Below are 72089 nucleotides of genomic sequence, written 5' to 3' on the forward strand. Positions count from 1 at the left end.
ACCTCGAAGCCCCTTAAAATTTATACTCCAGCCTATCCATATCTATTCAGTCACAATCAGGGCACAGACCGTAGAAGTCTGCCCAGCACTGGTTTTGCTTCCCCATGACTGGTGTTGCCACCCAATCTCCACTAAGATTCAGTGGATGCATTCCTTCTAAACAGGATTCTTTTGTGTTTATCCCACGCATGTTTGAATTCCATTACTGTTTTCATCTCTACTACCTCCCGCAGGAGGACATTCCACCATCCTCTCCATGAAAAGTACTTCTTCACATTACTCCTGAGTCTGACCCCTTTCAACCTCAATTCATGTTCTCTAGTTCTACCACCTTCCCATCTCCAGAAAAGGTTTGTTGAAGAGCAGATCTGAGTAAGAATAACATGCGGGTATCAAATGGATACATGTGAAGCATGAACACAGCATGAACAGATAATGGACAGATCCTTATCAGACCCAGGCAAGTGTCACACTGATACATTTAAAGCATGAATACAGAACAGACAGCTGAAGGGACAATCTTCATTACTGCCTTGTGCAGTGATTACATTGATACAGCTAAACAAAACGTGGACAAAGTGATAGATCCAGATGGCAGATACCAGGGGCGTATCTGAACTTCAACGGTAGGGGGGGGGGGGCCAGAGCCGAGGTGAGGGGGCACATTTTAGCCTCCCCCAGTGCTGCTGAGCCTCCCCCCCCCGCTGAAGACGACGACACCACCACCACCTTCAACTACTTTAAACTCCCCCTCTCGCCGAAGACAACACCACCACCCGCCTGCCCGACGACACCACATAGCTCCAATTACTTTGAAACCCCCCTCCCGCCGTCGCGCCTCACCTCCCTTTGCTGGCGGGGGACCCCAACCCCCGCCAGCGCTGCCAAAGTCTCCTTCCTTCCTTCCTTCCTTCCTTCATTTGGGGTTGGTTTCTGATGTCCTGCACGCACGTACAACATGCAGGACGTCAGAAACCAAACCCAAATGAAGGAAGGAAGGAAGGAAGGAAGGAGACTTCGGCAGCACCGGCGGGGGTTGGGGTCCCCCGCCAGCAAAGGGAGGTGAGGCGCAATGGCGGAGTGACAGCAGGAGGAGGGGGGAGAAGAGGGTCGTCGGTAGGGGGGTCCAGGGGCAAATCTACTGGGCCAGGCCTCTGTGGCCCCATAACAGATATGCCCCTGGCAGATACTGAAGAAAGTTAGGGACGTTCTAGCGGCTTTGCTGGCTGACCTTTTCAATGCTTCTGTAGAGACGGGAATGGTCCTAGAGGACCTGAGAAGAGCAGATGTGGAAGTAAGGAAGAGGGTGAATATGGGCCTATGGGCAGGCTGGATAGGCCCTATGGTCTTTATCTGCCTACCAATTTTGATGTTTCTAGATAAGGTTTGACACTTATTGTCCCTGTATTGCTTGCAGGCTTGTGGACCTGTAAAGCAAAATTGGAAAGGGAAACTTTCCACACTGGGCCAGATTCTATGTAAGGCACTTAAAAAAATCCATGAGGTAAACATTTCTGGCTAAGCGTATTCTGTATGCGGTGTCTAGATTTAGGCATTGTATGAAGAATATGCTTAGTTGATATCCACCTAAAACTATGTCCCTCCATTTACACCAATGAAAGCATGGCGTAAATCCCTGTGTATAGATTTACGCGCACTGGGTCATATTCTGTAACTATGCAAGCAAATTTTGGAATGCCCATGAAATACCCATTTCCCCACCCATATCCACACCCCTTTTTTAACTGCACACATTAGAATTTAGGCGCAGTTCATTACAGAATACAGTGAGTTGTGCGCGTAAATTCTAATTATTGCCAATTAGTGCTCATTATTGCTTGTTAAGTGCATGTGGGTTGTGAAAAATTGCAGGAATACCTTAGGAAACTGGAAGACTGGGCATCCAAATAGCAGATGAACTTTAATGTGGACAAATGCACATTGAGAAGAATAATCCAAATCATAGTTACCTGAAGCTAGGGTCCACCTTTGGAATCAGCATTCAAGAAAAGGATCTAAGCGTCATTGTAGACAATACGCTGATATCTTCTGCCCAATGTGCGGCAGCAGCAGCCATAAAAGCGAACATGATGCTAGGAATTATTATTTATTTTATTTTATTTATTTGTTGCATTTGTATCCCACATTTTCCCACCTTTTTGCAGGCTCAATGTAGCTTACATATTACCGTTAACGGCGTTAGCCGATTCCGGTCTGAACAAATACATGGTGTGAATGAATACAAGGTGATATTGTGGTAGATAAGGTACATGTATGGTAGGTAAAATTTGGAGGAATTTAGGGAGGGAGGGAGGAGGAGTCAGGTAATGTCCATTATGTTCTTTGGTTACATCTGTGTCGCAGGTGGCAATGTATTTTATGTTGGGTCAGTGGGGTATGCTCTTTTGAACAGGTTTGTTTTTAGTGCTTTCCAGAATTTAAGGTGGTCTGGCAGAGTTTTTACTATTTTTGGTAGTTCGTTCCATTTTTGTGCACTTATCTCAAAAAAGATATAGTAGAATTGGAAAAGGTACAGCGAAGGGCGACGAAAATGATAGTGGGGATGGGACGACTTTCCTATGAAGAGAGGCTGAGAAGGCTAGGGCTTTTCAGCTTGGAGAAGAGACGGCTGAGGGGAGATATGATAGAAGTGTATAAAATAATGAGTGGAATGGATCGGGTGGATGTGAAGCGACTGTTCACGCTATCCAAAAATACTAGGACTAGAGGGCATGAGTTGAAGCTACAGTGTGGTAAATTTAAAACGAATCGGAGAAAATTTTTCTTCACCCAACGTATAATTAGACTCTGGAATTCGTTGCCGGAGAACGTGGTACGGGCGGTTAGCTTGACGGAGTTTAAAAAGGGGTTAGATAGATTCCTAAAGGACAAGTCCATAGACCGCTATTAAATGGACTTGGAAAAATTCCGCATTTTTAGGTATAACTTGTCTGGAATGTTTTTACGTTTGGGGAGCGTGCCAGGTGCCCTTGACCTGGATTGGCCACTGTCGGTGACAGGATGCTGGGCTAGATGGACCTTTGGTCTTTCCCAGTATGGCACTACTTATGTACTTATGTACTTATTTGTATTTGAGTCCTTTGCTGTTTGGGTAGTGGAGGTTTAGGTATGATCAAGCAGATTTTGTGGTGTTTCTGGTTGGCAGGTGAATAAGGTGCCTCACCGTAAATAATTTTATAAAATTATTAGGAAAGGGATGCAAAATAAGACCAAGAATACTATAATGCCTCTGTATTGCTCCATGGTGCGACCTGACCTTGAGTATTATATTCAATTCTGGTTGCAATATCTCAAAAAATGTAGCAGAATTAGAAAAGGTTCCAAGAGTGACCAAAATGATAAAGGGGATGGAACACCTCCCATATGAGGAAAGGCTAAAGAGGTTAGGGCTCTTCATCTTGGAAAAGAGACAGCTGAGGGAGATATGATTGAGGTCTATAAAATCCTGAGTGGTGTAGAACAGGTAGAAGTGAATCGATTTTTCACTCTTTCAAAATCTACAAAGATCAGGGGACATTCAATTAAATTACATGGAAATGCTTTTAAAACAAATAGGAGGAAATATTTTTTTCACTCAAAGAATAGTTAAGCTCTGGAACTTGTTGGATGTAGTATCTGGGTTTAAAAAAGGTTTTGGACAGGTTCCTGGAAGAAATGTCCATAGTCTGTTATTGAGATGGACATGGGGGAAGCCACTGCTGGCCCTGGGATTGGTAGCACAGAACGTTGGTACTAATTAGGTTTCTGAAAAAGAAGAAAAGGGTAACCATAATCCCCTCAGATATATTCATAAAGGAAAAAAGGAGATTATATCATCTTATGACGATGTTGAAAATACCGATAAAACTAAAATGTCAACATATGACTTCAGGACAAAATGGCATCAGATATTCAATTATATTTGGCTACTAGCAGGCTCATTTTCGAAAGAGAAGGATACCCATCTTTCGACACAAATCGGAAGATAGGCGTCCTTCACACAGGGTCGCCCAAATCGGTATAATTGAAAGACGATTTTGGGCGTCCCGAACTGCTTTCCATCGTGGGGATGACCAAAGTTCCCAGGGGCGTGTCGGAGGCGTAGCGAAGGCGGGACTTCGGCGTGCCTAACACATGGACGTCCTTGACCCATAATGGAAAAAAAGGGCGTCCCTGACTAGCACTTGGGCGACTTTACCTGGTCCTGTTTTTCTTACAACCAAGGCACAAAAAGGTGCCCGAACTGACCAGATGACCACTGGAGAGAATCGGGGATGACTTCCCCTTACTCCCCCAGTGGTCACTAACCCCCTCCCACCCTAAAAAAACATCAATAAAAATATTTTTTGCCAGCCTCAAATGTCATACTCAGGTCCATCACAGCAGTATGCAGGTCCCTGGAGCAGTTTTAGTGGGTGCAGGGCACTTCAAGCAGGCGAACCCAGGCCAATCCCCCCCCCCCCCCACCTGTTACACTTGTGGTGGTAAATTTGAGCCCTCCAAAACCCACCAGAAATCCACTGTACCCACATCTAGGTAGTTAGTGGGGTTCCTTAGGGGTCTGTGCTAGGACCGCTGCTTTTTAATGTATTTATAAATGATTTAGAGATGGGAGTAACTAGCGAGGCAATTAAATTTGCTGATGACACAAAGTTATTCAAAGTCGTTAACTCGCGACAGGATTGTGAAAAATTACAGAAGGACCTTACGAGACTGGGAGACTGGGCGGCTAAATGGCAGATGACGTTTATTGTGAGCAAGTGCAAGGTGATGCATGTGGGAAAAAAGAACCCGAATTATAGCTACGTCATGCAAGGTTCCATGTTAGGAGTTACGGACCAAGAAAGGGATCTGGGTGTCATCGTCGATAATACACTGAAACCTTCTGCTCAGTGTGCTGCTGCAGCTCGGAAAGCAAATAGAATGTTGGGTATTATTAGGAAAGGTATGGAAAACAGGTGTGAGGATGTTATAATGCCATTATAACACTCCATGGTGCGACCGCACCTTGAGTATTTTGTTCAATTCTGGTCTCCGCATCTCAAGAAAGATATAGTGGAATTGGAAAAGGTGCAGCGAAGGGCGACTAAAATGATAGCGGGGATGGGACGACTTCCCTATGAAGAAAGACTAAGGAGGCTAGGGCTTTTCAGCTTGGAGAAGAGACGGCTGAGGGGAGACATGATAGAGGTATATAAAATAATGAGTGGAGTGGAACAGGTGGATGTGAAGCGTCTGTTCACGCGTTCCAAAAATACTAGGACTAGGGGGCATGCGATGAAACTACAGTGTAGTAAATTTAAAACAAATCGGAGAAAAGTTTTCTTCACCCAACACGTAATTAAACTCTGGAATTCGTTGCCAGAGAACGTGGTGAAGGCAATTAGCTTGGCAGAGTTTAAAAGGGGGTTAGACGGTTTCCTAAAGGGCAAGTCCATAAACCTCTACTAAATGGACTTGGGAAAAATCCATAATTCCGGCAATAACATGTATAGAATGTTTGTACGTTTGGGAAGCTTGCCAGGTGCCCTTGGCCTGGATTGGCCGCTGTTGTGGACAGGATGCTGGGCTTGATGGACCCTTGGTCTTTTCCCAGTGTGGCATGTACTTATGTACTAGGTGCTCCCCTTCAACCATAAGGGCTATGGTAGTGGTGTACAGCTGTGGGTAGTGGGTTTGGGGGGATATTTGGGGGGCTCAGCTGTACCTGGGAGCAATTTATGAAGTCCACTGCAGTGCCCCCTAGGGTGCCTGGTTGGTGTCCTGGCATATGAGGGGGACCAGTGCACTACGAATGCTGGCTCCTCCCACGACCAAAGGGCTTGCATTTGGTCTTTTCTGAGATGGGCGTCCTTGGTTTCCATTATTGCCGAAAATCAGAAACAACCAAGTCTAGGGACGACCATCTCTAAGGACGACCTAAATTTCAGGATTTGGGCATCCCTGACCGTATTATTGAAACAAAAGATGGACGTCCATCTTGTTTTGATAATACGGATTTCCCTGCCCCTCCACTGGGATGTTTTGCGAGGCAGTCCTCAGCAAAATTTGGGCGTCCCTTTCAAATATGCCCCTCCACATCTCTTAAAGTGCCAGCCATTTCAGGCCCTAGTCACTATAAGATATCAATCACTACTACTACTATTTAGCATTTCTATAGCGCTACAAGGCATACGCAGCACTGCACAAACATAGAGGACAGTCCCTGCTCAAAGAGCTTACAATCTAATAGACAAAAAATAAATAAAGTAAGCAAATCAAATCAATTAATGTGAACAGGAAGGAAGAGAGGAGGGTAGGTGGAGGCGAGTGGTTACAAGTGGTTACGAGTCAAAAGCAATGTTAAAGAGGTGGGCTTTCAGTCTAGATTTAAAGGTGGCCAAGGATGGGGCAAGACGTAGGGGCTCAGGAAGTTTATTCCAGGCGTAGGGTGCAGCGAGACAGAAGGCGCGAAGTCTGGAGTTGGCAGTAGTGGAGAAGGGAACAGATAAGAAGGATTTATCTATGGAGCGGAGTGCACGGGAAGGGGTGTAGGGAAGGACGAGTGTGGAGAGATACTGGGGAGCAGCAGAGTGAATACATTTATAGGTTAGTAGAAGAAGTTTGAACAGGATGCGAAAACGGATAGGGAGCCAGTGAAGGGTCTTGAGGAGAGGGGTAGTATGAGTAAAGCGACCCTGGCGGAAGATGAGATGGGCAGCAGAGTTTTGAACCGACTGGAGAGGGGAGAGGTGACTAAGTGGGAGGCCAGCAAGAAGCAGATTGCAGTAGTCTAAACGAGAGGTGACAAGGGTGTGGATGAGGGTTTTGGTAGAGTGCTCGGAAAGAAAGGGGCGGATTTTACGGATGTTGTAAAGAAAGAAACAACAGGTTTTGGCAATCTGCTGGATATGAGCAGAGAAGGAGAGAGAAGAGTCAAAGATGACCCCAAGGTTTCGAGCTGAGGAGACAGGGAGAATGAGAGAGCCATCAACAGAAATAGAAAACGGGGGAAGCGGGGAGGTGGGTTTGGGGGGGAAAATGAGAAGCTCGGTTTTGGTCATATTTAATTTCAGGTGGCGTTGAGACATCCAGACAGCAATGTCAGACAAGCACGCTGAAACTTTGGTTTGGATGCAAGGTGAGATATCAGGAGTAGAAATGTTGCCTCCAACAGTATTTAAAAACCTTTAAAGTACTGAACAAGTCAAAAAAATGTTTTTTTGGATGTCAATAAAGTCTGTTATTGTATATCTGATGCCATGTTGTCCTCAAGTCATATGTTGACATTTTAGTTTTACCAGTATTTTCAACATCATCATAAGATGGTATAATCTCCTTTTTTCCTTTGTGACTATTTGGGTTTCTGCCAGGTACTTGTGACCTGGATTGGCCACTGCTGGAAGCAGGATACTGGGCTAGCTGGACCATTGGTCTGATCCAATATGGCTGTTCTTATGTACTAGCATGTCGGCATCAATATGCCTGCATTTAGGTGTGACCGCTTACGCCCGGTCTATGACTGGTGTAAGTTGGCATACTTAAGCACATTATGTAGTGCATGTAACTTACAGTAAGTTATGGACTAGATTCAGTAAATGGCGCCCAAATTTGGGCGCTGAAAAAAAATGAGCTTTGAGCGCTATTCTATAAATGGTGTTTCAAGTTGAGTGTTGTTTACAGAATAGAGCGCAGCAGTACGATCTGCGCCCAACTTTGGGCATGAAGATTTTCACCAACTAGTGCAAATCGTCATGCATAAGTGAGGTGTGGATCCCCTGAATTCTATAATGCCCCTGACCCACCCATGGCAACGTCCCTTTTTCAGTTGTACGCTAAAAAATTGTCATACACATCTTTATAGAATAGCACATAGCAACATGCACATGTAAATTCAAATTGCTGGAAATTAATGCCAATAGTTATTACCACCCAATTATTGGCACTAATTGGCTCATTACCCAATTAAATATCATGTGCAAATTGGACGCACGCCTAAATTACATGTGCAATTTTCTGCATCATTTATAGAATTTGGGGGTATACGTATAAGTTGGAGCCATGCCCATGGCTCGCCCATACTCCACCCAGGTTATACCCCCTTACATCTGGACATGTAAGTGGCACTAATTGGGGCACTGTGAATGTAACTGCATATAGAACCACCTTGCACATACTTAATCACACACCATGCAGAGCAGAGGTACAGCACAGGAGCCCAGATTCCCCAGAAGATCCTGGGTGTGGTGGGGTTCCTGCCCAGAAGACTTGGGCTGCTGATCAGATCAACAGGGCTGATCCCTCTGCAATCTGCAGAGCTGTGATTTTCTTTTGGGACTCCCTTTTAATCTGAAAGAAACACATTCCAAAGTTCACCACAAAATAACATCACCCCTCACGTTACCATCAGGCATTTTACACTGGAGGGCTGCAGGGCTAATATCATTGATGTGCAGCCACCTGTACACCCTGCTTTGTCCTTTGGTTTTCTCATTGAGTGATCATGGCAGCATTTCACTTCAATATCCACTTGCAGAACTCCTCCTAGGGCCCCCATACAGATTCTTACTTCTTCGGCCTGTCCATTTACCCAGCATCCTCCACAATTCAGCTAGACTTCTGCAACTCTCCCTCTGGAAGCCTCTTTTGTCCACTCTTATTGCACATTCAGCTTTTCAAATGCATAAACACGAGTAGTGACATGTAACATAGAAAGGCCAGTGGACTATAAACATTTTCCCAAGCTCCAGCTTCCAAATACCTTCAAATAGGCCTATAACCACTCATTGTCCCATTGCTAGGAGCAGACGGCTGACTGAAGAACGCTGGGTGCAGTACATCCGCTGGATGGCTTGACCAGACATCAAAGACACTTTTATTGGGTGGGATGACCTGCAGCATGCTGTCCAGGTTCATGAGAACAGGAGGTCGGATAATCTGCTGCCCAGGACTAGATGGGCCTGGCATCAGACCCCAGTATGCTGGGTTGATATATGTGGTTGGTCTATAGCTGTAATAGGGCAGGCTCGGGATGGTAGTGAGTGGCAAGAAAGGATTCACACTGGGGGGAGCCACAACATTGGGGGGAACACACTTGGTGTAGGATGTTGGCAGTTCCCATGGTATCAGCAGGACCCTCTTGGGGGGCTCAGCAAGTGTAGAGTCTCCAGAGTCCTCCGAATCAGAGCTGGAGCTGGTGTTCTCCAGTTTTGGGCGTTTGGTAGGTTGCTTATGGGCTTTTGCTGGTTTCCCTTGTATTCCTAAGTCCCTTTCATCATCAGAGATGGAGCTGATGGATGAGATGTTGGAGATGCTGGAGGGTGAAGAGAAAATTCTTGAATCTGAAGGCATGCTGGCCAAATATCCCAGACTGCAAGAGGACTTCCAGGAAGGATATGATCCTGCATCAACAGAGGTGTTGGTCGAGTACCTTGGGCTACATGGTGGTCTCAGAACTAATGTACCAGGGGAGGGGGCTGTATGAAGAAACTGCGATGAGTTGCATGCTTCACTACTTCCTGGTTGGTAATGCTCTGAAGACCTTTCTTGCAAAGGTGTCACATATCGGGGATAGTTCTCAGGAACCCTGGGTTTTTTATGCAAATCCACACTATGCAAATGTTGTAGCAGGGACTCAATGGCAAAGGAGCTATCAAGTTCTGAACTACTAGTTTCCAGGGAGTTGTCCTCTTTATCCAAACTGGCACATGAGGCAATTTTAGTGCCAAAAGACGGAGAGCTGGTGTTCCCTCTGGCCACGTATTGGTGGTATGCTGCCTCTGAAATCTTATACTGTTCTCCATGAAGAATGTAGGGGGCAAGATCGTTAGCAAAACCAGTCTGGTCCTGCCGAGTGATGGAAGTGTTCTGTAATTTCATGGCACTGGGAGGTATACGAGTCACATCCACTGTCCAGTAATTTCCTTTGCACTGAGGCTTCCCTGGATCTTTCAACACCTGGAGGAGACCAGAGAAGCTAGTATTATAAGTCTATCCAAGGCATGTGTGTAAACTTCTACCTTAGGGTGCTCCCTCGACATCACCAACGTAGCCTTTTACAGTTCTTCCCAAGACCTAGTTTAAAGTTACTCATCCCAATCCCTACCAAGGGTGGGGAGCAGGACTGCAGAAGACAAACATAAATACCAATGGAGGGGTGGTAGTGTTCATGAGGAGCTGGCTAAACTAAAGGTAAATAAAGAAATGGGGCTGGATGACATACATCCAAGGGTACTGAAGGAACTTAGGGAAGTTCTAGCGGCTCCACTGGTTGACCTTTTCAATGCTTCTCTAGAGTGGTCCTGGAGGACTGGAGAACAGTAGATGTGGTCCCTCTCCACAAAAGCAGAAGTAAGAAAGAGGTTGGGAACTACAGGCTAGTAAGTCTGACTTCTGTAGTAAGTAAATTAATGGAAATGCTTTTAAAACAAAGAATAGTAAAGTTTTTGGAATGCAATGGATTACAGGACCGAAGGCAAAATGGTTTCACTAGAGGCTGGCCTTGTCAGACAAATCTGATTAATTTCTTTGACTGGGTGACCAAAGAGTTGGATCGAGGGAGAGTGTCAGATGTGGTGTACTTAGAATTTAGCAAAGCCTTTGACACAGTTACTCATAGATGACTAATAAATAAACTGAGTGCCCTTAGTATGGGCCCTAAAGTGACTGACTGGGTTAGGAACTGGTTGAGAGGAAGATGACAGAGGGTAGTGGTAAATGGAGCTCATTCTCAGAAAAAGGATGTTACCAGTAGTGTACTGCAAGGTTCAGTTCTTTTAAACATTTTTGTAAGCAATATTGCTGAAGGGCTGTCTGGTAAAGTTTGCCTTTTTGTGGATGATACCAAAATCTGCAATAGGGTAGACACCCCTGATGGTGTGGATAATATGAGGAAGGACTTAGCGAAGCTAAAGGAATGGTCTGGAATTTGGCAGTTTAGATTTAATCCTAAAAAATGCAGAGACATGCATTTGGACTGCAAAAACCCAAGGGAACAGTACAGTTTAGGGGGTGGAAAACATTTGTGCACGAAAGAGGAGCTGGACTTGGGTGTGATTGTATGTGATGATATTAAGTTGGACAAACAGGTAGAAAAGGTGATGGCGAAAGCTTGAAGAATGCTTGGGTGCACAGGGAGAGGAATGGCCAGTAGGAAAAAGGTGGTGATGATGCCCCTGAATAAAACTCTGGTGAGACCTCATTTAGAATATTATGTACAATTCTGGAGACTGCACCTTCAAAAAGATATAAATAGGATGGAGTCAGTCCAGAGGGCAGTGGCGTAGCAAGGGCAGGGCGGTGGGGGCGGTCCGCTCCGGGTGCACACTGCTGGAGGGTGCAGAGAGCAGCAGTGCGCCTGTCAGCTCCGCTGGTTTCCTGCTCCCTCTGCCCCGGAACAGGTTAGTTCATAAATGCCTGGGAGGTGAGTATCTTTCAATTGAAAAGAAGTTCTGGAATGAGAGGGCATAGGATGAAGGTAAAAGGGGATAGATTCAGAAGTAACCTGAGGAAATGCTTCTTCACGGAAAGGTGAATTTGTGAAATAGCCTCCCAGTGGAGTTGAAAACAGTATCTGAATTCAAGAGAGCTTGGGACAAGTACATGGGATATGGAGAGTAGATGGCAAAGATGGGCAGACTGGATAGGCTATATGGTCTTTACCTGCCTACAGTTTTCTATGTTTCTATATACACTGCAGCTCATCCAAGCTTTCTTCTTATTTCTCTAACACTAACCCTTTTACCTGATCTCTGCAAAACCTGAGTCCCAACCAAGAGCCTTATACATGGCCAGCTCAAACCTTACAGACCATGCCAACCCAAACAACTGGATACCCAACATAGTCCTTATACAATATTTCATCCTTCATAGAGACCCAACATATAATGGTATATATACACTTGAGAACTAACCTAGACCCTTGCATAAGCCCCACATCTTGTCTATTCTGACCTCACCTACTATAAGGTCAACCTCATCCCCCTTACCTTTTGGAAGCAGTCATTGGAGGATAAATTATGACGGATGGAGTCTTTCCACCCCTGGTAATCTCCTTTGAAGAAAGGGAAGAGGGTGCTGATCTCTTTCAGGATCTGGAAGGAAACGATATGGTTAGCTTCCCTCCCAGATTAAGTGGCTCTTTTCAAGATCAAGTTGCCATATATCATGGCACATACACAACTGTTCAGCATATGGATTTGCTATAGAACACTCAAGATAGTCTCACTTGAGACACAGGTTGCCTCGTTTCTCAAACAAGATTTACACCTTGGTTATAGCGCCTTCGTTAATTGATCTTATATTTCTTTATTAAGATTTACTTACTGCCTTCTTCAAGGAATTCATAATAGAGAAACTTTTCAAATAACCATGTTTTTAAACATTTCCGAAGCTAAAAAAGGCTCTTAAAATACCTGACAGTTTAAGGAAGAACATTTCATAATTTAACTCCCACGCAGGAGAAGAAAAGATTGAAAAATGTTCTTATATCTAATAGACTTAAAAGAAGATAAATTGAAAATCAGAATTTCTCTCAACCGCATTATGCTATCAGAGTTAGGAAAAATTATCAATGGAAGCAGATTGTATATATGGTGCCTGAAAATTCTGCATAGAAAAAAATATGCCTAGGCATATTTAGTACACCTAAATTTTATAGAATAGGCTTAAATTTCCGCATGGTATATAGAATTATGCCGAATGTCTCTCCATGTGACCAAATCTAGTCACGGTCATTTACGCTATGTTTTACTTGGCATAAATCCCGACACCCAAATTAGGCACAAAGTGGGTGTATTCTAAAACAATGCACATAGATTTTAGAAATGTCCATGACCCACCATTCCATGCCTACAACCATGCCCACTTTTCTACTATGCAACTTAGAATTTACACACACCACGTTACAGAATAAGTTTAGCGAGTTGTGCATATGTTAATTAATGCAAATTAGTGCTAATTGCTTGTTAACATCCAAGTAACAGTGCTGATTAGCTAGTTAACCAATTGAGTTATGCACATTTTTATAGAATACGCTTCGATTTCTGCATGAAAATTAAGGTGTGATATATAGAATCCCGTGGATATTGTGGCGCCAATCCATACAGTATCTTAGAAATAATCGTACAAACTTTAAAATAAACCCTGGCTTGAACTGGTCACCAGTGGGCTCAGTTTATAGACCAGTAGTGCTTATGCACAGCATTAGTGCAAATAATCAGTCCTTATGTACATAAGGGCTGGATATTATTCAAACAGTGCACCTAGTTCACACAGTGCTGAAAAAATTCAGCACCTAATTTTGGGCTCCAAACACGTCTGCTTCAATCTGGTGTAAATGCTGGTGCCCAATATAGGCATGTTTACCCAGTGTTCTAGAACTACACACAATTCTTGGAACGTACCTGACACGCCATGGCCCTTCCCATGGCCACACCCTGCCTTATAGAAAGGTGCGCAGCCAAATATGCATGCAAATTAACATCAATAATTGGTTGTTGACACCCAATTATTGATTGTTAAGTGCTCGTTAGCCAATTAGTTTACGCGTACATCTTGGCAGGGTGCCCAAATTTGGGTGACATATTTATAATGTAGGGTTTAGCACGCAACTGTCATGGGGCACACAAGTGTGCATGTCATGGGTGTGCTACCATGTGACATGGCAACTTATAGAATTCTATCAACTTCGTACATTGCATGGTGCACTTAGACATGCCCACTTATGTCAACCATTGACTTATTGTAAGTAGGTGTGCTTAACCTCTGGTGCACCATTATGGCGTTACGCTAATATTCTATATCATCTTAGGTGCGCTGTTAAGCGAGAATTGGCACTAAGCGTGCCCTCTGGTGGTGCTAATTTAGAGAACTGCTGCCATTTTGTCTGGATGGAGTTGGTCTGCCCCCATATTCATGGAGGCAGGCTATATTGTTATGTATATATGAGTATTACCTGTATTTAATTGCATTGTTTGTGTAATAGATTGCACTGTATATTAGGACTGCTTTTCCAAGAGTCTGCAGTTCTTGTGATTGACTCCTTGTGAGCTTTCCCTATTGGCTGTTAGCTCTGAGCTAGGGCCAGCCCTCTCTCTCTCTGCCCCTGTGGGCTGTGTGAGAGAGCCCAGTCTTCCTAGCATGCCTTTGTGATCAGCAGATGTTCTAGGGGCTGATTTCTCCATAATCTACTGTAATTCCATCAAAATTTTACATCTCCCCAAGATATCTTCCCAAGACATCTCCCAAGTCATCTCCCAAAGTCATCTTACCCCAAATAATTCCCCATTTATTTTCTCTGAGTTCTCCCCCTTATTTTCCTTGAGTGTTAAACCTTTCCCTTTCAGCTGAGCTCAGGTTCTGGCCATCTCCTTGCCTCTGACGTTGCTAGATACAGACTCTATGGGCAGAAGGTCACAATTCTTTTACAAGCAACTGAAATGCAAGTTGGATTTTGTTTATTCTGAGTACTACAATAAAGAAGATTTGCTTAAGAATTGAGTGTCTACTGGTAAAGTTTCTACTTGGGGATGGTTTATCCTGGCTGTTTAAGCTACACTATACTTTGCCTAGAACAGTACATGAGTGATGAGACGGGACCTGCTTCTGCTGAGAAAGAGTATTTACCTGCTGGGAAATTCTCTGAAATTAAACTTGGAAGATTTGAGTTAATCTGATAAACTCTGTGTCTATTTAAAATTCACTGTTGATTTATATAATCATTTGAAGCATAGCTTAGCAGCAACAACTTTCATTTACCTCATTTACAAAGCCGCGTGGCAATGCCGACATAGCCCATTCAAAGTGAACAGATTAGTTCTAGGTCCTTCTAGTTTATTTTAAAGGAAACGTTAACCTGGCAATTTTTTACCTACCTCTCTGATTTAATTACCCATACACTCCTTCCCGTAACCATAGCTCTCTTGACACAGATTAGTTATTCCTAATTCTAGGCATTTTATTCATGAATCCACATGTCACTTGGCTATTTTCTGCTTAATTCCTCTCCGTAATGAAACATCTTTTACTAAATTTAAAGCTCTTCTTAAAATCCATTTTTCTTAAGAGGCACATGCCTAATCCCTGTTCCTCGACAGAGGGCTGGCTCCTGGTGGGCAGTACTCTTTGTTCTGAGTCATTGGTCTCATGTGATTGTGTATCTTTTATCCTATAAAAAATGTTTCTTACATTTTATTCTTTTATTGTAAACCGCTTAGACCCTCTCATGCTGGAATTTATGGTATATCAATTTTTTATTAAGCATAAACATAGCAGGCAACATTTTTTTTAAATGCTGGTGTTATGTTTTACCGTAGCGAGCCCTTGGACCACAGTCGCAGGTCCAACGGCAGCAGACAGATCACCTCCAAGGCCCACGAAGAGAGGCCAAAGCAGGGAACTAGCATGGTCGGAACCCTGGTGCTTAGCAATGCAGGAAACAGGAACAAAGCTCGGCAGGAACCAGGAACAAGGTTCGGCAGGAACTAGGAACAGGGCTTTAGCAGGAACCAGGAACAAGGCTAGCAGGATCCAGGCTTGTTTTGAAGGCACTGTAAGCAGGGCTGAACTTCCTTAAGAGTGCTCAGACCAGGCATGCTCCTTCCCTGATGTCCTGCTGCCAGCCCTGATCCGGCAAGCCACAGCACAGGCCTCAGGTGGAGGGCATGCGTGGGTGTGGGAGGACACTGCCACTGGATTCCGCTGGGGTTGGGGTGGGGCGAAGTTACAGTAAGATTGTGACAGCTGGCTGTTGTGGGCTGAATTAGACCCTGGGTATTCAGTACTAGCCCGTATTCAGGTGCAACCAGCATCGGATATCTGGATCTGTGGTAGTTCCTGGAAGTTTTCTGCATACTGCCGTTACTCAATGTTGGTACCTGGATAGCTATACGGGCAAGTTAGGACAGCCTTTTATCCAGCCCAGTGGCAGCGGTGTTAAATATTAAGTACCCTGGAGAGTGCCGCAGTGGTCTGTGTTGATATTCAACAGTATTGTCCAGTTAAATGTCACTGAACATCAGTGCCGGGCCTGGTCAGCATGATTGAATTGGGTAGGAACCTTTGACTATCGACCCCTAAATAAACAGTGTATGACATACTTAACAAGCTTAAGGAACTTTATATTAGTCTAAGTATCCCTATTCCTGTTCTTCCTGGTCTTTTAGTGTTTGAGACACCATGAGGGGCATAATCGAATGGGGACGACCATCTCTAAGGGCGTCCATCTCTAAGGACGTTCCGGCGAAGGGGCGGGGAAACCCTTATTATCGAAACAAGATGGGCGTCCATCTTTCGTTTCGATAATACGGTCGGGGACGCCCAAATCTCAACATTTACGTCGACCTTAGAGATGGTCGACCTAAATGTTGAGATGGTCGACTTTAGAGATTTTCAACCCTGGTTTTCAGCCATAATGGAAACCGAGGACGCCCATCTCAAAAACGACCAAATCCAAGGCATTTGGTCATGGGAGGAGCCAGCATTCGTACTGCACTGGTCGTCCTCACATGTCAGAACACCAACAGGGCACCCTAGGGGGCACTGCAGTGGACTTCAGAAATTGCTCCCAGGTGCATAGCTCCCTTACCTTGGGTGCTGAGCCCCCCAAACCCCCCCTAAAACCCACTATCCACAACTGTACACCACTACCATAGCCCTTAGGGATGAAGGGGGGCACCTACATGTGGGTACAGTGGGTTTCGGGTGGGTTTTGGAGGGCTCCCATTTACCACCACAAGTGTAACAGGTGGGGGCGGGATGGGCCTGGGTCCGCCTGCCTGAATTGCACTGCACCCACTAAAAACTGCTCCAGGGACCTGCATACTGCTGTGATGGAGCTGTGTATGACATTTGAGGCTGGCATAGAGGCTGGAAAAAAATGTTTTTTAATATTTTTTGGGGGGGTGGGAAGGGGTTAGTGACCACTGGGGGAGTAAGGGGAGGTCATCCCCGAGTCCCTCCGATGGTCATTTGGTCAGTTCGGGCACCTTTTCGAGGCTTGGTCGTGAGAAAAAAAGGGACCAAGTAAAGTCGACCAAATGCTTGTGAGGGACGCCCTTCTTTTTTCCATTATCGTCCGAGGACACCCATCTCTTAACCATGCCCTGTCCCGCCTTCGGTACACTGCTGACACGCCCCTGTGAACTTTGGTCGTCCCCATGATGGAAAGCGGTTGAGGAGGCAAAAAAATCGGCTTTCAATTATGCCGATTTGGGCGACTTCGGGAGAAGGATGCCCATCTCCCGATTTGTGTCGGAAGATGGGCGTCCTTCCCTTTCGAAAATAAGCTTGCATGATTGCAGCCAGATAAAATTGTGTGATCCCCTGCAGGTGGGGAGAGCCCACTGAGCTCTTGACCCCTTTTGGGAAGTGCTGCCCTATTCCCTTAGCAACTTTAAATAATGAAACAACTACTAAGGTGCAGACAGCAGTTTAGCAGTGAGATAGGGGCTATCCAGTCTTTTGCACCAAGTGGGTAAGAGGTCATATGTTGCAAAGAGCTCCAAGTTCTCAGGGAACAAATCCAATCACTGGAAGCTATGGCTGCAGATTTGGCAGAGGTGAGGCAGACAGAGAGGTATATAGAGGAGACATTCAGGGACAAAGTAGAGAAATTGCACTTCCAGTTTGGCAGCCTTTATGCTACTATCGGGGAGAAATGTCACCCAAATGGAGAGCATCACTTTGGTGTGGCAGGGAGTAATCCTGTAGCCAGGACCTGCTCTCTAAGTGATGCTTTATCCTCTTGCACCAGGAATGTGTCCCCAAGGGCATGTGCCCAGGAGGGAAGGGGTTAGGGTGGCCATTGTAGTTGGCAAGTCAATTATTAGGCATGTAGATAGATGAGTGAGTATCACTTACTAACATTTCTGTCTGGTGCAAAGAATGCAAACTTCACATGTCCCCTAGATAAGATTTTATACAGTACTGGAAAGAAGCTGGCGCTATTGATATATATGTGTACCAATGATGTAGCGAAGTGTGGAAGGTTCTGGAAGCCCAAATTTATGCTTTTAGCTAGAAATTTTAAATCCAGAACTTCCAAGGTAGCATTCTCAGAAATGCTCCTCATTCTACTTGCTGGACCCAAGTGGTAGGCAGAGCTCCAGAGTCAATGCCGGTACTCAGTACCTCCAAGTACCCCCTCAAAAAAAAAGCCCTGGCTGTTCCTAATCTCATGCTAGTGTTTCCACTGCTGGCCTCTCTAGAGTGAGCCAGCCAATAGTAGGAAGCTGTCTGCATTGTCCATCAGCAGATAGGCAGCTCTGAGGCCCACCCCTACAGTGATCTCAGTGTTCCTGCACCTGGGCAGGAAAGCACCAGCCTGGCATCAGAGGTTTCCAGCAAGGGAAGAAACTATGCAGAACAGTGTGGAAGTAGCTGGAAACTGATAGAAAGAAGGGAGCACTTTATGATAAGTAGGGGGAACGCGTAGTGACAGCAGTAACTTCCCCCTCTCAAATTCTAGGCCCACTTAGGCCCCATCTCCCATCTCTGACCATATCCTACAGTGAGATCCCTTCGTGCAATGCCTGCAGCAGCTACTTGAGTAAGGAATCAGCCTGTCATATCCCCACGGGTTAACACCAAAAAGGCACTTGCTATAGGGCAAAAATTCAGAAGGGGATCAGGAACATGAACCAGAACTAACACAGTTGCTGCCTTGTGCAGTGTAGTGTTATAAGAACCACTACACCCTACAAGATCCACAGAGAAAAGAAAGAATTTTGTTCAGGATGCCTTCTAGATCATCCAGGCGCTCTTAAGAGAACATAATGGGGACAGAGCAAAAGGGTTTTACCATCTGATAAGAGGGAGATAACACCATGAGTACAGGAGCCAAGTGTCTAACATCTGCACATCTACCAGCCTGTGTTTGCTCACATTCTTCATCACTGATAACCTTGACTTTCTGTGCCAACTATAGCATGTGTAAGGAGATTGTATGCATGGTTCCCCAATCTACCTGGTGAGCCGTTGTTGTGCATATAAGTATAAAAATTCTGTACTGCATTGGGAAGAGGAGAAAGACTGCAGATAGTTATTGCCTGTTAGAGAATGTATTCCTGTTGTTACTTTGATTTACAATTTCTTTATACTTATATACAGCTATTACCATAGGTTCAAAGTGGTTTACAATAAGAGAAGAATATCAAGACAGTCTCTTGCGAAGTACAGTTAAAAAGACAAATCCAGAACCTGACTAATTATGAACAAGAAACTTTCTAAAAAGCAAGGTTTTTAGCATCTTCTTAAAAAGAGAATAACTAGGGCAACATGAAGAGTAATCCTGCCAACTTTTAAGTGCTTGATATGCAAAGAATTCTTTCACAAATTTAAACTGTTTAATACCCTTAACCAAAGGCAAAGCAAAAGGGGAGTTAGTAAGATTCCTCCTATTTTTAGAGGGAACCGAAAATTCTAGATGAGATAAGTATTCAGGACAGTCTCTATTTAAAACGTGATATAGAACACAGGAAGATTTAAACCAAATCCTGGCCTTCAGCAGAAGCCAGTGAAGTTCGATATAAAACTTAAAAATTTTATCATGCTTGTACAGAGGAAAAGAAAATCAATTTTACTGCAGTGTTTTGAATAGTCTGCAATCGCTGGAGAATGTGCCTAAGGATGCCAAGATTAGATTGTAGTAATCAAGTTTAGACAAAAGCAGAGATTGAACCAGCAATTTAAACTGTTTGAATTCAAAGAACTTTTCTAATTCTTCTCAATTTTCTTGATAAAAAGGAGTGAAAAAATTAACCTACAGATCAAGTGAAAGAGTTTGGTCAAGTTGGCCACCCAAAATTTTAATTACAGGATAAAGTGAATACTTGACCTGATCTACAAGTGCATGATCAATCAATGGATCAGGATTATTATCCAAAAGTAAAAATCTAGTTTTATTAGAGTTGTTTGAGCTTATAATTCGCCATTCAAGGGCCTATAATTGAAAAACAACTCTGAATGACTGATGATATTTGCATCAGTGACACAGATTGGAATCAGAATGGTAATGTCATCCATATAACTATGAATAAAGCCCTCTTCAGCTAATTTCTACCCCAAGGTATATAAAAAAGCATTAATAAGCGTGGGTGAAAGTGGAGACCCCTGTGGGACACTACAAGGATGTTTCCAATTGTCTAGTTGGAATGGAGATATAACTCCATTTTGCTTCACTCTTTACGATCAACAAAAACCTCTGAACCATTCTAAAACCCTATCAGTGATACCAATTTTATCTAGCTCAGAGAGTAAGATGTTATGGTCCACCAGATCGAACAAAGAGGATAAATCGAATTGATCAGCTGAATCAGTGGCAGCCCTACCATTAGGCCAACTGAGGCGGGGGCCTCAGGCGGCACTCATGGAGTGGCATTTTTCCACTTTCCTTCCTCAACTCCCCTCCACAGCCTACCTTAAGTCAGCAGTGGCAGTGATCCCCATACGCTGCCCTGCTGCCAGCACCATCATCTCCTCTGTACTGCTGTCCGCCTCTCTACTACTACTTATCATTTCTATAGCGCTACAAGGCATACGCAGCGCTGCACACAATACACAAAAAGACAGTCCCTGCTCAAAGAGCTTACAATCTAGATAAGACAGGGGACAGACAGAACAATTAAGGGTTGGGGAATAAAGAGGTGAGGATAAAGGATAGGGGAAGTGAGCAGTGGTTAGAAGTCAAAAGCAGTGGTAAAGAGGTGGGCTTTAAGTTTGGACTTGAAAACGGCCAAAGAGGGGGCTAGACGTACAGGCTCTGGAAGTTTATTCCAAGCGTGAGGTGCAGCAAGATAAAAGGAATGGAGTCTGGAATTAGCAGTAGAGGAGAAGGGAACAGATAAGAGAGATTTATCAACAGAACGGAGTACCCGAGGGGGGACGTAGGGAGAGACAAGAGTGGAGAGGTACTGGGGAGCGGTAGAGTGAATGCACTTATAGGTCAATAAGAGAAATTTGAAATGAATGTGGAAACGGATAGGGAGCCAGTGAAGTGACTTATGGAGAGGGCTAATGTGAGCATAGCGACTTTGGCGGAAAATGAGTCTCACAGCAGAGTTTTGGACTGATTGAAGAGGAGAGAGATGGCTAAGAGGGAGACCAGTAAGAAGCAGGTTACAATAATCAAGATGAGAGGTGATAAGAGTGTGGATAAGGGATCTGGTAGAGCGCTCAGAGATGAAGGGATGGATTTTGCTGACATTATAGAGAAAGAAACGACAGGTTTTGGCAATCTGCTGAATGTGAGCAGAGAAGGAGAGAGAGGAGTCAAAGATGACCCCAAGGTTACAAGCAGATGAGACAGGGAGAATGAGAGTGCCATCCACAGAAATAGAGGAAGGGGGGAGAGGAGAGGTAGGTTTAGAGGGAAAGATGAGAAGCTCGGTTTTGGCCATGTTAAGTTTCAGATGACGTTGAGACATCCAGGCAGCGATATCAGATAGGCAGGCTGAAACTTTGGTCTGGATGCTGGTTGAGATTTTGGGGGTAGAGAGGTAGATTTGGGAGTCATCAGCATAGAGATGGTATTGAAAGCCATGGGATGATATCAGAGAGCCAAGGGAAGAAGTGTAGATGGAGAACTGGAGAGGACCGAGAACAATACCCTGAGGTACACCAATTGGTAGAGGGATAGAAGTGAAGAGGATCCACCAGAATGTACACTAAAGGTGCGAAGCGAGAGGTAGGAGGAGAACCAGGAAAGAACAGAGCCCTGGAATCCAAATGAAGACAGTGTATCAAGGAGTAGGCTGTGATCAATAGTGTCAAAAGCGGCGGATAGATCAAGAAGGATGAGGATAGAATAGAGACCTTTGGATTTGGCCAGGAACAGGTCATTGGAAATTTTTGTAAGTGCCGTTTCAGTTGAATGAAGAGGGCGATAGACAGATTGGAGTGGGTCAAGAACAACTTGAGATGAGAGAAAGTCAAAACCGCGGTGGTGAACGGCTCGTTCAAGTAACTTGGAAGGAGAGGAGGGAGATGAGTCGATAGTTGGAAGGACAGGTAGGGTCAAGTGAAGGCTTCTTCAGGAGCGGTGTGACCACAGCATGTTTGAAGGCATTAGGAACGGTCGCAGTGGAAAGAGAGAGATTGAGGATATGACAGATAAAAGAGTGAGAGTAGGAGAGATGGTGTTAAGAAGGTGGGTAGGAATGGGATCAGAGGAACAGGTAGTTCGTTTTGAGGAGGAGAGAAGATGTGATGTTTCTACATCAGTGACTTCAGGAAAGGAGGAAAAGGACGGAGGGGTTAAGGAAATAGGGGAACGGACAAGGGAAGGGACAAGGGGAGGGGGTGGTTTGGTAGAGAATTCTAGGTTTATCTTCTGAACCTTGTCATGGAAAAACTCAGCTAGGGTCTGGGGAGATAGTGAGGGGGGAGTTGGGGGTGGAGTCACCTTGAGGAGAGAGTTTAGTGTGGCGAAGAGAAGTCGAGGGTTAGAGCCGAGAGAATTAGTCAGCTGGATATAGTAGTCCTGTTTGGCAAGCAAGAGAGCAGATTGGAAGGAGGTCAACATGAACTTGAAGTGTGTGAAATCAGCAAGGGCACGAGATTTCAGCCAGAGGCGTTCGGCGGAATGGGTACAAGAACGTAGGTAGTGGATTTTAGGGGTCAGCCAGGGCTGGGGTTTGGTACGTCTTATAGGACGGGACATGAGAGGTGCAAGAGTGTCTAAGGAAGAGGATAGAATAGTATTGTAGGAAGAGACGGCATCATTGATAGATTTGGATGGCGCAGTGGTAGAGAAGAGGTTCGAGACATTGGAGGATAGGGTAGTAGGGTCAATGGCCTGGAGATTCCTAGATAAATTGGTTAAGATTGGACGGGATTGGGCAGGAGGAAGTTTAAGTGTGAAGGTTATTAGATGATGGTCAGAGAGGGGAAGATCTGAGCTAAAGGAATTGGAGGGAGAGCAGTTATAGGAGAAGATAAGATCAAGACTGACTTTTGATGGGTAGGGGAAGTGGAACATAGTTGAAGATTGAAGGAGGATGTTAAGCAGAGGAACTGGGAAACGTAAGAGTTGGAGGGATCATTAGCACGAATGTTAAAGTCGCCGATGATGAGGGAGGGGGAGGAAGGATCATGAGAGAAGGAAAGCCAAGCGTCAAAGTCACTGAGAAAGGATGAAAGAGATTTATCAGGGGACAATAAATAACTGCTATTCGAAGAGGCAAAGGAGTGAATAGGCGAACAGAGTGGACTTCAAAGGAAGAAAAACTGAGAGACTGAGGTGGCAGAAGAGATTGAAATTTGGAAGAGGGTGAGAGTAATAGACCAACACCACCACCGCGGCCAATAGGGCGAGGAGTATGGGAGAAGAGATAACCACCATGGCAGAGGGCTGCGACTGAAGCAGAGTTATCAGGGCAGAGCCAAGTTTCAGTTATCGCGAGCAGATGGAGGCTACGAGTGATAAAAAGGTCATGGATATAGGAAAGTTTGTTGCAGACGGAGCGGACATTCCACAGGGTGCATGAGAAGGGCAGAGAAGAGGGGGGGAGGAGAGGAATAGAGATGAGATTGGAGAGGTCACGTTGCGACCTGCACAAATAGGATGAGGGTTGGTGGGGAGGACCAGAATTGGAATTGATGTCTCCAGCAGAGAGAAGAAGAAGGAGTAAGAGAGTATGGAGGAGAGTAGGAGAAGAGTGGCGATGAAGGTGAGATGAGTTCAGATAGAATGGGGAAGGTGAGACGGAAGGGATGAAGTGTTGAAGGCAGAAAGCAAGGAGGGAGGAAGAGGACAGGAGAGATGGTGAGATAATATAATGAACGACAGGGCAATGTATAATTGTAGTGCATAGTGGTTTCGGGTGGAGGAGTAGATTGGGAAGGGACAATACCAGGAGGAGAATGTAAAATGGAGCCATATGTATAGACTCAGGTAGTCCTAGATGGTAGCTAACAGTCACAAACAAAGGTGAGGCAGCTGGAGCTGAGGCTGAAGGCTGGAACAAAGGAGTCGAGGTTGTAACTTCCTGTTTCCTCAGAGGCAGGCCTTAGTACAGAGAAGTCAGTGGAGGCGGCAGGGCAGCGACTTTTGAAAACAACAAAAAATAAGGTAGGTTTGGGGGGTGGAGAGAGTTGGCAGGGGAGGGCTCGATGCTGGCGGGCTGGGGCACCATTGCATCCCTGCCTCAGATGGCAGATTGCTTTGGGCCGCCCCTGATCTGAATGAACAGTAAAGTTGGGTTCAGACATCAAGAGACCTTTGTGTAATGTGGAGTATGTGTAATGTGGATTTTTGGTGGAGTGCAAAGTCTGGTGTATGCTTGCTCGGGTAGCCTGGGAAATATGTGTTCTGGTCTTGTCTCTCACTAAATACCTAAAAAAATAAGAATTTGTGCCCCTTCTCCCAGTTTACCGGGCCCATCCCAGGCAGCTGACTAGGGTGTACTAAACCAGGGGTTACATATAGATTAGACAGTGATAAATGGATTTATATGTGTTAGGAACTGGGCAGTGTTCTGGGGAAGGGGGAACCTATTCTGAAAAGATGGGCTCCACCTTAAGTGGGTTGGAACAAGGTTGCTAACACTAATGTTTAAAAAGGAAATGATGATGTGCAAGTGCCATCAAGTCATGATGTTGGTGACCATATATACCAACTTTCTCCAGTCTCTGAAAGCTGCTGAATAGCACATTTGCAATTGCAGGGCCAGAGTTAGAACACAAAAAAGAAAATTTTGATGTTATGACAAACTCTGATATATAGATTATATATATTAAAGTGAACAAAGCATTGAAAGAGCATACAGGGCAAGATATCGAAAGGCTATCGGTTTGCCTCCTGAAGAAGCTAATTGTGAAACAGAGGTTCGCTGTAGAGCAAACCATGTTCAAGATAAGTTCCCTTTCAGTATTAAAATTTCTTTAAGAAATTGCTCTCTTAACATAGATACAGATCAAAAAGAAAATTTAATTGATAAAATAGTGATTGAATATCCGGAGGTTTTTCTGACTGATGAGGAAGCTTGTCCGGCATTCATATTGAATAAGTTATATGGAATTAACTGGATGTACTATGACTATTGACAGATACTACTGTATTTAGGAAGTAACTGAAAGCCTTGCTTTTTAAAGAAGCCTTTTAATTGGTTGATAGAGCTTAATACTGATGGAAGAATGACATAGTACAGAGGATGGCAGACAGAATATTTGTTTATTTGTTAAATGGCAGAGCCATATGTGTCCTTGTCAAATTTGTTGGTCCAGAGGGTGGCTACTAAAATGGTCAGTGGTCTGTATAATAAAGTGTTTGAGAACAGACTTAAAGATCTCAATATGTATACTTCAGAAGAAAGGCAGGAGAGGGGAGATATGATAGAGACATTCAAATACCTATGCAGTATAAATGCACAAGAGGTGAGTCTCTTTCAATTGAAAGGAAGCTCTAGAATGAGGGGGCATAGGATGAAGGTGACAGGGAAGACTCAGAAGTAACCTGAGGAAATATTTCTTCACGGAATGGATGGTGAATTCGTGGAACGGTCTCTCGGTGGAAATGGTGGAGATGAAAACAGTATCTGAATTCAAGAGAGCTTTGGACAAGTGCATAGGATCTCTAAGGGAGTGATGGAAAGAATAAATGGCATGGATGAGCAGACTGGTCTTTAACTGTCTAAAATTTTCTTTGTTTCTATGTCTATGTATGTTTTATTGTTCACTGCTCACCTCAACAAGCAGTACATAAATACTATAAATAAATATTCATAATTAATGTGATTGAATCAATCCATTTTGCTTTTGGTCTTCTAAAGCCTCTTTTGCCAAACATAATACTCTTCTTTAAGGAATCTGGTCATCATATAATATATATACTGTATATATTTTTTTTTTTGTTAAATTTGTACCCTGCACTTTCCCACTCATGGCAGGCTCAATGCAGCTTACATGGGGTAATGAAGGGTTAAGTGACTTGCCCAGAGTCACAAGGAGCTGCCTGTGCCTGAAGTGGGAATTGAACTCAGTTTCTCAGGACCAAAGTCCACCACCCCAACCACTAGGCCACTCCTCCAATATGTCCAATATGAGATAGTTTCAGTCTGGTTATTTGGGCCTCAAGTGAGAGTTCAGTTGGATCTGGTCCAGGACCCAGCTGTTTTTCTTATTTGCAATTCATGGTATTTGCAAAATTTGCTGTCAACACCACATATCAAACACATCAATACTTTTTCTGTCCTTTTCCTTCTTGGTCCAGCTCTCACAGCCATAAAGTATAATTAAAAAAACAACCAAAAACATGGTACGTACAATTCAGATCTTTGTTTGAAAGGACATGTCCTTATTGTTATAAGTTATCTCTAAACCCTTCATTGCAGATCTGCCAAGTGCCAGTTGCTGTTGTATTTCTTGACTACTTGGAGCCCTTCTCATTGATATTTATTTATTTATGAACATTTATACTCCACTTTTTCCCCATTTGAAGCAGACTCAAAGTGGCTTACAATGCACTGATGAATCAATTACAATTACATTAGATAGGGGAGAAAGAACAGGGTAAGAAGGAAAAGGAAAAGGGAAGAGAGACTAAGATGGACAGTGGAAATCCAGATGCTGAGATGGACCAGAGTGGCTCGAACAGTTCTCAGCAAGGCGATCCACAGTTGGGAAACTGTAGCAGTACCCAGGAAGCGCAGACGAAGTGCAGAAGAAACAGCAGTATGCGGCCAGGAGAGTGGTAGTGATCACCAGAGGCAGACGACAGCAGCTGGAGGTGGACAATGCCAGCGGGGCTCAGGATGTCAACGGGCCCGACAATACCACCGCAGAGGAATAGGGTCCGCAGCTTGCCCACGCACTCCGGCACCCTGGACCGCAACGGGAAGGGTATGCTAGTTCCACCGTAGGGAAGTTGAAACGAAGACCCAGTTGTTTGCGTCGACGAAGTGGCTGCTGCTTGTTTAGCTATGAAGGATCGTGAGCTAGTTAGGAGCTGTTTGACTGCAACCGATGATTCAGGTGCTATGGAGAGGGATCCATAGTGGCGCAGGTTCAAATGTTCCTCCTCCATAGTCTCAACCGACGAGGTCCGCCAGACCAGGGACAACCGTCACTGATCCGTCAGACTGGCAGAAGAGGAAGAGCCCAAGAGCCAGAAACTGTCCATGGTAGAACACCTTTTAAAGTACAACCTGGGGGAAAACCAGCAGTCACTCAGGAGTGAATGATTATAAGTGAGGCATCTTTGAAGTATGCTATCAAAACAGGGACACTAGGATATCCCAATAGAGAGGCTGCAATGAAGGTAGACGTAGCCCAGATGCCTTCAAGCAAAGAACAGAGCTGAAAGATTGCAAATTATCTCTGTCAACTGCTAAACAGGTTAAAAATATAAACATAACACATGCTTTGAAGTGTCTCTATACAAATGCTAGAAGCCTAAAAAATAAGACAGAAGAGTTATATAGAGCGCTGAGTGAAGAGGTAGATATAATAGACATCTTGGAGACCTGATGAAAGGAAGATAGCAAATGAAACATTGTGATATCAGGGTACAAATTACATTGCAAAGATTGGGTGGAGCATATTGGTGGAGGGGTGGTGCTATATTGCTAAGGAGGCAATGGAGTCAAACAAAAATACAAGTTCTATAGGAAAGAAGACATACCATGGATAGAAATTCCATCGGTGAAGGAAAAGAGAATAATGCCCCACTCTACATGTTAAACCTAATGGACCTACCGCCCAGAAACGCCAAAAGATCAGCCCGCAAATTCCTCAATCTGAACTTTCCCAGCTGTAAAGGACTTAAATATAAGCAGGCATACGCCACTACCTTCTCGTACAGAAGTACGCAGCTATGGAACGCACTACCCACAGCCCTGAAAACCATGGACAATCTAATCAACTTTCGCAAATCTTTGAAGACTCATCTCTTCAACAAAGCCTACAAAAAGAACCCTTAATGACACAAATCACCACCCAACCCACCCAAGTATCAAAATACACCTCTTACACCACCCTATCTAACACCTCCTTCTCTAATCCCTCATACATCTTCTGCTTACTACCGATTGTATCTAAGATCCTGTCATGACTATGTCATAACAACACTCTGTAAGCCACATTGAGCCTGCAAATAGGTGGGAAAATGTGGGGTACAAATGCAATAAATAATAATAATGGGGGGTATATCTCTGACAGAAATTAGGGAAACTAACAAATTTGGAAATACAATAAAAATGGGTAATTTCAATTACACAGTAATGATTAGATGAATGTAGCACAATCAAATCTGAGTTAATTACTAGAGTGAAGACACTAAAGAAATCTCTGTTAGTATTTAACTTTCCAAAGGGCAACTATGATAAAATGAGGAAAATAGTTAAAAAAAAACTAAAAGGAGCAACTGCAAAGGTTAAGAGTTTACATTATGCGTGGATGTTGTTGAAAAATACCATCTTGGAAGCCCATCTTATAATTCCACGTAGTAAAACTTTTTCGGGTACATTTGAAGCAAGAAGCCTGTGTGGGAGTCAGTTGGACCGTTAGATGAACATGGGGTGAAGGGGGTACAAGGCCATAGCAGAAAGGCTAAGGGGTCCTTTTACCAAGCCGTGCTAAAAAGTGTCCAGCAGTGGTGTCAGCGCGTGTGTTTTGAAGATCTTGTAGGGTTTAGCTCCATTATATATGAGTGATTTAGTTCAGCTAAAGTCCCAAAGGTTTGAAATAATAGAGCTAGTTTTTCTTCTAGCTTTATTTACCAGGCATCTTCTGTTTGGAACAAGCTTCCTTTAAGTATCAGATCAATGCAAAACTATCCCTTGTTCAGGAAAACTTTTAAAACTTATCTTTTTCAGAAATTTTTGATCATTTGGTTGTTATATTTATGAAGAAAGTTTGTCTAAAATCCATTTGCCTAGAAATCTTTTGATCATGTTATTACTATATCTCTTAGATTTCCTAGATCTGATTGTTATTCACTAGAGTTTGCTGGTTATCTTAGGAGATGTGATCCACATAAAACTGTAAGGTACTTTTGTACTGCAGTATAATGTAACATAATATCATGAGGAAATGCAATTATAAGAAACAATAATAATTATTATTATAAAGCAATATGTCATTCCAGTGCTGGATTGAATATAAGATCTCAGAGGCATGGTTTAATGGTACAGAGTGAACATGGATTTACCCAAGAGAAGTCTTGCCTCACTAATCTGCTACATTTTTTTGAAGGTGTGAATAAACAGGTAGATAAAAGTGAACCGGTTGATAGAGTTCCTCCTGAGAGACTCCTGAAGAAATTAAAACGCCATGGGATAGGAGCAGGGGCAGTGGAATGCCTTTTAGTTTGAGGAAGAGCCAAGCTCCACCCCCAACTGCATCCCCAACTCCACCCCCTAGATAATACCACTGATTTTAATGTCATTATTTCTTCCATTCATTCCAGCATCTCCCCTCTATGTTCCCTATTCCTCCCCCTGTCCAGCATCCCCCCACGTGATCCAACATTTCCCCTCTTCTCCCACCCCCAACATCATCCATCATCCTCCCCTCCATCTGGTCCATCTGGCTATTCCTGCCCCCCTAATTTTAATCTCCCCCTGTACTTTCTCTGGAAGCTTGTTCATGGTGGCTCCTTTTCAAAAGCTTTTCTGTTTCTTCCAGCATTGCACATTGTTTGAACTGCATGGTGCTCTCTCAGCGGCCTGTGCAGTGCAGAAAGCTATCATGGGCAGAAGTGTGCGGTTACGGAGAGGTCTGTATACATGTTACTGGCTGCCGCTGCACCATGCAGAAACAGGTTCAATACAGAAGTTAATTCACATGGTGGACATCAATGCGCAGCATATTAAAATGAAGGGTAACCAGGCTATTAGCTACTTCAACCTTATGCGGAGAACTGCTGCAGAAGACTTTAAGGTGAGCACAATGCAGGAACCTGAATGCCAGGTCAGAGGAAACACAAAAGTGTTAGCTCACCCTTCTACAGCACTTGCATTGGGACAGAAAAGCTAATATCTCCCCTCGGGGCTCACAGATCCCTGAGCCCCCCCTCCCCCCGCAAGATGATCCTCAATCCTCTGATTCCCCCATCCTATCAACTCCACCAAAAAATAGAAAAAAATAGTCCTGGTGTCTAGTGGACCCCCACCCCACCCTTATCCCTCCTGACCCTCTCAAAATAGCACTGGTGTCTGGTGGCATCCTCACTCCTATTGACCCCCTGGCGCCCCTGGCATACCTTGAAGCACAGGCAGGAATGACACCCACTCGCTCCTGCCTCTGCCCTGCAATTTTCCACTTATTTGGTACTATATGTTTCATCTTTGCTTATACTCTGCTATGCTGTCTATTAAATGTTTTATTATGTATTGTGTTGACATTGTAAGTAGTATACTATGCCATACTTTGTCTTATTATTTGAATATTTTACTGCTGTTATTGTCTAGAGGAACACAGAAAAGATGTAAAGCCTTTTTGGTTTTGCGCCCAAGGACTTTGGCATTAGGTGCAAATTTTGTACTTAAATTTCCTTGTATATGCCGTATATTATTTCAGTCTAAACAATTTAAATTCTTTGATCCCAAGCAGTTAGAAGATTTTTTGGTGTCTAAAGAAGAGGTTAATGTTATTGTCTAGACACAGATGTACACTGTAAGATGTCTTGGAGAAGGCTACCTGGGTAGCATTAATTTAGTATTGCTTCTTAGATACAATGTTAAGTAATCTTTTTCCTTTCTTGGATCTAATTTACCTAATGTATAGTGGACGAAAGTGGTGAAGATATTTCAGTCATGGATAACTTTGACTATTTTGTTATGAGGTATTTCCAGTTTCTTGTATTATTGCTCTATGAGTTGTATAATATATATAATTTAATAAAAATAATGAACATAAGTGTCTAGCTCGTAACCTTGGGGTCAACTTCGACTCCTCTCTCTACTTCTCTGCACATATTTCAGCAGACTGCTAAAACCTGTTGTTTCTTTCTTTATAATATCACCAAAATTTGCCCTTTCCTTTTTCTGAGCACACTACCAGGACCCTTATCCACACTCTTATCACCTCTCGCTTAGACTATTGCTACTTGCTTCTCACAGGTCTCCCACTTAGCCATCTCTCTCCTCTTCAATCTGTTCAAAATTTTCTGCTGCACCACGTATATTCCTAGCCCTCTCCTCAAGTCACTTCACTGGTTCCCTATCCATTTCCGCATACAGTTCAAACTTCTCTTATTGACTTATAAGTGCATTCACTCTCCAGCTCCTCAGTACCTCTCCACTCTCATCTCTCCCTACACTCCTCTCCAGGAACTGCGTTCACTGGGTAAATCTCTCTTATCTGCACCCTTCTCCTCCATCGCTAATTCCAGACTCCGTTCCTTTTGTCTTGCTGCACCATATGCCTGGAATAGACATCCTGAGCCGGTAAGTCAAGCTCCATCTCTGGCCATCTTCAAATTTAGGCTAAAAGCTCACCTTTTTGATGCTGCTTTTAACTCCTAACCCTTACTCACTTGTTCAGTACACTTATTTTATCATCCCCACCTTAGTAATTCCCTTATCTCTTATTTGTCCTGTTTGTTTGCCCTTTCTGCCTCACCTCACCCCATGCCTGGAATAAACTCCCTGAGCCCATACACCAGGCCCCCCCTCCCTGCCCATCTTCAAAGCCTTGCTCAAAGCCCACCTCTGACTTCAATGTCACCTTCGGCACCTAACCATCATACCTCTATTCAGGAAATCTGGACTGCCCCTACTTGACATTTCGCCCATTAGATTGTAAGCTCCTTGGAGCAGGGACTGTCCTTTTTTGTTAATCTGTACAGCGCTGCGTAACCCTAGTAGCGCTCTAGAAATGTTAAGTAGTAGTAGTAGTGTTTGTCCTAATTAGATTGTAAGCTCTGTCGAGCAGGACTGTCTCTTCATGTTCAAGTGTGCAGCGCTGCGTACGTCTAGTAGCCATATAGAAATGTTAAGTAGTAGTAGTAGTGTTTGGCCTAATTAGATTGTAAGCTCTGTCGAGCAGGACTGTCTCTTCATGTTCAAGTGTGCAGCGCTGCGTACGTCTAGTAGCCATATAGAAATGTTAAGTAGTAGTAGTAGTGTTTGGCCTAATTAGATTGTAAGCTCTGTCGAGCAGGACTGTCTCTTCATGTTCAAGTGTGCAGCGCTGCGTACGTCTAGTAGCCATATAGAAATGATAAGTAGTAGTAAGTAGTTCTAGTCAGTGCATGAATCAGCCACTGCTCAGGCACTGACAGAAAAGGGGCATTTTGGGGCAATGAGCTACATATTACTGTTGCAGTGTGCACTGCTTTTTTCTGACACTTTTTAATGCACCAGTAATCTGTGGGGTTAGTGGTAAATTTTTGCCGAAAGCTCACTTTAGAAGCCATGTACTGAGTAGCTCTAATGTGTGGCTTTCTGCATTGACCCCGCAGTCTTGTGAGAATAGAGAGGGATTTTGGGCAACACATAACTTAAACTCATCGAGAGCTGCGTGGTGTCAAATACACCGTCTCATTTGCTTGAACAGTGGTACAGATATTAAACAGAATAGCTGTTAGGGAGCTATGACAGCAGCAAGTCTGAGGAAAAGGTGTGTGTGTGGGGGGGGGGGGGGGGGGGGTGGGGGATTGGTACTAGGGAAGAGCCAGGAGGGCCACATGAGCCTTGCAATGAACACTGGTAAAACAAAACAAAACAAAAAAAACAAGAACCTACAAACAAATAAACATGTACATTAGCTTGCACTGTCACGTGGCCAATAGATATCAAATTACCCCCCCCCCCTTTTACAAAGCCACACTGTAATGCCGACACAGCCCATTACCGCACTGGCAGCCGCTAGTGTGGCTTTGTAAAAAGAGTGGGGGGGGGGGGGGGGGGGGGGATAAGGCACACAGCATTTAGCATGCATGCTAAGCATTAAGGTTTAAAACATTTTTCCAGGGCAGGGAAATGGTTTTCCATTAAGACTTTTTATTCACTGTGTTTTATTTTATTTTGTTTGTTTTACATTTTTTGCTTTTTAACTTTCATTTGATCTTCCCTTCCTCCCTCTCTTTTCCTCTTTCCCCCGCCTTCCAATTAAATCCTCTATCCTCCACCCCGATACTTACAGCTTCATCTTTCCCTCCAGCTCCCCTTCCTCCTCCAGTTTAAGAATTTTCAGTCCACCTTTCACAACAATAATCAGGTGGCTTTCAGTATTACTACTATTCAGACGTAAGTCCCTTCTTGAAGAGCTTACTTGGGACTGTTACACACCTTTACATAGAAATGTCAATGAACCTTTCTTCCCACTCCTTACTAAAAAGTATGAGTGCTGTGCACAGAACTATCAAACTGAGGATCTCTTGGAGCCCACTGACACTTCTAGGCAGCCTGAGCAGGTTCAAGTTTCCTCTTTCATTATTATTAGTTTAGATTTTGCTCACACCTTTTTCAGTAGTAGCTCAAGGTGAGTTACAGTCAGGTACACTGGATATTTCTCTGTCCCAGGAAGGCTCATAATCTAAGCTTGCACCTGAGGCAATGGAGAGTTAAGTGACTTGCCCAAGATCATAAGGAGAAGCAGCTGGATTTGAACTGGCCACCTCTGGATTGCAAGACCAGTGCGCTAACCACTAGGCCACTCTTCCACTCCATTGTATTTATGTTTAACTTGTACATTTTACTATTGTAATGCTGTTAACAAAATTGTAAGTTTTATGTTAAATTGTACCTACTGTACACTGCCTTGGGTGAATCTCATCATAAAGGTGGATAATAAATCCCAAGAAAGAAAACGCTCTAATGCATGTGTGTTTTGTAACAATGAGGTGTGAGCATTTCCACAGATCTCTGGGCTGGTTTAAGTGACTATAGACCTGTCTTTGACCTAGTGTGCCACAGTATAGATTTCCCTCCACATCCCCCTCTGACCCAGGTAAGCTCTTTAGAGAAGGGACTTACAGTACCCCAGTGCCTTGAGTATTACTTGGAAAGGTGGGTTAAAAGTGGAAGCCAAGCTGATCTGTTCTATCACATTATTCTGTTCCTTCCTACTTTAGTCTTACATTTTGTTCCAGCAAGTTTTAATCCTTGTATTTTTTTTTTTTAATAGTCCAGCCCTGTTTGATACGACTTCTTTCCTGCAGTTCTGTCTTTTGGCAAGTTAGTCATAGGTCACATATCAAAGCATGGCTCACCAGGGGGTCTCGATAAGGATCAGCACGGCGACCCCCCCCCCCAACATGTTTATTTATTTAGAGTTAGTCTTCCTGTTCAGTAGGTGCTGAAGGTAATGTCAGGTATTGTACTTATTTCCCCGTCCACTGAGAAGGTTTCCTATTTAATTTTGCATCTGAAGCAATGGGGGTTGAAGTCACTTGTGAACAGCAAGAGAGGCGGTAACATAGTAGATGACGGCAGAAAAAGACCTGCATGGTCCATCCAGTCTGCCCAACAAGATAAACTCATATGTGTATACCTTACCTTGAGTTTATCTTGTTGGGCAGACTGGATGGACCATGCAGGTCTTTTTCTGCCGTCATCTACTATGTTACTATGTTACCGCCTCTCTTGCTGTTCACAAGTGACTTCAACCCCCATTGCTTCAGATGCAAAATTAAATAGGAAACCTTCTCAGTGGACGGGGAAATAAGTACAATACATGACATTACCTTCAGAGAGGCGGTGGGATCCGAACTGGCATCTCTGTGAGTTCTGGAGTCACAAGGAGAGACTTTCAGAACAAATCGAAACGTCTGCTCCTTCCTAACAATGACCAAAGCAGAAGGAACCTCGAGAAAGTGGGGCAACTTCTGAATCTTACTCCACTTTCTGCCCCTCCCCCACCCCAACGCACATCTCAGATCAGTGGTACCCACGAAACCCACATTTCTCCAGCATCACCCCACTCCTGCAGCTGTCCCTTCCCTCATAGGTCCTATGCACCTCCGGGCTAAGCTCTTTGGGGCAGGAACCCCCACCCCTAAGCTCCTACTGAACCTATACAAGTTCTGTCCATTGCCTACCTCGACTTTTCTCTAGTGCATTTTAATGCTTGCATTTTCTAGCCTCTCCACTTTTTTCCAGATGCCCTCCTAATCGTGACCTTCCAGCTGCTGTGCCTTCCGTACCAGCAGCCCCCTCCTGATCCTTACCCTCACCTTGGTGTGGCTGTATTTTTGCACCACTTTAGCATGCTGGCCCTTAGTCCCTCCCTCTGCCCACCGGTGCTAATCCAGAACTGGCAGCTGAAACTGGGGGGCTCCCCGCTGAAGAGTCGGAGCAGTCTGTGAACTATGCTGCAAAAACAAAATGCAGGAGGTCGCAGAAAAGTCACTTCATTTTGCTGAATCGTCTTTAAAGGCGAGGTGAACCCCCCCCCCCCCCCAACCTGATGCTGATCCCTCCTGAGTGCGACTTTGTGGAGAGGGGGCAGCTGAACTGTCCTGGCTCTATATGGTTACAAGTTGATGTCAAATGTATTCCACGAGTTCCTTCTTTCTCCTAGAGATTTACAAGATCAAATAATCCCTCTCCCCCCAACCTCCGAGAGCTTCTGCTATAAGAAACAGCAAACTTGCAAGCAAGCAGGGGTGGGTAGCAAGCAGGAGGAAGAGGAAGGTGAGACGAAAAAAGTGCTTTCTGCTCAATCACTTTATCCCAATAAATAAAATCCTAGGGCAAAACATTCCCCATTTCAATATCCTGCCAGAAAAAGAGACCTGTGTTTTTCTTTCTGTCCTTCTTTCTGATTCTTACGTTTGCCCCTGAGGGTCTAAATATCACAAAGATTTTCACTAGTTTGTGATTGGGGGGGGGGGGGGCTACTTTGATGCCTTGTTAATATGGAAGTTCTATGGAAGAAACTCACCCAAAGGCCAATGGAGACAGAGCAAGCCACTGAGAGCCCCAGAGAGACAAGGAGACCCTTGTAAGGTGCAAAAATTTACCTGGGACAGCTTCAGTTTCTTATCAGGCGAGTTCTGGATCACCAGGGCGATCATGGCCAGGTAAGAGTACGGGGGCTTGGCGTAGCGGTGATAATTTTTCTTCTTGTTCTTCCTCTTCTTGCTGGATTCCTCCTCTTGGCTCTCTGGTCCCTTCTCTTCCTCCCCTCCAGCATCATCTGTCTGCTGCTTCTTAGGATCCAGGGCCAATATGTTTGCAATGGCCAAATCAAGTTCTTGCTCCATGCTGCTGCTGCTGCTGCAGACTCCTCTCTCTGGAGAGACCCCCACCTCTTTCAGGCTGCAGGAAGATGGAGGCCCAGGATGGTCCATACTGGCCATCTCAAGGAGAGAAGGCAGCTGAGGCTGTCTGATCTGAAGTTGAAGGTGGACTCCAGGGGGGAGAGGGACTTGTTGATGGGTCCCAAGGCTTTATCATGCCAATTACAGCCCAGATCTACTGGAGTCACAGACTGCTGGCACCAGGACTTGGGCTGTGGAGGGGGAGGGAGGGAAGGATTTGGAGAACAAACAATTAACAGTTTTATGTTAATCTTAGTGATTTGAGATGAGCTGAAAGGTAGGAGGGCTCAGGCCCTGAGTGAATAAGGTGAGAAGCTGGGGGAGGTGGGACTGTGAGAAGCAAAACCTGGCACTGAGGCCTGGAAGAAAACACAGAGAAGGGGACAAACCTTATCCCCAGCTGAGAGTGACAACATAAAGCTAGTGATGGATCACAATGGCATGTGATAGCAAAACCTAAACAGTCAGGGAGGCAGGGATTACAAGGCCCAGATCCGAGCCCCTTCTTTCAAGGGCTATTCCCAAAGAGACAATGAACATCTTCCTTAGAGACTTCAGGTCCCTGGACAATGGCATAAGATAGTATTTAAAAAGTCAAAGACAGGTGGCACCTTGTACACTAACCTGATTACTGAGGCATGAGCTTCCAGAGGTCACTTGTCAGTGGATTCTTCTCCCAGCTTCACATTTCAATAATTTGGTTAGTTTTTAAGATGTCACTAACCCCTTTGCTGTTTATGCTGCCTGGAAGGACAGGTTTGTGATCCATTTCAGTAAGTCAGCAGGTTTCTCATGTTGTCTCCTACACGGAAAGGATTGCAGGATCCTGTGCTGGGGCAAATTCAGTACTGGACAATCCACTTGATGACTGCATGTGTATTTCTGTAGTAACTGTGACCATAAACAGGAAACTGTTTGAATGGAAGCTGCTGGACAGATCCAAATTATTACTGGTAATCAGAACGGACACCGTCTTATCGCCTCCTTGGACTGTCATATCTGGTGGGATATTTCCATGAAGGTGTACAGAGTGAGAGATGAGGATCTGGACTCCCTTGTTCCCTTCCTTGATTGTGCTGATAAAGTAAGCAGCGTATGATGCTATAATCCCTCTCATTCTATAATCTCGCACGCAGGGCTGTGGAGTTGGAAAAAATGTGTCAACTCTGACTCCAGCTTCAAAAAAACCCCCAAAACACACATTATAATATACTAGTAAAACAGGCCCCATTTCTGACACAAATGAAACGGGCGCTAGCAAGGTTTTTCTCAGAGTGTGTATGTTTGAGAGAGTTTGTGTGAGAGTGACTGTGTGTGAGAGAGAGTGAATGTGCAAGTGTGTGTGTGTGACAGAGAGAGAGAGTGAGACTGGCTGCGAGTGTGTCTGTGAGAGAGTGTGTGTGTGAGAATGAGAGTGTGTGCCATGGGCCACCCCCTCCCTCCCTCCCTTCTTCCCAGTTCCAGGGTCCTCCCTCACTCCCAGGGTCATCCCCCTCCCTCCCAGTTCCAGGATCATCCCCCCCTCCCAGTTCCAGGGTCGTCCCCCCTCCCTCCCTCCGAGTTCCAGGGTCGTTCGTCCCCTCCCTCCATCCGAGTGCCAGGGTTGTCCCCTACCTCTCTCTCTCCGAGTTCCAGGGTCCCCCCCTCCCTCTGAGTTCCAGGGTTGTCCTCCCCCTTCCTCCCTCCCTCCCTGCTGAGTTTCAGGTTCCCCCTCCCTCCCTCCGAGTTTCAGGGTCTCCCCTCCCTCCCTCTCTCTGAGTTTTAGTTTCCCCCTCCCTCCCTCACAGTTCCAGGGTCATCGTCCCTCCCTTCCTCCCTCCCTATCTTCCAGTTCCAGCACCCCTCTCTCCGAATTTTAGAAGTCATTTTCACTTACCAAGTCAGGGTTACGGCGGCCGTCAGCAGCAGCGGTAAAAGGTGTGCAAGCTCAGCCCTTCTCTCTCTCAGCTCTGGTCCTGTCCTCATTTCCTGTTTCTGCAAGGGCGGGACCAGAGCTGAGAGAGAGAGAAGGGCCGAGCCTGCAAGCATTTTACCGCTGCTGACGGCCACCATAAACCCGACTTGGTAAGTGAAGATGACTTTTAAAATTTGGAGGGAGGGGGCCTGGAACTGGAAGGGAGGGAGGGAGGGAGGAAGGGAGGGACAACGACACCTTCATGTGTGTGACGTTGTGTTCCATGGCCTGGCAACTCTGCAGCGTTCCCTTCCAGTGATTGGTCACTGCTGTTTGTGACGAACCCGGAAGTACGTGATGTCAATTCAGGAGATGGATACAGCAGGAGCACGAATGCTTCAAGGCTTCACTTTCACGGAGTCAGCTTCAGAACATTGGAGGTGCTTTTTATTATATAGGTTGGTAAATTTATCATTTTATACGTATATATATTTTTTTTTGTTCTGTATTTAACAATACTTTAGATCCAGAACAAAAAATGTAAAGCCTAATATCAGTAGAAGTCAGAGTTGGAGCTGGAAGAGGAGTCAAAGTCGAAGGTTTGGTGGACCAACTCAACATCTGCACGCAGGTTATACAAGACTGCCAGTTCTGTGTGTAAATTAATAAGCAAATTTGCTGCTAATTTATTTTCAGCGCTTCACATACCACAAAATGTCCATATGGCGACTATGCGGCACCAACAACCCAACAATCACCAATATTTGGAGTTAACTGGCAGTAATTTGCAGTTATCCGTGTAACTGCAAGTCGCTATTCTAGAAACAGTGCAGAAAATCTATTGCACGTAACAGCAAGGGTGTGTGGAAGTGGGATGGGCATGGGCGTGTCAGGGGCTAAGATTCTAGAATACTGTCTACTAGGCCAACAACTGGAACATTCAGATGCAATTGACATGGTGCCAGTTGCCGCTCCTAAATGTTGATGTGTAAATTCTCACTTACACTCGTATTATGTAGTGATAAAGGGGATGGAACTCCTCTCATATGAGGAAAGGCTAAAGAGGATAGGGCTCTTCAGTTTGAAAAAGAGACAGCTGAGGGGGGATATGATTGAGGTCTACAAAATCCTGAGTGGTGTGGAGGTGAATCGATTTTTCACTCATTCAAAAAGTACAAAGACCAGGGGACACTCAATGAAGTTACATAGAAATACGTTTAAAACAAATAGAAGGAAATATTTTTTTTCACTCAAAGAATAGTTAAATTCTGGAACTCACCTGCTGGAGGATAAGGTAATGGCAGTTAGCATATCTGGGTTTCAAAAAACCGTTTGGACAAGTTCCTGGAGGAAAAGTCCATAGTCTGTTATTGAGATGGACATGGGGGAAGCCACTGCTTGCCCTGGGATTGGTAGCATGGAATGTTGCTACTATTTGGGATTCTGCCAGGTGCTTGTGACCTGGATTGGCCACTGTTGGAAACAGGATACTGGGCTTGATAGACTGGTCTGACTCAGTATGACTATTCTTATATAAAATTCACACTTAGCATGCAGCATCCCAACACCTAAATATTGGTGACCTTTTCAGAATTGTCCTGATGTGTACCATGATTTGAATGGACTGGATGTTCAGTCAGTGGCAATCAGTGTTTTGCTGACTGCCGTCGGCATTAAATCCGTAAATTGAATGACAGACCATGGGCTGTGGCACTGAATTTTTGGGTATAGGGAACCAGCTAAAACAAAGCCGGTTAAGTGCAATGTTCATCACCTAAACAGCTATGAAGAACCACATAAAGATGGGACAGTGTTTTATATGGGCCTATTTCTGTGATTATCTTAACTGGCTATGTGCCATCTCTGCCTCCAGAACACCCCCAAAATAGCTGGTTTTCACTTGAGCGCTAACTAGGCATTTTTGGCAGCGCTATCCAGTTAAATGCTGAAAATATTCGGCTAGCCCCGGACAGACAATTTAAACGGCCAGGAGCCATTTAAATCATTCTGAATATCAGGTGCAATATTTTTATTGCTGTAATTTTCTTACCTATGCATTATTCTGTACTGGGTGGATTTCTTCAAAATGTGGTAAAGCCTAATGATAATAATAAATTAAATAACCTCCAGGTGCTCCATCTGAAGCCTGTAAACTCTTTGGGGAAGAGACCCTGCACTGCAGTGTACAGTGAGGAGCCTGTGATTTTAATGATAAAATAAATAATCTCACTGCCCCCACTGAACTTTGTTGCAATCTTTGACAAGCCACTTTGCCTCCCATTCTCTTAGGAATCCACTTGAATTATAAACTCTTTGAAGCAGGGATTACTGTACCTGAGGTTCAGAAATGCTGTCAGCTAACCTGAGCACTACTTGGAAAGGCAGGCGGATTGGATGGACCGTTCAGGTCTTTCTCTGCCATCATCTACCATCATATTTTATTTTTTTAAGGACTTTGCTTAGGAAGGAAAAATATAATATTTACATTTGCAGAGAGAAGGGGAGGGAGATTGTAAGGGGTTGGGGTACCTGCAGGAGCATATGTTTTAGCTACTCAAGATTACTAATGAGCTCTCTGCCCAATTGCCTGCTGGGACTTGTAGTTCTGAACTTCAAGGCTAAGACAGAAAATAGACAAAAAATGCAGAGCTGTTTATTTTTGAGTAGTGAACCTGTCTTTTTGTTTTATTCATGAATATATGTATATTAATATACTCACTCTGGGAACATCAGAGCAGTTTCCAACAGTATAAAAATAGTAGTCAACAAAAAACAATGAAAAAGAATTTACCATTCAATAGCAGAAAAGGAAAAAAAATATAAAACAAATGAAAACACTGCCATTAATCCATGACAGTGGTAGGCTCCCTTAAATCCTCCTTTTCTCTGGCAAGGTGTGAAAGGTTCTTATACTGGGACTAATTTCCATAGGACAGGATACCCAGAGGCCCTGAAGAGATGTTATCTTAGGGAGAGTAACCGTAGTCCTGTAAATTCTTTGGAGAGGTTACAGTGGTGATTTTTAAGAAGAGCCCCTGTTACATGTCTGGAGTTTGAAAAGCGGCCTGTTCCTCAACAGGAGAGCATTCCTACAGTAAATGTAATCCCAGTTTTACATACACATCTGTTGTGAATTCCAGCTGTGAATCCCTGCAGGAGGGACCAGCTCTAAGGGGGAATAAAGCTGAATGCCCCCCCCCTCTAGCTTCCCTGCCCCAGCCTTCTCCAATTTGGAGGAGATGTATCTGTAGAGACTATTGGGAGAAAGATGGGCCAGTGCAGTCACTAGATACCTTTCCCAATTAACTCCAGCCTAGATTAAGAAGCAAAGTCATTCTTCACAGCTGTGTGAAACTAGAACATCCCAGGGTACATTATGCTCACTTCAATAAACAGAATCCTCTCCCCACATCCTCCTCTTATCTTTATCTTTATTCAAATTCTTATCTACAATATAAAGTGACTTGCCTAAGATCACAAAGAGTGTGTGTGTGTGTGTGTGTGTGTGTGTGTGAGGTGGGGGGGGGGGGGGGGGGGGGGGCAAGGAAGTGTCAATAATGTGGCAAGAAAAAATCCAATGTCAGAAATTGAAAGTACTAAAAGTATGACTCATTTATTTATGTAAAACATTTGCTATATCACCAGGCTTTAAAAACAAAAAAAGGAAAGGGGATGGGATTTCATATACTGCCTTTCTGTGGTTACAACCCCCCCCCCCAAAAAAATACAATGATGATCCAAAACTAAAATTCACATATTTATTTAGATTTTACTCACACCTTTTCAGTAGTACCTCAAGATGAGTTACATTCAGGTATACTGGGTATTTTCCTGTCCGTGGAGGGCTCACAATCTAAGTTTGTACCTGAGACAGTGGAGAGTTAAGTGACTTGCCCAAGATCACAAGCAGCAGCAGTGGGATTTGAATCAGCCACCTCTAGATGTCAAGCCTGGTGCTCTAACCACAAGGCCACTCCTCCATAAATAAATGCAATAAACACAGCAACATTAAAACAAACAAAAAATTGCTAATAACATACCACTCAATTCTCTATCCCTCTAGCTCCATAAAAGTCGCCAAAAATAGCACACACAAATTTGCACAATTTAACTGAATAACAAGCTAATTAGTGCCAATAATTAGCTTTTTAACAATTATTGGCACTAATTAGGTTTAATTAGATTTTACATGTGAGTAAAAAAAAGGGATGCGGAAATGGGATAGGTCACAGGTGGAATGTGGACTTTCCTAGTGCATTGCAAAAAAATAAGGGAGGATATGCACCCAAATTAAGCATGTATATTTGCACCATGTTAACGCCGCTGAGACCAGGTGAAGAAAGAGAGCCTGCAAGTAAGCCTCATGTGGAAGGTTTAGAGGCAGGTAGCGGCCCTGCAGGCTCTTCCACGCTGGACAGAACAACATTAGAGTCGGGGGCAGGGAGAATGGATCCGGCACCCTCGCCAATTCTGGCGTCTTTACCTGTGAGTCCCGGCGAGATTATTAGACCCGCAACAGTTACCCTTGAGGCCCTCTGGGATGCGATCCAGACTATGAACGTGTCCCTGCAACAAGTTTCGCTTTCACTGAACACTGAGGTGAAGGATATTAAAGCAGGACAGCATTCGAGGGAATCGAAGGCGAAGGAACAAGAAGAGAAAAGTGAGTTAAATTCCCTTGAAATAAAAAAGCTACAAACTCTTGTTGGTAATATAGTTATGGATAAAGGACAGCTGCAAAGGAAGGTAGAATTCCTAGACAATCAACTTAGGCGTAACAACCTAAGGTTTTTAAACTTTCCCAAAAACCCTTTGCTGCCACCCGTGGAAATGCTCCGGAAGTACTTTTTTGATATATTTCCTCCGATTGTGAGAGCATACTATATAACAGGAGCTAAACCAATTGTAGGGGGGTGGACTCAAAGACGCCTCTTCCATGCCATGGTCCCCAGCAAGTTGTTGGCCTGGGGACCCAACCAGGAGATCCCAGCGCACGAAGCCTGAAGGCTTCCAATGTCAGCTGCTGAGATGTTGAAGCGTTCACGGGGCTAGGAACAGCTTTAGCCCTTATCTTTCCCTTCCTCTTAACCATTTTGCAGGCAAGCTAAAGGGAGACACTACAGAAGATCAATTGGAGACTCAGAGCTTCATGCTGCAGCTCCTCCTACAGACACCATCTTGATCTGATCTCTTTTTTTTTTTGTTTGTTACATTTGTACCCCACACTTTCCCACTCATGGCAGGCTCAATGTGGCTTACATGGGGCAATGGAGGGTTAAGTGACTTGCCCAGAGTCACAAGGAGCTGCCTGTGGCTGAAGTGGGAATTGAGCTCAGTTCCTCAGTTCCCCAGGACCAAAGTCCACCACCCTTACCACTAGGCCACTCCTCCACTCCCCCAAGTTTTAATGAAAGGTCTCAGGCTCTACACACCAATTCTGTCTTGTCATAGATTCTGTGACTGGTTGCAGGGTGGGTCCCTCAGTGATCACCCCACCCCTGAAGGGTGGCCTAGCATTTGAGTACCGGCACCTGTTTTGCTATAAAAAATGCACTGAACACGGCAGTATTTTTTCCATTTCAGCTTTTGGCTGCTTGGAAGGTATTTGTCATTTTAAAAAGGTAATTTTGAGAATGAGGGAGAGGGAGTCATCTTGGAGAATCTACAAATAAACCTTTTCCAGAGATGGGAAGGCGGTAGAACTAGAGGATGTGAATTGAGGTTGCAGGGGGGGGGGGGGGGGGCATCTCAGGAATAATGTCAGGAAGTACTTTTTCACAGAGAGGGTAGTAGATATCTGTGGGAGGTGGTGGAGATGAAAATGATAACGGAATTCAAAAATGTGTGGGATAAAAGGCATAGAACCAAACAAGCTTACGGTGACTAAATGGCAAACACCAGTAATTGGGAAATACAGCCAATTCCAGGCAGACTTCTACAGTCTGTGCCATGATTGTGGCTAGACAGATTTGGATGGGCTGGAGTGGAGCATCGATGACAACTTCAGAAGTTGGAGAACAAGGACAGTGCCGAGCAGACTTCTACTCTGTACCCTGAAAGTGGCAAGGACAAATCAAGAGCAAGTATACATATGAAGTATCAGGGGCGGCCCGACCATTAGGCTGCCTGAGGCAGAGGCCTCAGGTGACACTCTACAGGAGTGGCATCTTGGGGAGCGGCTTCATGGCGTTTTAGCTCATCACGACGTTCTAAACCCAGCAGTGGCAGCAATTCCCATACGCTGCCCTGCCCTGGCCGGCACCCGCCTCTTCCTTTTACTGCGGCCGCCTCTCTGAAGTAACTTCCTGTTTCATAAGAGGCTCAGGCAGCTGCAGTAAAGGGAAGAGGCGGGTGCGTCACCATTATGAGGTAAAACGCCCAGGGGGGCAGCATCTCAGCCCAGGGGGGGGGGGGGGGGCAGCATGTTAGCTCCACCTCAGGCGGCATCTTGCCTTGGGCCGGCCCTGTGTAGTATCACATCATACCTTATGCTATGAGTTTATCTTGTTGGGCAGACTGGATGGGCTGTACTGGTCTTTATGTGATGTTATCTAACATCTACTATGTTATATTACTATGTTACCCCTTAACAAATATAAATGCCTGTTCAAACAAATTTACATAAAATCTAATTCATATAATATGGACACAAACATTAAAAATACAGAATAAATAAAACAACTGTTCCAGTACAGCAGATTCATCTTGATCTCTGGCTTTATTTATTTTATTTATTTATTTATTTATTTGTAGCATTTGTATCCCACATTTTTCCACCAATTTGCAGGCTCAAAGTGGCTTACATTTACCGTAATGGCGGTTGCCATTTCTGTGTAACAGAATTACAAATAGTAATGCGTTTAGGTGCATACATACATGGTAACATACATGGAACATGATATATATAGAACAAATCATGGAATATATATATACCATGTGTATACATACATGGTAAGGAAGAATACATTTTGGCTCTAGAACTGACTCCCAACCACCAACCATCCTCAGTGCTTATCCCAGGCTTTGCCCCTCACTAATCCCCACAGCAAAGGATCCTCTGTACTTATCCCAAACTTTACCCCTCACTCCCTTCACAGCAAAGGATCCGCTTGTGCTTATCCATGCTTTACCCTACACTCCCCCACAGCTAATAGATACTGGTCACTTTCTAGCGCTGCTTAGTAAAAGGGGCCCCTCATTTATTTTCATCTGGCATTTCCACAGGCTTGAAAACCCTTACTTTCTAACTCTTCTTACTCTCTTACCTATCTATATGTTCCATCTTTGATTATATCTTTCACTGTCAGTTAGAGTGTTGTGTTGACATTGTAAGTAGTATATTTTGAATATTTTACTGCTTTAATTGCCTATGTTTGATTTATTCTTACTGTACACCACATTGAGTGAATTCCTTCAAAAAGGTGGTAAATAATTTCTAATAAATATGGATCCTCTGTGCTTATCCCAGGCTTTACCCCTCACAGCTGATCCTTTGTGCTTTTCCCAGGCTTTACCCCTAATTTTTCCCACAGCTAAGGATCCTCTTTGCTTATCCCTGGCTTTGGCCCTCATTTTTTTTTGTTACATTTGTACCCCGTGCTTTCCCACTCATGGCAGGCTCAATGTGGCTTACATGGGGCAATGGAGGGTTAAGTGACTTGCCCAGAGTCACAAGGAGCTGCCTGTGCCTGACATGGGAATTGAACTCAGTTCCTCACTTCCCCAGGACCAAAGTCCACCACCCTAACCACTAGGCCACTCCACTCCACTCCCCACAGCTAAGGATCCTTTGTACTTCTCCCAGGCTTTACTCCTCACTCTACCTCAGCTAAGGATCCTCTGTGCATATCCCAGGCTTTACCCCTCACTCCCTTTACAGATGTCATTCATCATTCGGCCATCTGTTGACCATTCCTGAGACTAATATTGATTTGCCTGTGTTCCTATGGAAAATGTTTAATAAAGTTTTGTTAAAAGGCCTAGCTTGTTTGGTAAACATGGTGTCAGATGCTTGAGGTAGGACTGGCCCGGTGTTTGCCTACGATGGCAGAATTTAGGAGCAGGCTGCAGCGGTACATTTCCCACAAGGGAGATCAAATGCTGGATACGGGGGGGGGGGGGGGGGGGGTTGTTAGTAAGTACAGGTGAGATACTGACCATCTGACCATCTGGGGAGTGTAGGGATTACAGGGGGTCAAGCTGTCCACTAACAGGTAGCAAGGGGAGGGGAAGAAGAAATGTTGTTGGCCACCTGGGGGAGTAGGTAGAGGAAGAGGAGAAGGTAGATGTTGGCCCTTGGGGTGGGGGTTGGTGCTGTAAACAAAAAGGACATGCTTGCAGGAAAAGACAAACAGGAGCAGGACTGAAGAAAAGGAAGTAAAGAACAAAGGAAAGGAGAGAATGATAGAAGAGAATTTCTTTCCTGTCTCATCCCTCATGAGGAAAAAAGAAATCCGAAAGGAATCCCACATGGAACTTAATCAGCTAACGATAGTGGGAAGCTGGAGAAGGCTTGCGAAAGATCAAGGACACAGTACGATCATGGATAGTGAAAACACTTTATTGTTGTTGTATACAAGGCCCGACACGGCACCCTGTTTTGGCACTAAGTGCCTGCCTCAGGGGTCTACAGAACATTAAACATAAATAGAATTAAAACATAAAGATACACGTTCAATCATGTTCTTCTTTGATTATCATTGCTATTAATATTGTTATTAATTTTATTCTTCTTCTTACATGTATATTATTAAATATGTATGTTTAGATACACAATAAATACATTATTTAGTTTATCTAATTGTATTCCTTTTATATCATTTTACATCATTTTATGCTTTAATTCTATTTATGTTTAATGTTCTGTAGACCACTGAGGCAAGCACTTAGTGCCGAAACACAGTGCTGTGTCAGGCCTTGTATACAACAACAATAAAGTGTTTTCACTATCCATGATCATCCTTCAACCTGGCTGCAAGTCACAAAGGGAAGATTATGAGATTACAACTGCAGTGGACCAGAAAGAACCCAAAGTAAGAACTGCTTCTCTTTGTTATAACACACTGCAGTAATGCAGGACATGATGATGGCAGATACAGACTAAGATAACTACTACTACTTGACATTTCTAAAGCGCTACTAGGGTTACGCAGCGCTGTACAATTTAACATAGAAGGACAGTCCCTGCTCAAAATAGCTTACAACATGGCCCATCTATTCTGCCGCTCTGTGCTGGCTACCCCCCTACCCCCACAATATCGTTTTAGAAGACAAAAATAATTTCACAGCTGTTTTGGGGTGAAGCACTCATGTTTAGTTTTCATCCACTTATTTTGGAATCCTCCATATCAGTGATTCTCAACCCTCTCCTGGAGGCACACCTGGCCAGTCCAGCTTTCTGGATTTTACCACAATGACTGTGCATGCATGAGATTTATTGAAGGCCTGCACATCTATCCCATGCATACTCATTTGGGTGATCCTGAAAAATCTGACAGGTTAGGTGTGCTTCCAGGGAGGAGTTGAGTTGTTTTGCCTCCACTGCCTCCTCCTGGAAGGCATTTCAGGCATCCATCACCCTTTCGCTGAAGAAAACATTGCTTTTGAGTTTCTCTCCTTGCAGTTTCTTATCAGGTCTCTAGTTCTACAGTTCCCTGTGCTTTGGAAAAGAGTTTATCCCTAAGGTCCTCCTTTAGGACGGTGGTAGAGCCCTCTAGTGCTCTACCAAAGTATTGTGCTATGACCGGTGTACACCTCTGTAGTTTCCAGAACAAGGGGAAGGCTCTTCTGACCTGTAAGGTAATGGTAGAAGGAGATCCCTTTTTAAGGGACACTGGGACTGGTATAAACCCCCCTAAGGGCGTTGTTGATTCATGGGCCACTGCATCACTCTGTAAGGGGAATGATATCTTTGGCTAGCCTGGCCATTGTAAAGGAAGGAGTAGAAAAGTAGTGAAAGATGACAGGGGTTGCTTAGCCCTCTGAACTCGCCTAGAAGGGGAGATGAAATTTTGGGAGGGCCTGAGCCCAAGGGCCAGGGCTATGTCACTGCCTGTGAGGACTGCTCCAGACTGCCCAAGGGTTGCATGACCATCTATGTCATATCTCTTCTGTTCCTCTCTGCCAGGATATATATATATATATCTTTAGGTCCCCAAGACTCATCTGATATGTTTTTGGTGCAGTCTCAGATTAGCCTTCACTAACATTGCCTGAGTTCTTTTCAGCAGATCAGTGACTTTTTCCAGGGCTGTAGCTAACTGTGTGTGGCTGGTGTGGCCATACAGGGTGCACAGGAGGCGGGGGTGCCAAACTTCACCCTGTCCATTGGTTTCCCTTGCTTAGCCGTGATGCGGTGGGCGGGGTGGAAGTACTTGGGGGTGTGTCTCAGAGGATGTGTTTCAGGTTGCTATGTTTCTGGCTTTTTCTTCAGTGGATAAGGACTTCAATCTATTGTCCACATAAGAGTCTCTTTCCAGAAAATGCCTGAAACCTCTTGTTGAGAGGCAAATATCAAAGGGTCATTTATAGCCAGTGAGAAGAAATAACCAAGCAGCTTCCAGAAATGGACCAAGATGATATTCAAGAGCTGAATTAAAAACAAAATTCAAATCTTTATTTGAAGAGCAGAATAAAAAGTGTTTTTCTCGCAATAGATCCTAACCCATAGCCCAAGTGCCGGGCAACTGTTTTGGTCAAGATTATCAGATCGGTTTAATGGAGGAAAAGGAAACTAGCTAATATATTTGTGTGTGTGTATGTTTATGTTGGGGGGGGGGGGGGGGGTTGCTATGTTGTTGCTATACGTAGTTGCTATATGTAGTATTGTAACTTGAATGTCGTATGTCCCTGTCCTTTTGTGAAATGCATGTCAGATTGTTTGGAGGTAGAGGCATCAGTGGCCGCCCTTTCTCTGATCCCCTCCAGCCTCTCAGCCTGAGGCCCAGTCCTGGGCATGTCCCTGGAAAGCTGCTGCATGCAGTGTGAAGCCCTAAAGTCTCTCCCTTCCACCAGGGTTTCCTTCTCTCGGTCCCTCCTTCCCACCTCCATGAACTTTGCCTCCATCTGGATTCTTTTCTCAAAGACGTCTGTTACCCTCTGGACTCTGTTTTCAGCCTTTAGCTTGGTGCTTGCTTCTTTCAGGGTACCGTAGACCTCAGGCCTGGGCATGGATTTGCTCCTGCGCTCTTGTTGCTTGTTGGACTGGTAGCAGATGCGTTGTTTCTGTTGGATAAAGAACAGGCAGATCTTTTTAGCCTAGGAATGTAGGAGTAGCCTAGTGGTTAGTGCAGTGGATGTTGAACATGAGGAACTGGCTTCAATTCCCACTGCAGCTCCTTGTGGCTCTGGGCAAGTTACTTAATTCTCCATTGCCCCAGGTACAAATAAGCACATGTATGTACTATGTAAGCTGCTTTGAATGTAGTTGTAAAAACCACAGAAAGGTGGTATATCAAGTCCCATTCCCCTTTTAACCTTCTTCATTCATGCTGGGCAATGGCAAGGAGTGAGTTCATTTTATCATTGTGCTTGCATCGGTTTGCTAACGGCTCTGCTTAGGACAAGGGTGGGCTTTGAAAGACCTAACTGCGGCTTTCATACCTGGTGTTCTTGTAAAAGTATAAATCAAGATCAGAGCCAGCCTGTGAACACTGTACTTCCTGTTACCTCAGTTCCTCTAGGGACTCTATTGTTATCAAGACTATTGGAAACCATACGGTTGACCACAGAGCTACTTGGCTGGCTAAAGCAGTGAGCTGAACACTGACATATACCGAACGGAACCTCATTTTCCTGATACCTCGGAAAGAAACTCTTTCAATTCAGACTGCACAACTGGCTGTTACAATAAGTCTGACAGTCACCTGCCAATACCCAAGAATATTTAGAGGGTTCAGCAATGAAGCTATGGGGACTTTCTTTAACACATCAGGGATACAGGGAATGGGGGGATTGGACTCAGCACTATAGCTGACAGATGGGGAATTCTAGGGGTGAGAGGGGATCCAGTTCCTTGGCTATAGGGTTTCCCCCCCCCCCCCCCACAGAACAGGAATGCCGTGCCGTGGATGAGAAGGGTGTTCTGCACTGGGACTATATAACTTTTTAACAGATTGGAGATTACAAGGGTGGGATGGAAGATCATAGGACTTTATTTCCATCTTTGGGAAGGGAAGGTATCACTGGTTACTAGCCTGGCTGTGTCACTTATGTATTTGGGATTAAACTTCTACACATGGAGGACTGGGAGTAAAAATTATTCTCCCAATTTGGGAACCCCTCTCGGGTGGTTCACAATTTAAATCCTTAAATTTAGCCACCAAATGAAACTAGCTGGCCTAATGTAGCCACTAAGGCTTGGCCAGTTTTGACAGTGACTGATCCAGCTCCTTAGCTCCTATGGTTAGGCAGCTAGACCCTCTGAAAATTGACCCCAGTGTTATCAGAGTTTGTTAATCTGGAGCAATGATTTTCAACCCTGTCCTCAGGACACACCAAGCCAATCTGGTTTCCAATAAATATGTATGAAATACATGCACTTGAATTGCCTCCATTGTATACAAAAAATCTATCTCATGTATATTTAATTTGGGTATTGTGAAAACCTGACTGGCTGGGTGTGTCCCAAGGACTGAATTGAGAACCACTGTTCAGGAGGTTTTGCAATATGGCAGAGATTCTCATCTCAACCCAGCCCTTGCAACATGCCCAGCTACTTCAGGATATCCACACTGAATATACTTGAGATAGATTTGCATAAAGTGGAGGAAATGCATGCAAATTTGTCTTATGCATATTCATTTCAACTGGCTGGGTGTGCCTTGAGGAGAGAGTTGAGAATTACCCCTCTGTGGAAAAGCAAAGAGATAGCTTGCAGAATATAATTATCTCTTAGCTTTTCCACAGAGGAGTAATTCTCAACTCTGTCCTCGAGGCACGCCCAGCCAGCTGGGTTTTCAGGATACCCAAAATGAATATGTATAAGACAAATTTGCATGTACTTCCTCCCAGTGGCGTAGCAAGGGTGGCTGCCACCTGGGGCGGTTTGCCATTGCACCCCCCCCCCCCGGGTGCAGCATGATGACCCCCCCCCCCCCGGAGTGCATTTTAACTGTTGGGAGGCTCCACGCCCCTTCTCCCATCTATTCTCCCTTCTCCCATCTGAGTCTCCTCCCCCCCTGGACCCAGTGCCTACCCTCAGCTCCGTCCAAAGTCCTCTTCTTCCTGCCAGCTCCCGTACCCTACCTTTACAAGGAAATCTCGGAAGCTGAGGCGCAGCGCCTCGCATCTGCATGTAAAAGAAGTGTGGATCGTCTCTTCGGGCCTTCCCTCACTGTCTGTCCTGCCCTCCGCTGATGCAACTTCCTATTTCCGCAAAGGTGGGACAAACAGAGTGAGGGAAGGCCCGAAGAGACGATCCACACTTCTTTTACATGCAGACGTGAGGCGCTGCACCTCGGCTTCCGAGATTTCTTTGTAAAGGTAGTAGGGTGCGGGAGCTGGCAGGAAGAAGAGGACTTTGGGAGCACCCCCCTTGAGCTGACACCCGGGGCGGACTGCCCCCACCGCCCCGCCCTTGCTACGCCACTGCTTCCTCCACTTTATGCAAATCAATCTCAAGTATATTCAGTATGGATACCCTGTCACATTTTGTGAGTAACAGCCAGGTTACATTGAATTAAGTTCACTTTTGTGTCTGATATGCTATTGACTGGTTTTTCTTTTTTTTTTAGCAGGTCTGCAATTGCTCAAATCCCTTGACAAAGCATTAGCGAAACGAGAGCCTGTCAGGGTCCAGAGAGCTCGCAGATTGTGCAGATAAGTGGCTTCATTATTTTTCCCACTGTTAATTATGTATTGTTGGCCATTTCAATAGGGAAGACACAAACAGATTTTTATAAAGTTAAATAAGTTTAAAAAAAACATAAAATTACAAAAAACCCCCCACAAAAATATTTATAAATGACATTTGATAGGTGGGGGTTTTTCTGTCAATGATTATAAGAGTCACATAAGGGCTTCACCCACTTATGGAGTGTTGAATGATAAGTCCCTGTGACAGTATGAGACTTTTTCTCCTCCTTACGCTTATGCAGTAGTGAACTGGTTGTCTACTCTTTTGATATTAAATTGGTTACTTATTGGTGAGTAGACTAAGAAGCATATTTTCAAAGCACTTAGACTTACAAAGTTCTATAGGTTACTATGGAACTTTATAAGTCTAAGGGCTTTGAAAATGAACCCCAATGTCATTTTGGTTTCAAATTAAGTGATCTATATTACAATAGAGCAGCTGGTGCTCATTGTTAGTCCTCGAGGTCCGCAACCTAGTTGGGTTTTCAGGATTTACTCAATGATAATGCATTAGATCTATTTGAATGCACTGCTTCCATTGTATTCAAATAGATCTCATGCATATTCATTGTGGAAATCCTGAAAACCCAACTGGGTTGTGGACAGACATTAAACACCCCTGCAGTAGAGGCTGCACTGATCCTTTCCTCAGGATAATTATCTGTGACCACAAATGTGAAATGGAACTTGATAGTTTAAAAAGGGGTTAGATAGATTCCTAAAGGACAAGTCCATAGACCGCTATTAAATGGACTTGGAAAAATTCCGCATTTTTAGGTATAACTTGTCTGGAATGGTTTTACGTTTGGGGAGCGTGCCAGGTGCCCTTGACCTGGATTGGCCACTGTCGGTGACAGGATGCTGGGCTAGATGGACCTTTGGTCTTTCCCAGTATGGCACTACTTATGTACTTATGTACCCTTCTGTGGTTACAATCACAGCAGTTTACATATTATATACAGGTACTTATTTTGCTCCTGGGGCAATGGAGGATTAAGTGATTTGCTGAGAGTTACAAGGAGCCGTAGTGGGAACTGAACCCAGTTCCCTTGGTTCTCAGGCTGCTGTTCTAACCATTATGCTCCACATCCATGAACCCTAAAAGGGTAATTCTATAAATTGGTCCCAAGGTTTTGTTCTAGAATACTAGTGAAGTCGGCATTGGAGCACCGTGTGTAGGTGCCCTCTTATGCCATGTCAATGGCAGACGTACTGTTTTGTGTTCTATAAACAACGTGTGTAACTGGGAGACGCCCATGGCCTGCCCATTGTCTGCCCTTGTGTACGCCCCCTTACATGTTAGGTGCTTCCTTATGGAATAGAGTCTAGTGCATGTGGAGGGGCATTTTCGATATGACACCTAAGTCCAACTTTGGACATTTTGCTAACAATGTGCAAAATTCAAGTGGGGAATAAAGCCATTTTCAAAACAGAAAAACATTTTATCTTTTTTTTTTTTTTCAAAAATGACTATTTGCTAGATGTTTTTGTGTGCTGTGCATTTAAAAAAAAATGTCCAAGTGAAAAATGCACAAAATCAATCCATTGAGATGTAGGAGGAGCCAACATTCTTAGTAGACTGGCCACATAGACATCCCAGGAGGCAATGCAGTGGACTTCCGATAAATGCTCCCAGGTACACATCTCACTGTTGCTTGTCTGCTGAGTCCCCCAAAACCCACCCAGAACCCACTACCCCCAACTGTACACCCATCCAATAGCTCTTATAGGTGAAGGTGCACCTATTTGTGGGTACAGTGGGTTTCTGGTGAGTTTTGGAGGGCTCTCAGTTTCCACCACAAGTGTAACAGGTAGGGGGAGGTAGGGCCTGGGTCCACCTGTCTGCAGTGCACTGCACCCACCACTAGACTACTCCAGGGACCTGCATGCTGCTCTAATGGAGCTGAGTATAACATCTGAGGCTGGTAAGTAATTTTTTTAATCACATTTTTTGGGGGTGGGAGGAGGTTAATTGCTACTGGGGGAGTATGGGGAGGTCATCCCTGATTCCCTCCAGTAGTCATCTGGTCATTTAAGATACTTTTTTGTGGCTTATTCATTAATAGAACAGGTCTAGACCAAAACGTCCAACTTATAGTCTTGGATGTCTTTTGTTTTGTTCCATTATGGCAGAAAAATGTCCAAGTGTTAGGGTAGGCAGCAAACAGTAGAATAAACCAGGAAACAAGCAGGGTCTTGGGCAGGCAGCGAGCAGTAGAATAAACCAGGAAACAAGCAGGGTCTTGGGCAGGCAGCGAGCAGTAGAATAAACCAGGAAACAAGCAGGGTCTAGCTGAAACTGAAGGTAGCAAGGTTAGCACTGCAACAAACTCTCACAGATGAAAACTCTTCTGAGGACCTCTGTTGCAAAGGCAAACTAGAAAGTTTCCAGGTGGTTAATAAAGGCAAAATACCAGGGAGGTCACCAGGTAAGGGTGCTGCTTAGTTCCAAAATCCCAAGACAGTCTGGAAGGCTGGAAGATCCGGACCGGACCGGACCAGACCGGAATGATTTCTGGAACATGGGAAACAACAAGCAGATAGTCCATCGCAGCCACCAGGTCTGACCACCAGGTGGTGAAATGAATGAGAGCTTGAAACATGGGCACAATATTAACAGAGAGGAGAATTGCTGGACATGGATGGAGGGGGCAGGGGAGAGAGGAAATTTGCTGGAGATGGATAGAGGCGAGGGCAGGAGAGAATGGAGAGTTGCTGGACATGGATGGATGGAGGGGAGGGCAGGGGAGAGAGGAGAATTGCTGGACATGGATGGATGAATGGGGGCAGGGGAGAGAGGAAATTTGCTGGATATGGGTGGATGGAGGAGAGGGCAGGGGAGAATGGAGAGTTCCTGGACATGGATGGAGGGGAGGGCAGAGGAGAGGAGAATTGTTGGACATGGATAGATGAATGGGGGTAGATAAGAGAGGAAATTTGCAGGATATGGGTGGATAGAGGAGAGGGCAGGGGAGAATGGAGAGTTCCTGGACATGGATAGGGGGGAGGGCAGAAGAGAGAGGAGAATTGCTGGACATGGATGGATGGAGGAGTCAGGGGAGAGAGGAAATTTGCTGGATATGGATGGATGGATGGAGGAGAGGGCAGGGGAGAATGGAGAGTTGTTGGACATGGATGGATGGAGGGGATGGAAGTCAGGAAGGAGATACACATGGATGGAGGGGAAGAAAGAGAGGAGAAATACTGGACATGGATGGAGTGGAGGGCAGGGAAGAGAGGTTGGACAAGGATGGAGGGAAGGAAAGACAAAGGAAGGAGATGCACATGGATGGAAGGGAGGGGAGTGAGGAGAAATGCTGGATATGGATGGAGGGCAAATTGCTGAATTTAAGGGCTGGGTCGGAACACTTTGAGGGCAGATGTTGAAACTGGAGAAAGGATAGGGACAGGGCTACAGATGGTAGACAGGACGCATAAGGACACAGAAGAATGGTGGACATGGTGAGAGAAAAAATATCAAATGGAAAGAAGACACTGCATAAAACAGAAGATATTGGGACCAAAGCTAATAGAAAAACTAAATGCTCAGACAGCAAAGGTAGAAAACATTTTTTTATTCAGACTTTATTAATTGGAATATGTCAGCTTTTGGAAATGTGCATATGTGATATTTTGTATGTAAGTTTCAATTTTTCTAGTATTGCTGCATGCTGAGTCTGACTTCTTGAGGTAACTTTCCAGTTCAGTGTTTTGCCTTCATATCTGTTGTGTCACGTGCTTTTCATGTGTGATCAAGATGCAGTATTCTGCTAGCGTGTAGTATTTGCAGCCCTTTTTGTTTTGTTTCTTTTTGTTTCACTAGGTTGTGTACTGGTGTTTTAGACCCCGGTGTAATTATAGTGCTGCCTTTCCATGCATAAGGTTACAGCTCGTCCTTGGAATTAGTGCTGTTATGGTTTGGTAAGGTTATGAGTGTGTTTGGTTTGTGTATAGTGTTTTGCAGTGGAGAGATTGTGTGTTGGCCTTACTGAGGTGGCACCAAAACATCAGAAAGGGTGTAGAGCCAAAATCATGACACACTACCACTTGAAGGAACTACATATGGTCATTAATAAAAGGAGCTCATTGTGAACACTATCCACCCTAAGAGGGTGTTTTGTGGCTCTACATGAGAATTGTGATATTATGATCCGTTGTTTCATATTGTTGATGGTCTGCATTTTCCGTATGGGTGTAATATTTATGGTACAGTAAGGTTCTGAGTGTGTTTTTGCACAAAGTTGTGCATAGTGTTTTGCAGTTGTAAGATTGTGGTTAGTAACATATTAACGTGGAGGGGGATAATTGAACAGCGCCGGCCATCTATATGGCTGGCACTGCAAAGAGCAGTGCCGAACCAGGGGCGTAGCTACGGGTGGGCCTGGGTGGGCCCAGACCCACCCAATTCCAGCCCAGGCCCGCCCAGCGCCAGCGCCAGCTCCCATTGCCGCCTCTGCTGCTTTTCCTGATGAGCAGCAGGGCCGGCGCTACAAAAAGAAGAAGCGCTCAGCTGACTGAGCTGAGCGCCAACGCGTCGCTAAGGACGAGAAAAAATGTTTTAAAAAAAACGCGGCACTGCAGGCAGCCTCGAAGCATTGGCTGCTGGCTCTGCAGGCTCCTCCCGTCTCTTACATCACTGCCCCTGTAGCGAAGCAGGGGCAGTGACGTAAGAGACGGAAGGAGCCTGCAGAGCCAGCAGCCAATGCTTCGAGGCTGCCTGCAGTGCCGCGTTTTTTTAAAACATTTTTTCTCGTCGGGTTAGCGTTGGCGCTCAGCTCAGTCAGCTGAGCGCTTCTTCTTTTTGTAGCGCCGGCCCTGCTGCTCATCAGGAAAAGCAGCAGTGGCCGGCAATGGGAGCTGGGCTGGTGGGCCTGAATGGGAGAGGGAAAATGGATGGCAGGATGGGGAGAAAGAGGGAAAATGGAAGGATGGGGAGAGAAAGAGGGAAAACAGATGGGAGGATGGCAGAGAAAGAGGGAAAATGGAAGGATGTGGAGAGAAAGAGGGAAAACAGATGGGAGGATGGCAGAGAAAGAGGGAAAACGGAGGATGGGGAGAGAAAGAGGGGAAAACAGATGGGAGGATGGCAGAGAAAGAGGGGAGATGGATGAAAGGATGCAGAGAGAAAGGGGAGAGACTGGAAGGATGTGGAGAGAGAAGGGACACTAAACAGAAAAGGGTAGAGAGATAGACACTGGTTAGAAGGAGGGAGAGAGACATTAGATGGAAGGATCAGGAGAGAGGGTAGATGGGTGGAAGGATGGGGAGAGAAAGAGGGAAGACGCTGGATGGAAGGGTAGGGAGAAAGAGGTGACACTGGATGGAAGGATGCAGAAAGAAAGAGGGGAGGCTATTGGAAGGATGGGGAGAGAGAGGGGAGACACTGGAAGGATGGGGAGAGAAAGAGGAGAGCTGCTGCATGGAAAGGGGGAGTAGTGAAAGATTGGAGAATAAGAGGAAGGGGCATGGGGAGAACAAGGGTGAGAAAAAGATGAAAAGCCATAAGTAGATGAAGGAAATTAAAGAATGGATAGTAAGAATGAATTAAATCTGGACACAGAGAGAGGCAGAAAAATATTGAAGAAAGCAAAGAAAAAGGAGAGAAAAATGACAAATGGCCAGGAAACCCTGGCAGAAGAGTTAAGCGAAAATGAAGGAAAGCAGAATCTAGAGACTGGGAGCAACACAATGAGAAAAAGTAAATGGCCATACAACAAAGGTAAAGAAAATAATTTTATTTTTAATTTAGGATAAAGTAATATGGTGTTAATAAAGTTTCAGAGACCAATACTTCCTTCCTTAGGTCAGGAGAGGATACCGTAACAGCATTATACTGACCTGAGGCAGGAGGTTTTGGCCTCTGAAAGCTCACTAAAAAGGATTAGGCTATTAAATAAATTGTCTGAAATCTGATGCACTGAAAAGCAGCACTTTACCCTGTGTGACAAATGCATCTGAGTGTGACTACATTTTGCTGGGGGGGGGGGGGGGGTAGAGAGAAAATTTTGTGCCCACCCACTTTGGGTTCAGGCCCACCCAAAATTGGCAGTCTGGCTACGCCACTGTGCCGAACCGTATTATCAAAAAAGATGGCCGGCCATCTTTTGTTTCGATAATACAGTTGGGGCCGGCCAAATGTCAGAGATGGTCGGGTTTGAGATGGCCAGCATCGTTTTTCGCCGATAATGGAAACCGATGCCAGCCATCTCAAACCCGGCCAAATCCAAGGCATTTGGTTGTGGGAGGGGCCAGCATTTGTAGTGCACTGGTCCCCCTGACATGCCAGGACACCAACCGGGCACCCTAGGGGGCACTGCAGTAGACAGGGGCGTATCTGAGATTCGGCGGTAGGGGGGGCAGGGGCTAGAGTGAGGGGGCACATTAAACCCCCCCTACCTCCACCACCCCCCCGCCGCCGTCGTCATCGTCGTCAACCCTCCCCCCTACCGCCGTTAACCCTCCCCCGCCTACCGCCAACCCTTTCCCCGCCTACCGCCGTCACCTACCCCGAGGTCCGCTCCTGCCGTTTTTTTAAACTATTACTTCAGCTGAAGCCCAGCCGAGGTCTTCTTTAACTTTATCTTCATCCTCGTGCTGTTAAAGCTGCATGATGCATCCTTCCAGTTGGACGGAGTTTGACGTCGCAGCACGTTGACATCCGAACAACGTGCTGCGACGTCAAACTCCGTCCAACTGAAAGGATGCATCATGCAGCTTTAACAGCACGAGGATGAAGATGAAGTTAAAGAAGACCTCAGCTGGGCTGGCGGGGGTTGGGGTCCCCCGCCAGCTGAAGTAATAGTTTAAAAAAACGGCAGGAGTGGACCTCGGGGTAGGTGACGGCGGTAGGCGGGGAAAGGGTTGGCGGTAGGCAGAGGAGGGTTAACGGCGGTAGGGGGGTCCAGGGCGAAATCTGCGGGAGCCCAGGCCCCTGTGGCCCCATGCAGATACGCCCTTGGCAGTGGACTTCAAAAATTGCTCCCAGGTTCATACCTCTCTTACCTTGTGTGCTGAACCCCCCAAATCCCCCCCAAAAACCCACTCCCCACAACTGTACACCACTACCATATGGATGAAGGAGGGCACCTATATGTGGGTACAGTGGGTTTTGGGTGGGTTTGGAGGGCTTAACATTTACCACCACAAGTGTAACAGATGGGGGGGGGGGATGGGCCTGGGTCCACCTGCCTGAAGTGCATTGCACCCACTAAAGACTGCTCCAGGGACCTGCATACTGCTGTCAGGGAGCTGGGTATGACATTTGAGGCTGACATAGAGGCTGGCAAAAAGGGTTTTTTTTCTTTTTTTTGGGTGGGAGGGGGTTGGTGACCACGGGGGGAGTAAGGGGAGGTCATCCCCGATTCCCTCCGGTGGTCATTTGGTCAGTTGGGGCACCTTTTTGAAGCTTGGTCCTGAAATAAAAGGGACCAAGTGAAGCCGGCGAAATGCTCGTCAGGGCCGGCTTTCTTTTTTCCATTATTGGGCGAAGCCGGCCATCTCATGACCACGCCCAGTCCCGCCTTCGCTAACCTACTGACACGCCCCCTTAAAATTTGGCCGGCTCCACGACGGAAAGCAGTTGGCGCCGGCCAAACTCGGCTTTCGATTATACCAATTTGGCTGGGTTCAGGAGATCGCCGGTCATCTCCCAATTTGTGTCGGAAGATGGCCAGTGATCTCCTTCGAAAATAAGCTGGATAGTAACATAGTAACATGGTAACATAGTAGATGACGGCAGAAAAAGACCTGCACGGTCCATCCAGTCTGCATAACAAGATAAACTCATATGTGCTACTTTTCATGTATACCTTACTTTGATTTGTATCTGCCATTTTCAGGGCACAGACCGTAGAAGTCTGCCCAGCACTAGCCCCGCCTCCCAACCACCAGCCTCGGCTCCCACCACCAGCTCTGCCATCCAATCTCGGTTAAGCTTCTGAGGATCCATTCCTTCTGAACAGGATTCCTTTATGTTTATCTCACGCATGTTTGAATTCCATTACCGATTTCATCTCCACTACCTCCCGTGGGAGGGCATTCCAAGTATCCACCACTCTCTCTGTGAAAAAATACTTCCTGACATTTTTCTTGAGTCTGCCCCCCTTCAATCTCATTTCATGTCCTCTAGTATATGCTTTGAGCAACCACTTTATTCTTTGACATATGATACATATTGTATTAGGCTGTGTTTATATGCTATTCACCTTTTACCAAAATATCATAAAAATATCATAGAAGTTTAAAGGAATCAGAGAGTTAGAAGTCGTTTTTATTCTTACTCACCAACACAGCTTCAGATATCAGTTTGAAAATCATGGAAAAATATCACATTTACAGAATCTCAGTTGGAAAATATGGAAAAAAAATATCACGTTTACAGAATTATGGCTGTAAGCTCTGCTCCTGGCCCCATCCCTAACCCAACCCTTAACCCTGCCCCCTTTAGCTTCCCCAAACAGTTGGGCCACCAACTTTCTATGAGCATGTGGCCATTAATACAGAAAATAGAAAAATTGGCCATTTTACCCCGGCGGAAAAAATGGCCTTAGCACATGGGAATGACCCGCGTAGAGATGTGGAGTTTGAAAATGCAAAGCTGTTTCTGTGGCTTGCCTTCCCCTATCCTGAGCCTGCCCTTGAAATGCTTCCACAGAAATGCACTTTCTGAAAAACATTTGTACTTTTACCTACTTCCGGGTGGGCAATTGTTTAGAAGCTCTTTTATCCTGGTAAATAACCACTCATACTGGCCAATGGCTTTTTGGAAATGACCTTTTTTTTAAACTAATATTGCATTATAAATTATCTGTATTTGTTTCTGCTTTTATTTCTATTATTTATTTTTTGAAATGCTAGAAAGAGTAATTAAAAAAAATTATGCATATGGCAGATTCTCTCTATATTTTTTATGATTTTAGCCACGATTTCCAGGAAACCATTCCAAATATTTTTTTAAATGTGTATTTCTGCAAGTCCCACTTTCCTCTTTCCTTCCTGGATGATAATCTGCTCATCTGCTGACATTTCAATCACCAATCACTCAGTGAAACTCCTTAGGAATTGTAGCCTGAAGGCCCAGCTAGTTTGGATTCAAGCATGAGAAGGTAAAATGAGATCTGCTATCCAGTTTTTGAGATGTTTTGCATAAAAAGCTTACAAGGTTGAAATATCCTAATTTGTTTCTTTTTTTGTGTCTAAAAAAATATTCCCATGGAGGAATACTTTGCATTGCAATATTTTTGCAGAATTTGAAGGTGGTTTGGGGGAGGGTGATCGGTGTGCATATACCAGATGAGGGGGCTGAGAGAGAGCTATGGAAGTGTGTGAGATGGAAGAGGAGTGGTTTCAGAACAAAAGCTATATGTATGGGTGTGTTAGAGGGAAAGAAGAATTTTAGAAAGAGAGTTGTGGGGGGGGGGGGGGGGGGGTATGCTAGGAAGGGGTGTGGAGGGGGGAGAGCTATGGGGATGTGTGCACCGAGGCAGGATTGCAGAAAGAGAGAGTTGGAGAGAAAACTGGGCCTTGCTAGGGAAGAGGGAGAGAAAGAAAGAAAACTGGGGGTGTCCACCATAGAAAGAGGACAGATAATACTGGGGACTGAACCTAGGGGGAGAGAGAGAGAGAGCAAACCTAGGCAGAGAGTTCAAACATGTCGGGGATACAAATCAAGGTCAGGTATACACATAAAGTAGCACATATGAGTTTATCTTGTTGGGCAGACTGGATGGACCATACAGGTCTTTCTATGTCGTCATCTACTATGTTACTATCCAGCTTATTTTCGAAAGAGATCGCCGGCCATCTTCCAACACAAACTGCTTTCCGTCGCGGAGCCGGACAAACTTCAAGGGGGCGTGTCGGCAGGGTACAGAAAGCAGGATGGGGGCGGGATGGGGCGTGGTTACGAGATGGCTGGCTTCGCCCGATAATGGAAAAAAGATGGCCGGTTCTGAAGAGCATTTCGCCGGCTTCACTTGGTCCATTTATTTTTACGACCAAGCCTCAAAAAAGTGCCCCAATTGACCAGATGACTACCGGAGGGAATCGGGGATGACCTCCCCTTACTCCCCCAGTGGTCACCAACCCCCTCCCACCCAAAAAAAAATATATTTAAACATTTTGTTGCCAGCCTCTATGCCAGCCTGAAATGTCATACCCAGCTCCCTGACAGCAGTATGCGGGTACCTGGAGCAGTTTTTTTGTGGGTGCAGTGCACTTCAGGCAGGTGGACCCAGGCCCACCCCCCCTACCTGTTACACTTGTGGTGGTAAATGGGAGCCCTCTAAACCCCCCCCCAAAACCCACTGTATCCACATGTATGTGCCTCCCTTCACCCCTTAGGGCTATGGTAGTGGTGTAGAGTTGTGGGTAGGGGGGATTTGGGGGGCTCAGCACCCAAGGTAAGGGAGATATGCACTGGGACCAATTTTTGAAGTCCACTGCAGTGCCCCCTAGGGTGCCCGATTGGTGTCCTGGCTTGTGAGGGGGACCAGTGCACTACAAATGCTGGCTCCTCCCACGACCAAATACCTTGAATTTCGCCAGATTTGAGATGGCCGGACCCGGTTTCCATTATGGCCGAAAACCGAAGCCGGCCATCTCTAAACCTGGCGATCTCAACATTTGACCTAAATGTTGAGATTTAGCCGGCCCCAACCGTATTAGCGAAAGAAAAGATGGCTGGCCATCTTTTTCGAAAATACAGTTGGCTCCGCCCTCTTGTGGAGCCGGCCCCGGAGATGGCCGGCCCCGGAGATGGCCGGCCATGGAGATGACCGGCGCCGTTCGATTATGCCCCTCCACGTAAGTAAGAGGTTATAGATGCGCTGAATTAAAAAAATATATATATTGTGCAAAATTCCCTCAGAAGTAAGAGACCAAGAAATGTTCCTTCCTTCCTACCTGACCTTGTCTGCTACTGACTTCTTCTTCAGATTCTAGCCTCCTTACTCTCATGTTGTTCTTGGCAGCTGATGGCTGTGTGGTAGAATCTAGGTCCTCTTCATTATCAGCATCTTCTTCTGGGATCCTCCAGAAGACTGCACTGTTTTTCTCCAGCGTTTGATCCAGGTTGAAGTAGCAGCTTGGGATTTCTAGTCTCTGTTGGCTGGGGATGGTATGATAAGGCTGTTCCATGTAGTCTTCCATGACTGTATCCTCAAACCATTTTTGGACCACAACCATCTTATCCTCCTTTGATGATTTAGATGGACTTCTCAATGGGGCACTGCATTCTTTTTCTTCCAGATGAAGTTGAGAATTCTCATAGGTTGGTACCTCCCTAGGGGAAATACTTTGGTCCTGGTTAATATTCTGGCATGCTGTACAGGTTTTTATATGGTTAATCTTGCACCTTTCTAGTATTTTAGGACGTTCTTGTTTGAAAACAAGTTTTTTATAGTTCTCATGCGATGCTACTGCCTCGAGTATCTTGGGTGGGGACAGTATTGCCCTGGACCCATCATATTCACATGGGTTTTGTCTCCTGTAGTTATAGTCATGTTGATAACTGTTTTCATTAGAATTGGCCTGGTTACTATTGGCAGTCTCTTCACTTGTTTCCTTGTTTCTTCTGTAACTGTAGTCTCTCAGGTTGGGAAGTTGACCCCTATGCCTTTTCCCTGGCTCCAAATCCACACTCACCTGCCTTTCTTTTCCTCTCTCGGCTGCCCGTTCTGGACCTCTGCTATTTATATTTTTTTGGAGGGGGCTCTCAAATCGAGATATCATAAGTTGGACATGATTAAGCTCATCCATAACCTGGCACACTTCATCCAATGACATGGTCTTTTTGGAAAGACTAGAATTTTGATGGGCTGGAGATCTTGGTGGTTGACACTTTTGGACTTGAGAGACAATGATATTAGACTGCTCTTCTTCATTCAAGATATCAATGTTCTCATAGAAGCTTGAAGGATTCTCTTCAAGGTCTTCCTGAACAGAGCATTCCCTCTGAACTCTGAGCCGATCATTAAAAAAAGTATCCAGTTTTTCAGATGCATTGACATCATACACCGAAGATCTCTCAATGGATGACGCAGAGACATCGGGGTAAAGATGTCCTCTACTAGGTGCGTAGAAATGGACACACAAGTCTGCAGGCTCCCTTCTTAGGTTCTTCCCAGCACTATCGCCATAACCGGTGAAGTCAGGTTTCTCTGCTACGTCTGGATAGCATCTTTCCCTCCCAAGGTCTAGGTTACTGGGACCTTCTACCATTTTCATTTCTTGATTTCCACCAGTGGGTAGGTAGGTTTCATACCCTTCTATTGATTTACACAGATCTAGGTGAAGAGCAAAACAATGATATTACAAGTTGCTAATCACTATGCACTGGATATTCAAAAACACTTATCCGTATAGTGGCAGCCACTATAGCTAGATTCAGTAAATGGTGCTAAAAAAATCAGAGCTCAATGCTAATTTATAATCGGCACTGAAAGATGAGCGCTCATCATAGAATTGCATTGAGTGAGGTGTACAGTGCTGCGTATGCCTTGTAGTGCTATAGAAATGATAAGTAGTAGTAGTAGAGTGCTGATTTTGGCACCAGAACTTGCACCTGAAACCAGGTTTAATTCCCGGCATCGAAATTGGGCACACATCCCCGGTATTCTATAATACTGTGTGCAAGTTTTAGTAATGTCTTTGACCTGCCCATGCAGCTCCCATAGCCACACCCTCTTTGGATTGCACGCTGTGGGATTTGGGCGCACATTCTTATAGAGCAGCATGTAGCAGGATGTAAAAGCAAATTCAAATTAGTGCCAATTAGCACCCAATTATTGGCATTAATTGGCTCATTGGCCAATTTAGTTGGGCACACATATCACTCACTATCCAGAGAGTTTCATTGTATTATGCTAACATTATGTGTATCAGAACTCTGTTATATGACTGTTCTACTGTGCTGCCTATAAAGATGTTTCATTATACTGTGCTCAATTTAAATGGTCAATCACATCTCTTACAATGAGTGGGAGCTGTAATCAATAACTACGCAAACGCTCAGCACTCTTAAAACTCTTTCAACATTGTGTGCTTTCACATCTATCTGTTTAACTCTCTATCTAGCTATCTAGCTATCCATCGAGTCATGAGCTGATAGCCCTACTTTTTTCACATGGGCTATCAGCTCATGACTCGCCTGCCTCTTCTTCAGTCAGAAACACTATCGGGCTCATTTTCAAAGCACTTAGACATACAAAGTATTGTGGAGGGGCATAATCGAACGGTGCCGGCCAAATAGATGGCCAGCCTTCTATTTGGCTGGCGCCGCAAAGAGCAGTCCCGAACCGTATTATCGAAAAAGATGGCCGGCCACCTTTCGTTTCAATAATGCGGTTCGGGACGGCCAAATGTCAGAGATGGCCAGCATCGGTTTTCGCCCATAATGGAAACTAATGCCAGCGATCTCAGACCCGGCCAAATCCAAGGCATTTGGTCATGGGAGGAGCCAGCATTTGTAGTGCACTGGTCCCCCTGACATGCCAGGACACCAACCAGGCACCCTAGGGGGCACTGCATTGGACTTCAAAAAGAGCTCCCAGGTGCATAGTTCCGTTACCTTGGATGCTGAGCCCCCCAAAACCACCCCAAAACCCACTACCCACAACTTTACACCACTATCATAGCCCGTATGGGTGAAGGGGGGCACCTACATGTGGGTACAGTGGGTTTTGGGGGGGTTTGGAGGGCTCCCATTTACCACCACAAGTGTAACAGGTGGGGGGGATGGGCCTGGGTCCACCTGCCTGAAGTGCACTGCACCCACAAAAAATGCTCAATGGACCTGCATACTGCTGTCATGGAGCTGGGTATGACATTTGAGGCTGGCATAGAGGCTGGCAAAAAAATGTTTTTCTTTTTTTTTTTTTTTTTGGGTGGGAGGGGTTGTTGACCACTGGGGGAGTAAGGGGAGTTCATCCCCGATTCCCTCCGGTGGTCATTTGGGGCACCTTTTTGAGGCTTGGTCCTGAAAAAGGGACCAAGTGAAGCCGGCGAAATGCTCATTAAGGCCAGCTTTCTTTTTTCCATTATCGGGCAAAGGCGGCCATCTCGTAACCATGCCCCCGTCCCGCCTTCGCTACCCTACCAACACGCCCCCTTGAAGTTTGGCCGGCTCCACGACGGAAAGCAGTTGGCACCGACCAAAATCAGCTTTCGATTATACCGATTTGGCCGGGTTCAGGAGACCGCCTGCCATCTCCCGATTTGTGTCAGAAGATGGCCGGCGATCTCCTTCGAAAATAAGCTGGATAATAACCTATGGTACTTTATATATCTAAGTGTTTTAGTACTTTGGTACTATGTATGTCTAAGTGCTTTGAAAATGAGCCCATATATATGCAGGCTTTGTTTTTTTAAAACTTTTTTATTACTTTCATATATTAGATGGTAGGTAATTGATCAGATCTAGTTAGGTGTAGAAGGTGGGGATTATGTAAGACTAGTAAAAAAAGGCCTGTTTCTGTCAGAAATGAAACGGGCGCTAGCAAGGTTTTCCTCGGAGTGTATGTTTGAGAGAGAGAGAGAGAGAGAGAGAGAGAGAGAGAGAGAGAGAGAGAGAGAGAGTGTGTGTAAGAGATGGAGAGTGTGATAGACAGAGAGTGTGTCATAGAGAGTGCATGTGAGAGTGAGTGAGTGCCCCTCCCCCTCCCTTTATGGTCTGAGGCCCCCCTTCCACCCCCACCTCCTCTCCCCTGCAGCCACCCATGTCCAACGACCCTCCTCTCCCCTGCCCCCTCCTGCCACCCATGTCCTGCGACCCTACTCTCCCCCTGCCCCCCCTCCAGCCACCCATGTCCAACGACCCTGCTCTCTCACCTGCCCCTCCTTCATCCACACAGGTTGTGTAACCAATTCTTCGGGGCAGGCAGGAAAGATCCCCGGTCCTGCCTGCCCGCTGCTGGTGCTGGCGCTGACGCTCCCCCGCTGCCGGATCGCTGTTCAAAATGGCCGCCGAGACTTCCAATGGTCTGAGATTGGGAGGGATGAATGCTGTGCGTTAATTGCCAAGGGGGGAACATTATTGTATTGGGACGAGAGAATGAGACATTGGGTTTTATCTCTATTGAGTTTTAACTTGAATGCCGATGCCCAGGATTCCATGATGGCCAGGCTGTTTATTATTTCCTTGGTGATTTCTGTGGGATTCTGTTTGAAGGGAATATAGATGGTGATGTCATCTGCGCAGAGAAATGGATTGAGGCCTTGTTTGGATAGAGATTTAGCCAAGGGTGTCATCATTAGGTTGAATAATATAGGTGAGAGTGGTGATCCTTCTGGTACTCCACATTTCACTTTCCAAGGTGGAGATATATCTGAGTTTGATTTGACTTGGTATGTTCTGGATGTCAGAAATCCCTTGACCCAGGAGAGTACTTTTCCTGTAATTCCTATCTTGTCGAGGATTCTCAGTAGTACGTGGTGATCGACCATATCGAATGCGCCTGATAGGTCAAATTGAAGTAAGTGGATGTTTTTACCCCTTGCTATTTCCTGCTTGAATCTGATCAGGAGTGTGGTTAGTATTGTTTTTGTGTTGTGGTGAGGTCTGAAGCCAGATTGAGATTTGTGCAATATGTTGAAATCAGTGAGGTATTCTGTTAATTGTTTGGCGACTATGCCTTCTGTCAATTTGGTTGTTAGGGGTATGGATGCTATCAGTCTGTAATTCGAGGTATCTTCTGCTTTTTTGTTTTTTTGGTGTCTTTTGGGATTGGAGTTAGTAGGATATTTCCTCTGTCCTGTGGGAATAGGCCTTTTTTGAATAGATAAGGTCGTCTGTGAGTTCTGTGATGTATTGATTAGAGGGGGGGGGGGGGTCATTATATAGTTGGGGCAGGTTTCTAGTTGGCAGGGGGCGGAGGAGAATTTTCTGAGTGTGTGAGCTATTATTCCGGTACTTAGATGAGTGAAGTTATTCCAAATACGGTCTGCCAGGTATTCCCTTGGGTTCGGATCTATATTTCCCTGATGCAGATTCTTGCGTAGATTGGTAATTTTTTCTTCAAAGTATTTGGCAAGATTGTCTGCATGTGGGAGGTTTGCATTCGGTGTAGTTACCGTTTTGGTGTTAAGTTATTAGTTTGTATAATTTCTCTGTGTATTTTGTAATCTGTGCCTATTTGTTCTCTGTAGGAGTTTCTTTTGGATTGTCTTATTTTATATTTGTATTTTGTTTGACTTTCTTTCCAGGCCTTTAATGATTATTCGTTTTTGGGGTTCTAATTTTCTAGTTTGCGTTTTTTAGTTCTTTGTTAAACCAGAGTATTTTATTGTGTTTTTGCGTTGATTCTGTATGTATGGGTGCTATTTTATTGAGGATTTCGTTGCATCGTTCATTCCATAACTATAGAGAGCAGAGGTGGATTTTTACCATAAACACAGTGACTCCGGGGGGTCTCAACATGGAATTAGATTGGGCTTCCTTAACATAGAAAGCATGATTAGTCCTCCATTTGACCTATCTCACTTGAGGGTATTTAAGGGAAGTAGCTGATGCCGCCATTTTGTAAATTGTAAAGATACTGGCTGGCATGTGGCAAATAGTTACATGCAAGCTACGTTGTGGTCTTAGTGTGCAATATATTATAAAAGAGTTATTAGTATTTAATATTTTTTATCATTCTAGGTCCACACCCTGATGCAGCTTGGGTTTAGTACCCTGCGAAACATGGTCCGTGTAGGCAGTGGATCTGGAGACCTATTATAAAGCTAAGTAGTTGAATAAGTTTTAATCTATAATTGAATATATGAGAGTAATATTTATTTATTTATTGGGATTTATTAACCGCCTTTATGAAGAGATTCACCCAAGGTGATGTACAGCAGGTACAGTTTAACATAAAACTTACAATTTTGTTAATAGCATAGCAATAGTGAAATAACCAAGAATAAATTAAATATAATAAATGAGGTAAACTTGAAAACAGTAAACTGAAACCTAATAATAGAACTACCGTGAAATAGTATCAAAAATATACACAATTAACAGCACTGGAATTCAAATACCAGAGATATAATACAATGTTAGCATAATACTAATGATACACCTAATAAGCATGCATTAGAGCAATTAGCACAGATATGATGCTAAAGATTTTCTACTATATGGCTTACCATATAGCTGAGGAACCAAGAGCAGATATAAGATGGGAACAAAATGCGTGGTACAGAGTCAGTTGGGATAATTTGATGGTTAGCTAAACTCAAGACAAGTTCTTTGTATATTTAAGCAAGAGATAAGGAATTGATCTAAGGTACAGTGTATGTAGCAAGATAGTCCAGGTGCAGAATGAGTGTATAGTCAGTCACCCTATGTATTAAAGGCTTGGGAGAAGAGCCAGGCTTTCACCTGCTTCCTGAAGTAATCGAGTTACATATAGCCTCTCTGGGAGTAAATTCCAAAGCGTGGGGGATACTCCTGAGAAGGCTTGCTGGCCGGTATCATATTGTATAATTTCTTTTGACGAAGGTACAGATAGTGATCCTTGAGAGGACCTTAGAGGTCTCAAAGGTGTGTAAAGGGCTAGCTTATTCTTTAAGTACTCTGGCCCATTTTGGCTGAGGACCTTGAAAATCAAACATAGAGTTTTAAATTTAGCCCTGTAAGATACTGGTAGACAATATAGCTTTTGCAGGAAGGGTGTGATGCCACTTGCAGTCGTGCTGTAGCTTTCTGAATTACCTGGAGCTGGTACAAACTCTTTTTGGTTTGGCCAGTGTACAGGGCATTACAGTAGTCTAGTCGTGATGTTATCATGGCATGGACCACTTCAATATATGGAGAGAGATTTCGTAGCTGAAGTAGGTGATAGAGACAGTTTTTGAATTTATGGGATTGGAGTGAGTGATGAGTCTAGCAGTATCCCATGATTCCTGACCTGTGATTTTAGGGGGAGTTCATACTTCCCAAAAAGTATTTTGAAGTCAGGTATTTCTCCACTTGTGTTTGGTATCCAAAGAATCTCTGTTTTATTTGGGTTCAGGCAAGGTTTGTTGTTCGCCCATTCCTGAGTTGCAGTTAGACAGGCAGTCAGATTACTCAGAGCTGTGGGTAAATCTGGTTCAATGGGTATGAGTAGTTGCACATCATCAGCATAGATGAAGAATTTTGTGTTCATTGACCGAAGCAGCTCAGCCAGAGGCTTGAGTTATACATAAAATAAAATGGGAGACAGTATGGATCCCTGTGGCACCCCACAGTCCAGTGCCCAAGGTAAATATGTGCAGTTGTTGAACAGAACTGATTGTTGTCTATCTGACAAATAGGATTTGAACCAAGTAAATACTCTGCCACTGATACCTGTTCCTGCCAGTCTTGTAAGAATGATATTATGATCCACAGTGTCCAAGGTGGCTGAGAAATCCAGCAATACTAGTATCGAGACAGATCCCGTCACAATTTCTGTGCAGATCATCAAGACGGGACACAAAAACTGTCTCTCTTCTGTAGCCAGGTCTGAAGCCAGATTGGCATGGGTCTAGCAAATTACATTCAATTAGCCAGTTGTTGAGTTGCGTGCAGACGGTCTGTTCTATAAGTTTTGACAGGAAAGTAATGTTAGAGACTGGTCGGTAGTTTTCAAGCTTGTCCTGGTCCAGTGAGCTCTTTTTCAATAGGGGGTGCACCACAGCTCTTTTTAGTGTTGTTTGAAGCTGCACTTCCACAAGAGAGGAGTTAATGATTTTAGTGGCCCCTTCAGTGAGGCCTGTGCTCCCTCATTGTACAATCCTTGCTGGGCAGAGTCAAGAGGGCGGGTTGTAGACCGTAGACCTTTCAGGATATTTTTAAGAGCTTCCACTGTGACCTGATTGAATGAGTCCCAGATGGCTGTGCATGTTGGGGAAGAGGGAGTGTTCCATTCATTAGCTGGTGTTGGGACTGTCTGTAGGTCCTGATAGACACCTTTAATTTTGTTGGCAAAGTAAGTGGCAAAGTTATTGCTGGTTAGCTGTGACCAAGAAGGCTGGTTCTGTTGTGGGGCTTGCAGTAAGCTGTTTACTATTTTAAATAGCTGCTTGGTTGAATTTGTGTTGAGAAAAATATTGTTTTTGGCTGCTGTAATGGCCCGGCGGTACATTGCCATGTGTTTCTTACAGCTGAGCCTGTCTTCATGTAGGTGAGATTTTTTTCCATTTTATTTTAAGTTAATGTCCTTGATGCAGTGCCGTAGCGAGGGCGGCTGACACCCGGGGCGGGTCGCCACTGCGCACCCTCCCTGGGTGCAGCACGGCGCCCCCCCCTCGGCGCCCCCCCCCGGAGCGCATTCTTACTTACTTTAGTAACCTGTGCAGGTCTTTTTCTGCCATCATCTACTATGTTACTATGTTTAGAGGGGCCGGTTTTTCTAATGGCCCGCAATCGAATCCTGCTTGCCTGAAGTCAGGAGATGTTACTAGAGGACACCCGCAAACCACTCTCTTTCACACACACACACACACACACACACACACACACACACACACACACACACACGCTCTCTCTCTGTCTCTCTCTCTCTCTGTGACACACACACACACACACACACACACACACACAATCTTTCTCTCAGCCAAAGCCCCCCCAAAGCATATAAGCAGCAAAGCAGATGCGTTGGAGCATCGCTCAGCACCATACAGAGCACACCCACAAACCTCTCTTTCACACACACACACTCTCTCTGTCTCTCTCTCTCTCACACACACACACTCACTCTCTCTCTCTCTGTGACACACACACACACACTCTCTCTCTCTCTCTCTCTCTCAACCAACCCCCCCACAGCATATTAGCAGCAAAGCATTGCAAACCTCTCTTACACACACACACACACATTCTCTCTGTCTGTCTCTCACACACACACTCTCTCTCTGTGACACACACTCTGTCTCTCAGCCACCCCCCCCCCCCCCCACAGCATATTAGCAGCAAAGCAGAGACGTCGGAGCATCACTCAACCCCATACAGAGGACACCCGCAAACCTCTCTCTTTCACACACACACACACTCTCTCTCTGTCTCTGTCTCACACACACTCTCTATCTCTCTATCTCTGTGACACACACACACACACACACACACACACACACACACACACACACACTCTCTCTCTCGCTATTAGCCAACCCCCCCTCCCCCCAACAGCATATTAGCAGCAAAGCAGAGGCGTCAGA

General features: G+C 44.9%; 1 protein-coding gene across 1 annotated transcript; it reads right to left on the reverse strand.

Moving 5' to 3' along the window:
- Positions 1 to 8742: 8742 nt before the first annotated feature.
- LOC115460247 (forkhead box protein H1-like) lies at positions 8743 to 36220 on the reverse strand. The gene is made up of 3 exons (XM_030190056.1): positions 35882 to 36220; positions 11967 to 12071; positions 8743 to 9936 (listed from the first exon to the last, which is right to left on the reverse strand). The coding sequence occupies exons 1-3, from the start codon at positions 36218 to 36220 to the stop codon at positions 8743 to 8745; spliced, it is 1638 nt and encodes a 545-aa protein (XP_030045916.1).
- Positions 36221 to 72089: the final 35869 nt, after the last annotated feature.

This window comes from Microcaecilia unicolor, chromosome 1, assembly GCF_901765095.1.
Source record: "Microcaecilia unicolor chromosome 1, aMicUni1.1, whole genome shotgun sequence".
NCBI lineage: Eukaryota > Metazoa > Chordata > Amphibia > Gymnophiona > Siphonopidae > Microcaecilia > Microcaecilia unicolor.

Bases quoted from the DNA above. Each gene is read 5' to 3' on its own strand.
- LOC115460247 (XM_030190056.1), bottom strand. From the start codon at position 36,220: ATGGCCAGTATGGACCATCCTGGGCCTCCATCTTCCTGCAGCCTGAAA. The intron at 12,072-35,881 runs GTAAATTTTTGC...GTTTCCTTCCAG, and splicing joins AGAAACTGAAGCTGTCCCAG to ATCCTGAAAGAGATCAGCAC. The intron at 9,937-11,966 runs GTAAGGGGGATG...GGTCTCCTCCAG, and splicing joins CCAATGACTGCTTCCAAAAG to GTGTTGAAAGATCCAGGGAA.